The sequence below is a fragment of the Lottia gigantea genome (genome assembly GCF_000327385.1).
Source record: "Lottia gigantea unplaced genomic scaffold LOTGIsca_84, whole genome shotgun sequence".
In the NCBI taxonomy this organism is placed as follows: domain Eukaryota; kingdom Metazoa; phylum Mollusca; class Gastropoda; family Lottiidae; genus Lottia; species Lottia gigantea.
In genome coordinates this window covers 401,465-473,553 of record NW_008710779.1, presented here as the reverse complement: position 1 = coordinate 473,553, position 72,089 = coordinate 401,465, and the positions used below count along the sequence as shown (strand labels likewise).

Genomic DNA, 72,089 nt, shown 5'->3' with positions numbered 1-72,089 from the left:
AAATATGTTATGTAAGGCAATGAACCATACTCCAGAATGCATTACAACTAATTGTTTGTATTCATTATGCCAACAATTTGTGGCAGAATTTCATCAGCTCATAAGTGTGCAGTAACCAAAAGAATAAACACAAAACCAAACACTTAGATCAGCATTTTATTAGATTCTATTTTATGAAATCTCAATTTGTTGAAATATATGTAAAACAGATATTGAAATTAATACTCTAAATTCCAAACAAATTGTCCTTACCATGAATTAATATCTGGGGTTTATTTTGAAAAAAGCAAAATTTACTTCTTGTCTAAAAAGAATGAACTTTTTAAAGGGACAGATCCACAATTCTTTTGACCAATCATACTAAGCCAATTAGTAATAGTGTTCACAGCTCACAGTTGAAATTTGAGCTTTCAATTATCCATGGTTAAAAGTTTGAGACACTGCCATATATAGAAAGATTTGAAAAAAAAAAGAAATTCCAACTTTGAGATATTTTTGAAGGGATTATGCGATTTTTGTACATTTCTTGTACTTCTGAAACAATTTACATATATTCAAGACTCAAACCCCTCAAAATTGCGCAACTGTCTCTGTCTACGAAAGACTGTGAATGAAAATATCAATGAAATTATTTGAAAAGGTTGATGAAGGTCATTGTAAAACCAACAACTTTAAGTATGTTTTCTGCATTTGGCTATGTCCTGAAGATTTATATCCAGAACAGGTGCAAATAATTACTAACTGCAGTCATTTTCCCTGTAATCATAGTAATCATAATTAAATGATATTTTTAAACATTGCCAAAATGAGTTGTTGTTTATCAGTGGATTTACCTGGTTTTGTAACTATACACCAGAATCCTTTTTCAATAATTACATATTTAATGGATATATAATGTTATAGATATTCTATTCTTTAGTCATAGCACCTGGTAATTTCAACTGATGAATATGTATATACTTATTGACCAAGTTTGATATTAAAAATTAGTATTCCTTTAAAGCATAATCAAATTACACAAACTGCAGCAGGAATTATTCTCTTATAGAAGGAAATACATTAACTAAACTAAAAATAATTTGGAAGAAAAACTTTGCAAAGACACAGTAGATTTTCTGTTTACTACTGGTAGAACATTAAGTTAATGTAAAACAGCCTGACAGTAGATAAAATATCATACACTTCATACTAACTGTAGCCAATAATAGACTCTCTCTCTCGGACTGGTGTCCATGTGCTACTGGTACTTGTTTGTACATGTAGATACGGTAATTAAGACAGTCAGTTATTGGCACAAGTTACTTTACTCTCATCTTGATTTATCAAGGTAAGAGGAGTCCTATTATATGTTACCTTTGATCCAACAATTTGATATCACAATAACCTTTAAAATATTGCAAACTATAACCCCAATTAAACTATCTGAAATAATCTGTTCTCAGAACAACTCGGGAACAGAGCGCTGAGGTCAGATGGTTAAGGAACAGTTTTCAGAACTGAACAGATAATTTTACACTGTGCAATCTGTTCCGTTAACTGTTCTTGTGTCTTGACACCTCAAACACCTCAAAACCACAGTTTCTTGTAGTAGAGAAAATGGCTTCCAAAGGAAGGGTTACTAAGACATCTATTATTACCTCTTTCATGAAGAGTTCCATTAAGATGTGCAGATCGTTTACACTACTACTAGTATGGAACTGTGTCTGAAACGCTCTTAGTTGTAGTAGTTGAAATGGTAAATATTACATGATTTTATCGCGTCCAGGCCTAGACCACACTTCATAGAATTCTAATATTAACAGTGCTTATGTATCTGTCCTAATATTGAAAACTATTTAAACCTTCAAATATTGAAAATTATTACATTTATAGTTCTAAATATTTCTAATAATAAACCATCCAAAATCACAAAATATATATAAAATCAAAACAATTTTACCATACAATTATTAAGACACCCTTGAACCTTAGGTTAGAGAGGTGCCAGAAGTTCCAGACCAGACTAAAATGTTATTTCAGTAACATGCCTGAATACCATATGATGGTAACAGCTGTAAAATCACCTTCACTAAACAGAAAACCACACAATAGGTTTCTTTACAGTGGTAGTAACCACACCACACCACACCAAATCTAACTCACTTGATAAACTAGAGGATAACCATCCACTGACTCATCTTCACTTTCAGCTTATACCTTGACTCCAATAGCCACCTTTCTTGTATAAGGAATGCAGCAATTTGATTGGATTGTATGCAAGTGAATACAGCCAATCAGAGACCTCAAGACTGTAAATATTATGACTCAAGTGTTCATAAATAGACTTTAAGTGTACGCCTCTGATTGGCTGTATTTGCTGTCATACCAATCAAATCGCTGCAATTACAGACTTCCATGATAAACAAGGGCAGCTATTGGAGTCGAAGGTTCTTATAGCTTGACATTGTGAAGATGCTACTGACTTAACTTGAGATGCTTTAGGTCTATTTCAGGGAAGGGGTTTTAAATTGGCAATGTTTCAAAAACAATTTTTATTGACTACTTTGAAACCATTATTATAATTTATAATTAGATTAACTTTGATTCTATAGTTTATTTGAAAAATCTTGAAAATAGGAATTTGACCTGTATAGTTCCTGAAAAGTAATTTACAAGCCTTTTATCTTGATTCTGAGTTCTTGGATTCCAGGTTTTCTTTTCTTATCAAATTGTGTTCCAGTGCTGAAATCCAGAGTCCCTACTTGTGACCTAGGCCAGTGCTTTTATAAGAGAATATCTTTTATAAAACCTTATACAAGATGTCCCTGTATTTTACAAAAAAGATGTGAGAATTTTGCAATTCAAGTAACAAATTGATTTTTTTTCTTTTTAGATATTTGATGAAGAAATGAAAAAGGTTTACCTTCATGTTGAGGGAGTGAAAACCAGTCAAGAAGAATTGTTACGACTTAAAGCCACACAAGAACCAGATATAAAACCACAACAAACCAGTTTAATCCAGTCTTCCCGTACCCTAGATAGCAATAGTGTAAATACTTCCTATCAAACCACATCATTGTCTTCCAACATCACAGATTCATCACAATTCCTTAACCAACTCAGTCAAGTACAACTACAGCAAGAACAGATGAAGAAAAAACTTTCGGAAATCTCAGAAGGTAGCAGCAATACTAGTCTAACCCAAGTTGAGCAATATTTAAAGGTAATTTTGTTTTTCTTATTTTTTATATGTCATCAGTCGCCATTTGTATTGATATATGAAACTATGTGACAAACTCTCACCAGGACAATACTCATATAATCAGTGCCCCCACCCCCTCTACATAACCATGTGATTCTGTATCTGTTTGGCAATCCAACATCTTCTGTATATACAACTGATCTTGTATCTGTTGGATACTATCACCAGGACAATACTCATCTTCCTCTGAATATCCCAGTGATCTGTTGGACACTATGAGCAGGAGTATTGATTCTTTCTGAAGCTTTTCTTAAGAGTAACCTCTTTTCTCGGTCAACTTGTGTCGTGTGCGTCTACAGAACATGTGCATTTGGACTTCCCAAAATGTGTGTCAAGATGCACCATATATTAGATTCAATTTTTCAAAAAAAAATCTGGGGAGAACCTTCTTAGATGCTTCATGGGAAGATTGGACCCATGCGCTTCCGCAGAGCTGCCACTGTTTGAATCTTCGACAGTTGTTGTTTCATTAAGTCATTCTACCCTCTATTTGTACCCCTAGCCGATTCTTGAGACTTCACTGTTTACAAGAACAACTACTTCACTTATTATGGATATATAGAAAATAGTTGAGATCATATTTGACAAACTGTGTCCAAATTTTACTTTGTAGATCACAAATGGCCAAATAAACCAAGAATCAAGCAAAATAAAAGAATTAGAAGCAATGAAATCAGAAGCAATGAAAATGGCCACTCCTGAAGAAAGGACACAAATTTTACATTTGGTGCCATTAGTTAATCGTGAACAGTCACAAATATTGAGTACTTACCAGAAACTTAATGGGTAAGTACAATTTCAGATGTATAAATATTTAAATTTTTTAGAAGGTATGTATATTTGTTGCTGGGGTCTATCCTCTCTTGACCATGTATAGTTTATTTTCTCACATGCAGATATATTGATGTTCACCATCCATTTGACCAATCGTACCTAAGTCTCTGAAACGGAATTGTCTAGCTGTAATCAGTAATAGTGTTCACAAACATAAAAAATTTGGGGTTAGCTTTAAATCCATAACTATCCTTGTTTGAAAGTTACATTTGTGACATTAGAGAGTTTGCTTCTTAAGTGACATTGTCATTTAGAAGTGCATTAAGTATAGCAATAGAAAAGGAAATTTCTAGCTTGATGTATATTTGAAGGGATTGTGCGATTTTTGAAGTTCTAGTACTTCTGAAGACTTATATTTATATTAAGGGCCCCAATCATACCAATAAAAATGCTGATGTTGCCCTTTTAAAAAAAGATGTCAATTAATATTATATGAACTCCTAAATCTTGGTGCATTGAACAAAATGTCGAATTTTTGTGTTTAGTTCTTGAATTGACAAACAGTTTAAAACTTGATATGATTTTTTAAAATTTTGAGCATCACTTTGCTTGGATGAAGTATGATATTGATCTTCGAAAAAAAAAAAGTAATAATGTCAAAAACAAATTTATACTCATTTTATCGTAAAATTTTAAATGCTCAGAAGCATAAATCATTAATTGATTAATTAATCTAAATTATTTCATTATTTTTAATTGATAATGACATTTCTATAGACAGCTTGTATTGTGTATAGTGGAAACTGTCATGACTTTATAGTTAGGTCTGAGGAAATATTGATTTTTCCATGGTTTGCTGCAGGACTACTATTATGAACAGTTCCGCAGAAAATCAATATAGAGGAATATCATCTGCTATTCTATTTGAAAATTCTTGATTGTCTTTTTCATTTGTGAACTGTTTCTATTTTCAACTCATCTATTTGAAATACTGTGAAATATGGCTAGAGATAATTTGATGGTTTGTGGATATTATTTAGTTATTTGATGTGTTTTGTTCAGAAGTCTACTTTATGGTCAATGCAACCTAATGTGTTAAGTGGAAAATAGTGTTATCTCCTCAGGTTCACAGGAAACTCGAGTTTTTAATTCCTGTTCGCAATAATCACTGATCTTTAAAGAAATATTGATCTTTTACGCTTAAGAATTTATTTATTAAATGCATTCTGTAGAATGTGACATATCTTTCTGCTGATTTTATAAAATCGATATTTTATATTATTTGAATTTTAAGTCAGCATAAAAAATTGATTTCAGTCATTTCAAAATAGATTCTTTCTGTTGATAGAGAAGAAAACATCACCACCAATGTTTAAATTCCTACATTGTCATTGTATCAATTACCGTATTGTAATCAAAGTATGCCTAAAGTAGGCTCTATAATAATATGCAAATAAGATATTTATTTGGTTTGGTTATTATTTATTTGCTTACACCTTTTCAGCTTGTTAGTGTGATATCAAATTTTGATGAATATATATACCGTACTGTATGTATTTTGATGATACATCACACTTGTTCATAATACATTATTTTTGAATTAGCTCTTTAGTTTTAGAACAGTGCTTCTCATCAGGGAAGCAATTGGAAGACCATGGGGGAGGAGTTATTGCCAGGGGAGGAAATGGGGAGGAATAGTAGGACCGTGAAGGAAATGGGAGACAAGATGATCTATGACTGAAAATGACATCATTCATCCCACTGACAAAAAATCCAAGGGTCACATTGAACTATCTCAATATGTGGAGTATGATTTTATATCCATTCATGGTTAATTGTTAAATATATTTTTAACAAAAAATCTTTTTCAAAAAGTCTGATTTATTTTTGGGAGGAAAAGATTTGGAAAAACTCTTTCAGGAAGGAATGATCTCACTGAGGTTGAGAAGCATTGCTTTAGAAGACAAGATTGATAGATGATTATATCAACTGACTTAGTTAGGTCTGGATTATTCCCAAGCAACAAACCTTTTTTGTTTCTTTCTTTACTTTCATTCATAGTATTTCAGATATGCTGTTGACCTGGTACATTTTCCCTTTTGTTGAACTCTACATCGCATTGGCCACCTTAATTAACAGATAGAATGACATGATATAGTTCAAAACCAAGAAAAGTTCATATTTAACGATTGTTTTCAGATATTGGCGTACAGTAATGGAAAAATGGGGTGTATTCCAGAATGATTCTATGTCATTATTAAACTGGTTAAACGACACAGAACAAAAATTATCTGAAAATCATAATGGCAACAGGGCAGAAAATTATTTAAAAGTAAGTTTCAGTTACTTATATGGAATAGTTTCAAACATCATTTTCAATATCTCATTTTCCCATCCAAATAAAACAGAAATCATATAAGTAAACTTGATCAAATCACAAAAATTCAAAGTCAGACACAAAGTCAAGATATTATGAAATTGGTCTTAAACCATGAATACAATTTTTGCCGCTATTCTTGTATCATGGAAGTTTGTAAATGCAGCAATTTGGTTGGATTGTATGCCAGAGAATACAGCCAATCAGAGTCCTCTACAGAAAGTCTGTAAAAAAGACGCCATAAAGTTTACAAGCTGTCTATTGAGTGCTATGATTGACTGTATTCACATGCATAAGATCCAATCAAATCCCTGCATTCTGTGATACATAAAGGTGGCTATTGCAGTCAAGCTATAAGACTAAGTTCGTAAAATCTTGACATTATGAAGATGGATTGAATCAATTGGTATGTTTCCTTTAGTAAAGGAAATAGAGGTCTGGTGGTAGAATTTAAGAGACAAGTTGAAATGTAAAGCTAATTGAATTGTTCAATGTTTATATATAGCCAATAGAAGAAGATATAAGTAATCAACAAGCCAAGATAGAGAGTATCAATGCAATAGGTAACGATATCATGAACCAGACGGTTACACTAGATACCAGTAACCAATTAATACAACACAAACTACAAGAAATTAACGAGAAATGGAAGAAGATTTGTACAGAAACCGTGAGTCAAAGGTAAATAATGTACTGACAGGTCTGGTACAGTCAAAATAATCATTCTAGTCAGACATCTGTTTTTCTCTATTCTCTTAAATAAAAAAATCTCAGTAAATTACTTGTCCATGGCTGACTACTTCTCATTCCATTAAAGGGGCAATGTGCACAATTTTCAGCATCTATTGGATAGGTTCTCTATCTGTTTGACCAATCGTTTAGTTATGTTTACAGCTCAAACAACCTTCAAATCCATGTGTTCCAAGAATTATCTGCGTATGAATGTTAAAAAGACGACTCTGCCATGTAGAAAAGACAGAAATTCCTAGTTTGAGATATTTTTAAGAATTTTTTTAATTTTCGTACATTTCTAGTACTTCTAAAGACTATTTACATATATTCAAGACTCAAATCAACTCCCCAAAATAGTGAAACTGTCCCTGTAAAACATCGTAGATTCCACATGAAATGATGTTTAAAATATGCAAGTTACTTCTATGTATACACTTGATAAACCTGAATTTGTTTTTCATTGATAATTAAAAACGGAGAGTACTAATTGTTAATTAATCAGTTTAGACTAGATTTGATAATGGGCATTAACAGCTTGATAGTTTTAATTCAAACCTACAGAATGAGTAGGAGATATATCTCTCTACAATTTGGCAGTTATTTTGCGAACTAAAAAAGTTTATGAAATATTTTTTGCTTTATGAAATTAACTGTATGATATCTTTAGTTAGAAATTTCAGATAATGTTCAGGACACATATCTCTCGATTTTGTTAAGTGTGTAGTTTTCATTAATTTGAGCACATAAATTGTCGAAACTACCTTCATTAAGAGACCGCTTTGGATTCATCCCTTGAGTGGTCTCTTAATGCAGGTTTTACTGTACAATCAGACTGTCCCTTTAATTTTCTGAAACAATTGCATCTTTATATGTTTTATTATCATTTGTAAGTATTGTATAATTTCAATCAGAAGTTATATATATAACTTTCTTTACATGTTGCCATCTTGTATATCAATTAGTAGTGGTTTATTTACATAATATGTAAAACTTATGTTTTCTACTTGTGACCTAGGCCAGTGATTCTTCAGAGGAATAATAGTGGAATATTTTAGAGTTTTAGTGAAACATGACTGGCTTCTTCCTAATCAGGACTTTTGATATATTTTTATTTGCCAGTCATGTCTGTCAACTGTATGGATTTAAGTGAAATAAAAGCCTAATTGTAGAGAAATATATCCACCCATTATAAAGCCAGACAATAAAACTTGGTCAAACTGCTTAATTAACAATCAATACTCTCCGTTTTTAATTAACCCTTTTAAGATAAATTCAGTTAGATCAAGTAGATACATAGATATAAATAGCATACATTAGGAATATTTTCACATGTAATTTACACGTAGAACTTTTGTATAATGAAAATCTTGCATATTGCTATTTGATATATCACTTGTAAGTGAAGAAATTGGTTTGATTTGTAAATGAATTTAACCAATGCAACTTGTCTATTGTGATGCTAATCTTATTGCATGAAGGTTAAGTTCCTGATAATTATTTGTCCATATTAAATTGCAATTATGAGATATTAATGCCTTAGTCATATCTTGTACTGGACAAAAATCAATATGTCCTTAATGCAGAATAAAATAATCTTTTAAAGAAAACAACAAATCGATCATAGATTGTAGAAAATAATTCTGTGAGATTTTTATGTGGACACCATATTTTATGAATATAACTTCAAGTTCTAAGTGTCTAGACAACCTATCCAGTTCAAGGCCTATCTCTTTTCATAAGATAAATAGACATATATTTAAAGGGATTGTAAAGAGGATTTATACATTTTTTATGTGTATTAAGGACACTGAATTCATCAATTTACACCATTTTAATTTTCAATTAGACATCTATGTATCCTGCAATTTCACTAAAATTAAGTGTTTTATGATGTCACTTATCGTGAAGTCCTCATGTGATCATATTTTGCGATTAGTGACATCATCAACCTCATAGTTTTAGTGGAACCACAGAGGTCTTAAAGGTGTAAATTGATGCATTTGGTGTCCCCGATACACATAAAAAATGTAGAAAACCTCTTAACAATCCCTTTAAGCAGAACCTGAACTGTGTTGTTATGATTCTGTTTTATGATTACTGAAGTAATTAGGAAGTAATGTATGAAGCATTATTCTAATATTCTTTTATCATTATTGTATATTGTTATATAATTGTTATTAAATTGTATATTGTCATTAAATATTAAATTGTATATTGTATATTAATATTTAATTGTATTGTATATTGTTATTTAATTGTATTGTATATTGTTATTTAATTGTATTGTATATTGTTATTTAGTTGTATATTATTATTGAATTGTATATTGTTTTAGATTAGAAGAAGATAGTGTGAAATCCAATGAATTTACAGAAGAAATGGATGAATTATTTTTTTGGATTGATGAAACAGAAAATGTTCTCAGTTCTACCCTCCGTCCAGAATCACAATATTTAGAAGATCTTTTAGAAAAAATAAAGGTCAGTGATTAGAATTTTTTAGATCATTGCCAAACATGAATTAGTATCATATTTCATGATGGAAATCTGGCTTAGGGTTTGCAATAAATTGAAGAAATATCAAAACGATTGACATCATAAAGGATTATAAGAACATACCAGAATTTGGACTGAGACTGAGTATAGCTTTTTATTAATTAGGCATGTGTAAGTCATTCTGCATGTATTGTTTAATACTAATGATGATAATTATCTTGACCATCATAAAAAGACCTGGAAGATATTTCTAAACCCAAAAAGTACCTGTAGTTACATACTATAATGGATGACATTGATAAACAGCAATTACAATGATTACTGTTTACATTTTAGGAACATGGAAAAAGCAGAAAAGTAGGAAATAAAACTCCATTCATTTTGTTTTCTCGTTTTACATTTAAGGATCGAGAAGAAGAGATCAAGTCTAAAGAAGAATCTATAGTAACTATTAATAAGAGTGCTAAGAAAATGTTAAAAGAAGAATGTTTAACTACACAAGATAAAGAGAATATTGGTAAAGATATTGAAAACCTTAATTCAAGATGGGGCAAGGTACAGATTTTTTTTTTAAATTTGTGAATTGTTTTCAGTATAATATAATATACATTTTATATTGCTACAAAACATGCATTTTATTGCCAGAAAGACATTAATTCCACCTAACTCTATCGACTTTTAAAATGAAAATCCGACTTTTGGTTTGTCTGCAATTCAATAAAAAAAAAGCATATTGATGTATCTGGGAAACTGGAAACTGAAGTCACTTAAAAGCAATTTGATTTAGTCATTTATAGATGAACTTGAAAATAACATTTTTATTTTGGAAAGTGATACAGGTAAATTGTAAAAGAATTCAGCTGATAAGAACATTATTTGGACACCTACCACCATTTAATTGTTGTCATTTCCTTTCATACATTCAAATTACACTGTAATTATTTAGACATGCCATGATAAATATTCAGCTGGATGTAAAGATCTATATATTAAATATATGTTATAGGTACGAAGTGAAATACCCAACTCTATTGGTGCTATACAAACATATTTAAAAAGATTGAAAGAATATAAGAGTCAAACTGATGATTTGAGAAAATGGATGAATGAAATATTAGAAAGATTACAAACTGATGATAAACAAAATATTAATAAATATAATTTACAGGTTAGTTAGTTAAAAAAGGAAAAAATATTATGAATAATGCTTTTGTTTATTTTTTGGGCCTTATTCTCAACAATTTGACTGAGATGATTTAAGTTTACCAGTCATTTTATTGGTCAATGACTGAAATTGATTATAAATTTAGTTTTGTTCAATTAGATTACTGTATATCATCAAATCTGGATTTTATCTTGTGTAGCCTGAGTAAGGTAGAGTCGTTGAATATGTGATATTGTCTCTCTCTATTACGGTGTCAGTTTTATGCACAATGTTCCTTTTTTGTTTGGACAGTATTATTTATAGTGACATGGATTTTTTTTCAAATTCACTTTAGGGTCAGAAGGATGCGCATTATCTTCACAATTATATGGTATACGAAAAGTAATTCAGTTTACAAACCATTAAGATCATCTTTTGTTAGGTTTTTGCAAAGGCTTATTAAGCTTATTAAACTATGTGGATTTGTTTGTAGAATATTGATGAAACATTAGCAGCTGGTCAAGTTAATGTGAACAGTGTAAAAGAAGCATATCAACAATATGTATCTGAATGTCAACACCAGAAAATAGAAATACCACAAACTATAGTTACTCAATATGAAGCTCTTCTTAAAGACTGGGCTAAAATTACTCATCTTAGATCTAAAATAAAACCTGTAGAGGAGAAGATTATAGAAAAAACCACCTCAGGTAAATATTTATTAATTTTTAAGGGTTTCAGGTCCACTGAAACTGAGCCTTAAATGACATAGCTAAGGTTCTTAGACATTATTAGCAGTTTTTGCCATGGTAACGTCTTATTTTGCATATAGTTAAATAGTTAAATATTTATATATTAACAGGACCTGCAAAAATTATATGGAAATGCATTGATTTTACAATATCCTGGGCCATAAAAAATAACAGTGTCCTTTTAGAGCAAAAGTAAATTCAATCCAGGTGTTCAACCAAGGGGGTATTTTGGAAATTTTTCTGGGGTAATGAGGCATTTTGTAGTCCAGCGTAGAATTTGCGAAAAATTAAAATTCAACTTGTTCTATTCAGTCAAGCTATATTTTCTGACATGAAAATGATTGCAGGGTGAACCTAAGATAGAATCACAGAATAGTAAGGATTTATGAGAGGGGGGATAATGCAATCGATCAAGGATCATGAAAGGGTTAAAAGAAAGAAAAAGGTTGAAAAAAAACTACCTGATGTTGACTATCTTCAGACAATAAAATGTGAAGAAAAGTGAAACATTGAACACATTTCATGTCTTTACAGAAACACAAAAGACCGTAAATAAACCCAAATCTACATCAGTTTGGTGTGAGATAGAAGAAAATATAGATGAACAGAGAGACTGGTTAACATTATTAGATAGAATGCATAAATCACAGAAAGTTACTGTTGGTGATGTCAGAGATATAGAACAAACCATTGTTAAACAGAAGGTATTCGATTTTCTTTCTTTTCAAACGGCCATTACACTTGGCTAGTTGGTTGGTAGATGACAAGTTGACCTTGCTGATATCATAACTAGGTAGTTGTTGATAGTCGTAGTAGATGGTAGTTGGATTGAGCCCATTACCCTCTGGAGGTTATGCTTATATGCCTATGCCTGTGTTTTCGTAGCATTGCTTCACTGCAATGTTACAACCTATTATTCCAATCACAGCAATTTGATTAAGATTCATCTAGTTTTGTCAAATTCCTGTAGTGTAATCAATATTAGGATGAGGAATAGGGGGTCTTTGGTAGAAAGTTAATAAAGTTGAAAATTGTTTGACCAAGGCTGTTGATTTGGCTCTATTTGCCAGGGCGGCTCAAATGACCAACAGTCAATATACTCTATCGGACATCAAGTGTAGGTTAGCCATTACATGGCATTCAATGGCTGTCAAATGCAAAAGTTAATAACAACTCTCTAATGAAATATATAGCCAGCAATCACTACTTGGTATTACAATAACTTGATTACCATCCCGATAATCTGATAATCTCTTGATTACCTGTTATAAGTGTTTAATTAATTTGACTTTGTTTTTTTTTTCAATTTTCAGTCAATATTGATGGATGTAGAAAATCGCTGTACACAAATAGAACAGTTGAATGATAAAGTACAACAGTTGAGTACCAGTTCTAAAAAAGAACTTGAAAAAGAAAAGAGTAATTTAACAGATAAAGGTATGCACCAAGTAATTGATATAAAGTGATATACCATAAAATTATGTTCTGTTAAAATGATGATTAAACAGGTTATTATTACAAATGATTAGTAGTTAACAAAAATAACTAGAATCAAACAAGTTTATTATTACATAATAATATACAATCTGGCCTTTCTCAAAAGTGTATGTTAACAAGTTATAACAAATAATTAATAATGTGAATTATGGGGTTAATGTTGTAATTTACAGTCAACAAGTATTGATTACATTGTTTTAATTAATTATTAATTGTAATTTACAGTAAACAAGTTGTTATAAAATTGTAATAATATTTTACAGAGAACAAGTTATTATTGAAATGTAATAAAAATATTTTAGAGTAAACAAGTTGTAATTGAAATTTTATTATTATATTTTGCAGAAAACAAGTTATCATTAAATTGTAATAATTTTGCCGTAAACTGAACTAAACAAGTTATTATAAAATTGTATTAATTCTATTTTGCAGTGAACAAGTTATCATTAAATTGTAAAAGTAAACTTAACAAATTATTGTCGAATTGTAATAATTATATTTTGCAGTAAACAAGTTGTTATTAAATTGTAATAATTATATTTTACAGTAAACAAGTTATTATTGAATTGTAATAATTACATTTTGAAGTAAACAAGTTATTATTAAATTAAATTAATTATATTTTACAGTAAACAAGTAATTATTAAATAGTAATAATTATATTTTGCAGTGAACAAGTTATCATTAAATTGTAAAAGTAAACTAAACAAATTATTATTGAATTGTAATAATTACATTTTGAAGTAAACAAGCTATTATTAAATTAAATTAATTATATTTTACAGTAAACAAGTTAATATTGAATCGTAATAATGATATTTTACATTAAACAAGTTGTTATGAAATTGTAATAATAGTATTTTACAGTAAACAAGTAATTATTAAATAGTAATAATTATATTTTGAAGTAAACAAGTTGTTATTAAATTGTTATAATTACATTTTGAAGTAAACAAGCTATTATTAAATTAATTAATTATATTTTACAGTAAACAAGTAATTATTAAATAATAATAATTATATTTTGCAATAAACAAGTTAATATTGAATCGTAATAATGATATTTTACATTAAACAAGTTGTTATTAAATTGTAATAATAGTATTTTACAGTAAACATGTTGTTATTGAAATGTAATAATTATATTTTGCAGTAAACAAGTTGTTATTGAATCGTATTAATTATATTTTAGAGTAAACAAGTTGTTAGATCGTAATAATTATATTTTACATTAAACAAGTTACTATTAAATTGTATTAATTATAGTTTACATTAAACAAGTTATTATTTTATTGTAATAATTATATTTTGCAGTAAACAAGTTATTATTGAATTGTAATAATTATTTTTTGCAGTAGACAAGTTGTTATTAAATTGTAATAATTATATTTTACAGTAAACAAGCTATTATTGAATTGTAATAATTATTTTTTGCAGTAGACAAGTTGTTATTAAATTGTAATAATTATATTTTACAGTAGACAAGTTGTTATTGAATTGTAATAATTATATTTTACAGTAAACAAGTTATTATTAAATCGTATTAATTATATTTTGCAGTAAACAAGTTGTTATCACAATGTAGTAATGGTGTTTATCAAACAAAGAAACGTAAAACACAGTTAGATGATATGTTATTAGAATGTAGACAGTTTGATGAAAGTTATGCTGAGTTTGAACGCTGGTTATCTGGGGTTGAAGAAGATTTAGATAGTCATCCATTTCAACCTCAAACTGCTGAAAAGGTCGACCAACTTCTTCAAAAACATAAGGTAAATTTTTACCTGTATCTAAGGGCAGAGATTGAACTGTTTCAGCTGTTAAAAAGAAATGTCCTCAATGTTGATAATAACACTCCTTTTGGTTGAAACTACTCTGTGATCACTTGCGGCGCCAGCCTCTTGAGACTGGGGGTGCAAATAGTGGCAGACTGACTCTGTGGAAGCGCCATTGACGCAAGCCTCCCTTGGAATGTCTGAGAGTGTTCTTCCCAAGAAAAGTTTTGAAAAATTGAATTATGGTGTTTTCTGACACATATATAAAACCCAATGATGTTTATGTTTTAATAGAGAATGCAAGATGAAGTAAACCAACAGAATGCATCATTAGAAAATTTACAACATTTAGCTACTAAATTAATAGAAGATTATAGTACAGATGATACCAGACAAATAACATTACAGAAAGAAAGATTAACAAATAGATGGGCTACTCTATTAAACAGGTATTCTTGCTGGTCTTTAATATAAAACTACATGACCTATTTTCCATCTGAAAATTATAAAGTGATATGTGATATGATATATGATACGATTATGATATGATAATATTATATGATATGATATGATATGATATGATAATATTATATGATATGATAATATTATGATATGATAGGATAGGATACGATACGATACGATACGATACGATACGATACGATACGATACGATACGATACGATACGATACGATACGATACGATTGATGGCTTGTTAGTCAGAGAAAAAAATTCCATTGTCATGGGAGGCATGACTTGAAAATCCTAATGATTGATGCCAGTCTGGCCTTTAGATAAACTGTTAGGAAAATATATATCAACACCTTTTTAAGTTCAATCTCCATTCAGTTTCTGCCACTTGAACCTGCTTGTGCTGTTTTCTGTAAAAATGGTACATCTCTCTGATCCTATCCAGGCGATTATCCAGCAAAATTATCTGTCTGAGACTGTAGATAGAAAACTCGTTTCTCAGACACATAGCAAAAACATGATTTAGAATAATAAAAATTGAACAGTTAAACTGCAATTTTTTTTTATCTTTCAAAATAAACATAAGAGAGAGGAAAATACAGATAAGGACTTCTGGAATATCTGAAGAGTGAAAACGCCCAAAAGCAAATTAATTGTTAAAATAGCTATACAAGTCCACAAACTTTTGTTTATAACGTTGTACTAATGATTTTATGTATGTATGCCTATAGGCATTAACATATTTATTTGGTATATTATAGACTCAATAATGTATGGAAATTATTACAAAATAACAGAAACTCTCTACAACATTTTGATACAAGTTTACAAGAATTTAATTCATGGATGAAGGGAGTAGAGAAAAGTTTTGAAAGTTTATCAAAAGAAACTGAAAAGAGTGAAGTTTTACAGAATGAAGAATTATGTAAAGAATACTTAGAACAGTTTCGTGTAAGTAAAAGAATTTTAAAGGGATTGTAATGAGGTTATTTCTGGACTTTTTATGTTTGTCTATTGCAAAAGCTGCTATTAATATCTCCGGGCCTTTGTGAGGTCATAAAAGTCTTAGTTTTATTGGAATTGCAAGAGCCACATCAGACTGAAAATTAAAATGATCGATGATATTATCTCCAATACACATAACAATTTTAGGAAACCTATTTAAAATCCCTTTTAAGGATGTGATTCAGTACTATGATGTAGATTTTTATTTATCTTTATGAAAGTCACATAAAATTTTGAACATGTACGTCAAATGCTTGCGAATAGTGGTTATTGGTGAAAAGCATCAAATTATAACCTGTGACACTTTTCAATTTTGGCCAATTTTTGTATGGCATTCTTACTTATTCATGTTCTAGAATAAATCTGATTCATTCTCAGTTTTATAAACTTATACATTGTCATTGAAAAATAATTCCAAACTTTTTAGAATTTTATGTCAAAGAGCTTCGAATGTATTAGAAATTTACAATGAAATCTTTGAATGATGCACCTCATGCTCAAAATGTAAATACAAGCAGTGTTCAATATTTTGAGATACTAAAGGTGTTTATGAATACAATGTAGGTTTGACTTGTATAGCTTCAATAACTTGTCATTCTACCCTGACTGTTAATGTTAACACTTTGAAATGCACTCAGATCTTTGTGAGACCATTATAAAAAAAAACCTTTGACCAAAATATGCACATAAATGATTAGAATAGAAACTGGCCAGTTGTATGCACAATCCTCAGCTGTTAAGAACACAGAAGAGTGATACTCAATTGTAAAGCTTGACAAAGGCAGACTCATATACATTTGATTCGATCTTAACTGAATGTCATTGTAAAATAAGGGAAAAAGAAACAATATTCATATCTCACACAAATACACTTGAGATTATAATGGTCTAATGTATTAAAGGGACAGTTGCACCATTTTGGGGGATTGATTTGGGTCTTATATATGTAATTAGTCTTCAGAAGTACTAAAAATGTACGAAAATAGCATAATTCCTGTAAAAATATTTCAAACTAGGAATTTTACTCGCTATGTCTTTTCTACATATCACAGAGTATCTTAAATTGATGAGTCGTCATTTTAACATTCAAATGCGGATAATTCTTTACACACGTGGATTTGAAGGCTCAAATTTCAACAGTGAGCTTTGAACACTATTACTGATTAGCTAAAATGTGTGATTGCTCAAAAGAAAAAAATGGAGCAACTGTCCCTTTAAGATATCTAATACTTGTTATGGTTGAATGATTTGACCATTATAAAGAGAGTCTATTGATTAAACATTATAAAGAAAGGGTTCAGCTTGAGGTCAACTTGCTATATGCATGAATAATCTTTATAAACATAAAGCTGTTAAACCTAAGAATCTTTTTCACGATTTGGTCATTACAATGTAGATATGTTTATCCAATGCATATCATTATGTCTATTGCATTCTTATGAGAAATTATACTAATTTAGGAATTTGATACATCAAAGGGTCAATTTGCAATGCAGTTACTATAAATAGATGTGATGCAATGTTAAATCAGATGTATATCTCTGTTTGAATATATCTCTATTTGCTTGATATTGTGTGCCAGTTAATGTTTTTTTTCCTATATTCTGTGGTATATCTTTAAGGGAGATATAAAATCATAATGCCCACACTTTCACATGGTTATACATCCACATGTTTATACTTTCACATGTTTATACTTCCACATGTTTATACTTCCACATGCATAGGTGTTGTATGATAACAACCAAACTCACTGCAATCTGAACTATTCAACTATCTACATCAGAAACCTATTTTATCTTATTTAAGGTTTCTAAAAGTAGGGCCTAGACTGTTTTGAGTATGTATAGGTTATATATATTGTAGGATTTACAAACAGAAGTTGATTGTCATCAGAGTGTATATGAATCATTAAATAGTAATGGTAATATAACTGATAATAGAACATCTACTATGTCAACTGATTTAGATAATATTAATAAAAGATGGCTAGCTGTATTAACTAAATCACTGGAAATCAGGTAATTCTAATACAACAATTAAAATTAAATTTCAGAAACTTTTTTATGGTTTCTATTCAATATAAAAGTTACAGTAGTTGTACCAGTACTGTCAATATTCTTTTTTAAATACAAGACATTTTCAGGCTTTTACTTGATTATTTATAATGGTTATTTAGTTATAACCTACTCCATTGTATTAGTCTTATAATTCTCGAATAATAAGAGGGATTATTGTTGATTGAAGTCAACTGACTCTTTATTAAGGTGAATAGCACTGCTCTTTAGCTGTTGATTTTATCACGAGCTTGTCATTAAAAGAGGTGAAAATGACTTGAAACAAATTCAATAATTATCGGTTTTAGTAACTTCTAAGTTAAAGTGACTTTAATACAGAAATTGTAAATTTGTCTATTAGATATAGAAATTGTAAATTTGTCTATTAGATATAGAAATTGTAAATTATTGTTTTAGTAAGTTCTAAGTTAAAGTGACTTTAATACAGACATTGTAAATTTGTCTATTAGATATAGAAATTGTAAATTTGTCTATTAGATATAGAAATTGTAAATTTGTCTATTTGATATAGAAATTGTAAATTTGTCTATTTGATATAGAAATGTAAATTTGTCTATTTGATATAGAAATTGTAAATTTGTCTATTTGATATAGAAATGTAAATTTGTCTATTTGATATAGAAATGTAAATTTGTCTATTTGATATAGAAATTGTAAATTTGTCTATTTGATATAGAATTGTAGATATAGAAATTGTAACTTTGTGTATCTACATATATAGAAATTGTAAATTTGTCTATTTATATAGAAATCGTTTAGAGAGTAGTGCTGAACAATGGGCACATTTAGTACGTACACAGGAAGACTTAATAACCTGGATAGATCAGAGACAGGAGGAATTAAACCAACAACAACCAGTAGGAGGTGATCTTACTAGTGTACAACGACAGTTAGCTGAAAACCAGGTACAGATTGATCTTAGCTACATTTATACTGGTGTCATTCATTCAGTTAAACACAATTCTTGTTAGTTTTAAGCACCTGGTTCCCAACTTGGGGTGTTTTGACCCCCTGGGGGTGTGGCACTAGGGTGTCAGAGGTGTGGCCAACTGGTGTAGGAGAAGAATTTGTTTTGAGTTGAGAGAGCATCTCACATCATCAACACATGCGGAAAATTTGGATGAAACAAATTTTGGGGGTGTGAAAGTTCCAGGTGATTGCTCCACGGGTGTGAAGGCTGAAAAAGGATGGGAACCACTGCTCCACCCATTTTAAACCTTTCTGTCTTTTAGATCTTATATTAGAGTAGTAAAAATGATATCCTATTTCATATTTTCACAGAATTATAACTGATTGTTTTCAGAAATTATTGGAGAAATTAGAATTAAAGAAACATGTTGTTAAACAGATATTAGAAACCGGAAGATTTTATCTATCTGAAGAATTTACTGGTAATCGTAATCAATCTAAGATCAATGATAATGGTGAGTAATTATCAATACTTTATTTCAAATATCTTACAATCGAAAACTTCAAATTATGGATCGATGCTTCTAGAATATTTTCTATCTTCCAACGTTTCAATGTGGTGATAATGATATTCCTGAAGACAGTGTTTGAGTGAGAGTATAAGAGTATTCTCAAAAGAAGCAGTGGATTAGCAGGTTTTAAAGTGAAAATCAATAAGAAAGGGTTTGATATGAATAGTGTTAGAACAACATTGAAACGTTGAAAAGTAATAGATATTCTAAAAGTATGTATCCATGATTATATTTTTATTTATTCATTTGTTCTAATAGTAATTATTTTCCAAAATTTTGCTCATATAGATTCTGTGAGGTTCTCTTATACAGTTGGTTAGAGTGTTGGCTGTTTACATGACATCATTTGCTGAGTTACATTGAACAAATATAACTCATTATTCCACTCGACCCAGCTGTAAATGGATACAGATAATCCAGGAAAGATCAATGCCAAAAGGTTTGGTCAAGGACCAGTTGGTAGAAAGGATCCTTAATTGTGAACCCAAGTTGTTATCCTTGTAAAATATAGTTGTTTACCTTTAATCACATGGGTGTACTCACAGATGGTTCAAAAAGATCTTTTGTGAAATTTTAATGTTTTGTGTTGTAGATGATGAGAAAAGTTTTATATTAAATAAGATGTGTGAGAAAGTTAAAACATTAGATCAGAAATGGAAAGATATTAATGATAACAGTAGAAAATGGCAGAGTAAATTAGAAGAAGTACATGAGGTGAATACCGTATATTTGCTTGTATAATGCTCAGATTTTTACCCAGTGTACATGTATAAGTTAATGTTTTTGACACTAGTAGGCCATTGTTTTATATTTTCTGGTCTAGAGTTCAGTGCTTGCTCAGTAACTTAAAGGGACAATGACCAATCATACTTTAGTCTCAGAAACTGGAATTTTTTAGCTGAGCCAATCAGTAATAGTGTTCACAGTTCACTGTCAAAATTTGAGCCTTCAAATCCATCTGTGTCCAGAATTGTCTGCATTTGAATGTTAAAATGACGACTCATCTAAGGTTTTCAAATAATTTTTATGGAACTCGGTATGTATGCAATTAATTCTATAATTTGAAAGTTTCTTGTTTCAACTACTTGAAATGAAGGTTACTGTATGTGAACACTCTTAAATTATGGATGACATATTTCTTATTACAGAAAATGAGCGTGTTTCACGATAGTATGGATGATCTAGATGATCATTTAAAAGAGGCTGAAAGCAAGAAAACTAATTGGCAACCAGTTGGTGATATTATTATAGAAAATTTAAAAACTGAGATTGACAATGTAAAAGTGAGTATCTAAACTTCAAAGAAAAATATCTCAAACTCAAGTTTTTGTGTTTTGTATATTTTCTGTGGGTTATTCCATTTTTCAAACAATATTCACTAGTTTTATTTCTAATTCCTAATGACAGTGATATGAGGAATATATTTTAAAATGAAATATACCCCATGAATTAACACCAGCTTCCATTTTGAAGTGATGGTTAGTCATATAGTTATTATACTTTTATAGTCACTCTATATCCTTAGCTCCCTACCTGAGGTGTTTTCACCCTAAGGGTGTGGGATTAGGGCGTCAGGGGTGTGGTCAACTGTTGTAAGAGAAGAATTTATCTTTTGGGATTTATATGGTTTCATGACTTGTAATGCATTTTTTTCAACTGATGGACATTAAAGAGCCACTAACATAGAGCTATAAACCTGGGTTTTTTTATTAACTTGAATTAGAAATTAGAAAAAATGTTGAATTCCCATTATTTATGGAGTTTGAGGTGGTTAAATGATTGATCTGAGGTATTGAGGGCTGGAAAAAGTTTGTGAACCACTGCTCATTATCAACTGTCCTGCTGTAAATCTACATTTGTCAAATTTTGTTTTCAGAGTTTTCAACAACAAATTGTACCACTACAAGGTGAAGTTGATAATTTAAATGATTTAGGTAATGAATTACAATCTAGTGAAGTTGTATTATCACATGTTAATGTTAGAAGAATGGAAGATTTAGCTACAAGGTAACGGTGATACCAAACTTTTTTTTTTTTTTTGAACATAAAATATACAAATAGTAGAAATATAAAATGAAGAGCTGAGATCAAGAATGTGTCAAAATGCCATTTGTCACTATTCGAAAAAAAGGCTAAAAACCTGTAGTTAAGGCCATTTTTTCAATGGAGATTGGAAACTTATATAGGATAGCATATATCAGAGTTGTTACTAAAATTAGCATCACAATGATTATATGTAAAGAATTTCAAGGGGAATTACTCTAAAGTGAAATCTGAAAATTTCACAAATAGCACTTAGACACCTTCTTAATCTCAGCCCTTCAAATGTTGAGTGAGTCCAGTTTTAATTGTCTGTTTAACCTTGCTGAATCAAAAACTGATATCTACAAAATCAGAATACAATCCTGAAAGTGACCTCAGTCTAAATTCCATAGGAACATTTTTGCTAAAATGCTTCACTATCGGTACGTACATTATTATTCCTACCCTCTTGTGTTACTTTATTTCTCATAACTGGATTTGTTGTTTTCGTTCTTATAGGTGGAAGGCTTTACAAATTTCTATTGAAGACAGATTAAAACAATTACAAGATGCTTTTAGAGATTTCGGTCCGAATTCACAACATTTTTTGTCAGGTAAAAAGGTTTTCTTAAAAAAAATATTGAGTGCGAATCATGACTATTAATCAATGAAAAAACCTTAAGAAAAAAATAAAAACAGTACTTTGCATGGCTAACAACTTGAGCCCTAGAGGACAAATCTTTCACCTTGTTCTTGGCCAATCCTCTTGGCATTGATCGTTCCCCATGTTATCCATACTCATTTACAACACGGTTGATCTGAAAAATAAGGAAAGTTGACTTGTTGAAAGTCAAGAGTATCATTTGTTTGATGTATCTATGGAAATAATGTCAGTATTCAAAGACTGTGAACAACTCGTAAGTCCTACAGTCTTAAAGCAGCAAGGTGTGAAAAGAGTTTATACATAGGAGATGGGATAATCAAAACAAACAGAATGTTGAATATTTCAGTGTCAGTCGAAAGTCCATGGGAAAGAACAGTATCTGGTAATAAAGTACCATACTATGTAGAGTAAGTAGAATATGTTATAATCCACTGTTACATAATGAAAATAACCAAAAAGGAATTAGTGGAGAAACCAACTGCACAATTTCACTAAAATATTGCACAGGGTGAGACAAGCATGAAATTTTGTTCAGAAGATTGAAAGAATATAGTTGACCATCATGATTTTTGCTATTTTGAAAGTATAAAATGAGAAAACTAAACAATTTGATTGAAAAATTATTTCCAAGAAAAATTTTTACTTTTATTAAAGTGTAGCTTGTAGTGCTGGCATGATATATCGGTGAATCGTTGGTCACAATACAACATGCTACAATACGCGTATCGTACCGCGATTCATGTATCGATACTTGACAATAACTTTCATTCCATAAAAAAAGTGGAGATATTTATAAGTTGGTTTATGATATAACAATTTTTTTTACTGAAATTGTTAGAAACTTTTAATAAGACACTAACCGCTATATTACCAGATATCACAGTTAATGAAGTAATATATATAGAACCTTTGAAGATATCTTAATTTTTATCCCATTACCCAATATCATGATTTGTATCGTATCGAGACCCTTGTATCGCGATACGTATTGTATCATGATTGACGATACCCAGCACTAGTAGCTTGAGATGCACATAAAAAGACTAGAAAATCTCTAATTCCTATAAGAAAATGGAGACTCTTATACTTATACACTAATGAGATTTGTGGTTAAAACATTTTTATGCACTATTTGCTTCATCATTTCAGTCATTCAACAGAAACTACTCATTGGGATCATCCTGCTATGTCAGATTTAATTTTTGCTCTGAGTAAGTGTTACTATTGCTGTATTGTCAATCCTACTGTAGGTTATAGAGTATTTAAATTCTATATCACTCTATTTGAAAGCTTTGGTGGTGGGATGAGTTATGTGCTTGCAGAAAGTTCTGTTAGCTTTCACGATTTTTGATTCTGATACGAGACAGCTTTAATCGTATGAATGTGCCTATATTTTGCATAGTTTAGGAATAATAGACATTTGAAAAGAAGCTTATGCTGATATCATGGCTAAAATTTCCCTCATTGCACACTTCATGTATTGTCTGTTCTTAGTAGACTATTGAATAATCAGTTATTCTGATGTCATCAATTTATATGGAAATTTGTTTATGTTTCAGATGATTTAAATGAAATTAAGTTTGCAGCTTATAGAACAGCTATGAAATTCAGAATGCTTCAGAAGAAAATTTGTCGTAAGTTATGTTGTTTTAATACAAGAACATGGACTCAGATTGATTATTCAGTGTGGTTAGATCCTGAGTGTAACAGGATACTATCTGCGTTAAATGCAGACTTAGATGTTTCTATTTTATGTTTAGCACATCACTTGTCAACCATGATCAATGAGTAATTTTAATTTTACGTTTAAGCCATCATCACGACATCTTTTGTCTTTACTTAAGGGCATGGTTCGCCATTTTCGAAGGTCAACCTTACCTTTAACAAAACACAAGACAATATTATGGAATATAACACACTTCTTTAATAAGGTTGGGCACATAACATTTCAACATCAGATCTCATGATGACACGTGTATATTGTGTTGAAACGTTATGTGCCCAGCCTGATTAAAGAAGTGTGTTATATTCCATAATATTGTCTTGTGTTTTGTTATATGTGCTCCTCGTCGTTCAAATCTTACAATCGTACCTTGTCTAAGAAACAGGTAAACATTCAGCTAAGCTAATTGGTAATTGTATTCAGAGCTCACTGTCCTAATTTGAACCTTCTGAGCCATATGTATTCATAATTATCTCTGTGTTTTATAGTTAAAAAGACAATTCTTCAGATGGGAGGTTAACTTCAGTAGCTTTGATCGTCCAGTGAAGGAATTATGCTATTCTTGCACAGTTCTTGCGAACCATAGACTTTATGCAGAAAGTAGTACATCAAACTACAATTTATTTCAGCTTCCAATATTTTCCAAGTTAATGTTTGCCATACTTGATATTTCAGTGGATTTAGTAGCTATGACAGTTTGTATAGAAGCATTTGAACGTCATGGTTTACGTGGTAAAAATGATAAATTAATGGATATATTAGAAGTTATTAACTGTATAACTACTATGTTTGAAGTGGTTGCTGAGGAACATCCTAATATAGTCAATGTTCCTCTCAGTGTTGATTTAGTCTTGAATTGGCTTCTTAATGTATATGACATGTAAGTTTCCATTTGTTTCTTATATTAAACTTAATATAATTATTGGAATTCGTGTTACCATAGCGAGTTTTCTGAAACCCACAAGTCTGATGCCACACAATTTTAAGGAAAAAAGGTCTTATTAGATAAAACATAATAATTTGAAGAAGGTCCTTTGAGCATTTTACAGTTATACACTTTCTCATACAAAAAAGAACAGCAGTAAATAATTGTTGCCTTGCCACATTACCCCACCTAATGTTTCTTATCAACAAAATTTGTAGTGAATTAACTTGTTATTACTTATATTTTATGTTGTAGATCAAGAAGTGGGTTTATTCGAGTTTTATCATTTAAAATAGCTATTATTGTATTATGTAAAGGACAGTTAGAAGATAAATATAGATGTAAGTTGATAGATTTTTATACTATATTTAGCACATGTAGCTGACATTGCATATTTAGATTACAAACCCCATGAACTTAAAAATGATGTAATCGTTTATGCAGAGAATAGCTATACAGTCAACTCATAAATTTTTCAAAATGGCTGTGGTATAAATTTCTGTGAAATGAATATACTCCCAATATTTTGAAAAGTATTAAAGATATTTGAATTAAGTTCTATCAGCTTTTAAGGGAAAAAGTTGAAGACCTTACCCCTTTTTATTTTTATGGTAGAATTACATTATAAGTGAGCTCATTGTATAGGGACAATATTCATGCCACTAGCTGTATGAAGATAGGAAGAAAGAACCAAGGATAACAACTTAGATTTACAAGGATCCTGTCTTCCAAATGGTCTTCAGCCAAGTCGCTTGGCATTGATCTTTCCTGGATTATCTGTATCTGGATTATCAAAGAACTATTAAGTTTGTGAGTTTCACTGACTTCCGATTAGAACCAACAACCACCATTTTTCCAACTTAACTGAGCAAAACATTTTGAAAATGTAAAAAATGATGTTTGTTTATAGATTTGTTTCGATTAATTGCTGATACTAATGGTTTAGCTGATCAACGTAAACTAGGTTTACTATTACATGATATAATACAATTACCTAAACAGTTAGGTGAAGTAGCAGCTTTTGGTGGAAGTAATATCGAACCAAGTGTCAGAAGTTGTTTTGAAAAGGTTAGTTATATATAGTTGAATCCATAGATAATAACCATAGGAACATATCCAAACATCACTGATATCAAAAGCATCCTGTGAACTATGATAGAGATTAAGACATGCTCATTCAATGCCATTATGTTGAAAAGAAAGGGTATATACATACCATCAAAAATTATTTGATAGATACCAAGAAATCCAAACTGATGGACATAATTTACAGGCGAAATCAAGGAATTTTGAAGATTTTTTCACGATTTCCTGCCAAATTTTATATTCTGGATTCACTTGTTTTGAGACTATTAGCCTATTAAAATCTAATTTAACATCTATATACACCATTTGAATTTCTAGTATACTGCAATTCTTATAAATAATCAAATCATCACATCACATTGGCAACTGGACCACAAATGCTAATGATATGGTTATACTTTTCAGGCAAATAATGTAAATGAAATCCAAGCATCTAATTTCTTAGATTGGTTAAAACTAGAACCCCAGTCTATAGTATGGTTTCCTGTATTACATAGAGTAGCAGCTGCAGAAACTGCTAAACATCAAGCCAAATGTAATATATGTAAAGATTTTCCAATTGTTGGCTTCAGGTAATTATTGAAATATTACTATTATTTTCTATTGACAGTGTTTAATGTAGTAATTATGTTCTATTGACAGTGTTTAAATGTAGTAATTATGTTCTATTGACAGTGTTTAAATGTAGTAATTATGTTCTATTGACAGTGTTTAGAATGTGTAGATTATTTTCTATTGACAGTGCTTAAATGGAGTAATTATGTTCTATTGACAGTGTTTAAATGTAGTAATTATGTTCTATTGACAGTGTTTTAATGTAGTAATTATGTTCTATTGACAGTGTTTAGAATGTGTAGATTATTTTCTATTGACAGTGCTTAAATGGAGTAATTATGTTCTATTGACAGTGTTTAAATGTAGTAATTATGTTCTATTGACAGTGTTTAAATGTAGTAATTATGTTCTATTGACAGTGTTTTAATGTAGTAATTATGTTCTATTGACAGTGTTTAGAATGTGTAGATTATTTTCTATTGATAGTTCTTAAATGTAGTAATTATGTTCTACTGACAGTGTTTAAATGGAGTAATTATGTTCTATTGACAGTGTTTAAAATGTATTTCATTTTATTGACAGTTTTATAATAATTTTGTTTTATTGACAGTGTTTAAAATGTAGTTATGTTCTATTGACAGTGTTTAAAATGAAGTAATTATGTTCTATTGACAGTGTTTAAATGTAGTAATTATGTTCTATTGACAGTGTTTAGAATGTGTAGATTATTTTCTATTGATAGTTCTTAAATGTAGTAATTATGTTCTATTGACAGTGTTTAAAATGTATTTCATTTTATTGACAGTTTTATAATAATTTTGTTTTATTGACAGTGTTTAAAATGTAGTTATGTTCTATTGACAGTGTTTGAAATGTAGTAATTATGTTCTATTGACAGTGTTTAAATGTAGTAATTATGTTCTATTGACAGTGTTTAGAATGTGTAGATTATGTTCTTTTGACAGTGTTTAGTATATGATTATGATATTCTATTGACAGTGTTTAAAATGTATAAATTATGTTCTATTGACAGTGTTTAAAATGTATAAATTATGTTCTATTGACAGTGTTTAAAATGTATAAATTATGTTCTATTGACAGTGTTTAAAATGTAGTTATGTTCTATTGACAGTGTTTGAAATGTAGTAATTATGTTCTATTGACAGTGTTTAAATGTAGTAATTATGTTCTATTGACAGTGTTTAGAATGTGTAGATTATGTTCTTTTGACAGTGTTTAGTATATGATTATGATATTCTATTGACAGTGTTTAAAATGTATAAATTATGTTCTATTGACAGTGTTTAAAATATATAAATTATGTTTTATTGACAGTGTTTAAAATGTTTATGATGTTCTATTGAAAGTGTTTAAAATGTGTTAATTATGTTCTATTGACAGATACCGGTGTTTGAAGTGTTTTAATTATGATATGTGTCAGAATTGTTTCTTGTCTGGTAGAAAAAGTCGATCACATAAACTTTCACATCCTATGCAAGAATACTGTACAGCTGTAAGTTTTTTTCATAATATTTTCCTTTATTAAATGCTTTTCTTCATATTACACAAAGAAATTTTTGATTTGACTTTGTTTCTCCTGAATAAAATGACTAAGAATTGGTCTTATATTGATTACAAACCCAGTAGCATACTTGCAGCAGGTGCCCCTACTCTGTGAGCATTTCCCTGTCTGGCATGCCAAATCCACCGTGACATACTTTATTATTTAATCATATTGTGTTTCAACAGACCACATCAGGTGAAGATATGAGAGATTTTAGTAAAGTATTTCGTAATAAGTTTAAAACTAAGAAACATTTTAAACAACATAAAAGATTAGGTTATTTACCTGTACAGACTGTATTAGAAGGAGATAGTTTAGAAAGGTATGTATGGTTGAGTAATATATGCTATCAAGAAAATTGAGTAGTGGAAGTTTCATCACTTCTAGTGCATTATTAATATTGTTGTCTGCAGTTATTAATCAATGACCTTTTGGCATCAATGGAGATTCTAATGTCACAATTCATTTCTGTTCAGTTGTCTTTGAATAGGATATGGAATTTTTCTTGATCTGTATTGTTTTGTAGCTGTGCACATTTGAATTGTAAAAAATAAAAATTCAGTGAATATTTTTGTTTTTTATTTCAGTCCATCACAATCACCAAATCACAGTATATCACAAGATATGCATCTACGCTTAGAGTTATATGCTAACAGGTAAATAAATTAATATTAGATAAAATAACCAGATCTTGATTAACTTACTGGCTGTTGAAATTCTTGTCTCTAATAGTAATAACTACATGTGCTCTTACTACTTTTTTACACATATTTTATGTAAAAGGATTACTCTTTTTTCTAATTTTTAAAACAGTACATGCATTTAGTTAATTGGAGATTATATGGGCATTAATCAAAGGGCTATCTATTTACATATTTTAGGTTAGCAGAAGTTGAACAGAGACAAGATAAAGCACCAGAAGTGTATGTATACTTGTATTCATATGATCCTAGATCAACAGGACCAATGTCGTGAAAAAAATTGATTTTAGGCCATGTTTAGTAATGCTTGTCAAATGGACAGATTTGTAAAAGTCCTTAGTCCAAAGACAAAGAGCCATTGTGTCACATAGATAGCTGAAAATTGAAGAAGACAATTTACTGAATTTATCCTTTTTTTCCTTCAGAGATGAAGAACATAATTTAATAGCACAATATTGTCACAGTTTAACAGGTGATTCCTCCAAGAGTCAGGCAGTAAGTTGCTTAATATATTCTCTGACTACATGTAGGCTACTTTAAATAACAAACTGAATTTTTTTGTGAGTTGGAATGGGTTAAAGATTTTCACAAAATGAAGTAATTGATTGCTGTATATTCAAGTTTTAGTTTAACCTAGCACCATATAGTTAATATCTTAATCCAAAAATTAAGGGAAAAAATGCAAATTATGGAGACTATCATATAACAGTTTTTTTTTTACCAGTTTAGAGGTTAAAATGGTGAAAGAAGAATTGTAAAGCTTTTTGTAAGACATCAGTTGAATTTAAAACATACTTAAAACACCATAACTGAAATATTTGAAGTTCAGTTGCTTGAATCAGGATCACCTCTGACTGAAAAGTATAGTACTTACTGTATTTACTGGTAATTTCAGTTAAAAAGTCCAATGCAGATAATGTTAGCTGTAGATGTAGATCAGAAGTCACAATTAGAAGATTTAATTAAAGAATTAGAAGAAGAAAACAGGTTAGTATTGTTGAAGTTGGATTTTTTAGCCTTTCAATTTCTGTAATTCCTACAATTCCTGCAATTCCTGTAATTTGCAAAACTACAATTAGATTTGATGTTGGCCAAATTTAATTACAGACATTTTTTGGAAAGAAAAAATGTTTTCTTTGGAAAAAAATATTTACTGAAATACATCTATGATAATAAGAAAAAATGCATGAAAAATCGTTTTTCGCAACAAAAAATGTTTTTAAGGATATTGCCATTTTCATTTATTGTACATACACAGAGGTTTACAAGCTGAATATGAAAGATTACGTCTGGTGTCTAAAGATGGTATATCTCTACGATCTGATGATGACAGTCAAATATGTCATGATGAAGAAATGATGGCAGAAGCCAAATTATTACGTCAACATAAAGGTAGACTTGAATCTAGAATGGGTATATTAGAAGATCATAACAGGCAGTTAGAAGCTCAACTTGAAAGATTAAAGTTATTATTAGATGAGGTAGAGTATTAACTTCCTTGATTTTGATAGTGGCATTTGTCAAGTGGCTTACCTTGATAGTGCTAGTTGTCAAGTGGTTTACTTTGATAATGCAGCATTGATTGTCAAATGTTTTTTTTTATTACTGCCTGGTGTCAAGTCACTTATTTTGATACCACCAGCTGTCAAATGACTTAGTGCCAATTGTCAAATATTTCATTTCGATATTGCCAGTTCTGAATGTCTTATTTTGACAGTGCCAGTTGTCAAATGTCTTATCTTGATAGTGCCAGTTGTCAAATGTCTTATCTTGATAGTGCCAGTTGTCAAATGTCTTATCTTGGTAATGCCAGTTGTCAAATGTCTTAATTTGATAGTGCCAGTTGTCAAAGATCTTATTTTTATAGTGTTTTTATCTGAACATATGTGATTTGTTTACAGCCTTACCAACATGATACCAGATTAATGGCTCATTCTATGAATTCATCCCCCTCTCCATCATCTTCACACAGTTCATTATCATATAATGCTGGTAATAAAAATATACGACATAAACCACAACTGGATCCTAGTAATTCTACAGCTGCAGGTTTGTATATCTAAAAATAATGCTTATTTATTCACCTCCAGTCTCCCGAGACTGGGGGTACCAATAAGGGGCAGACTTACTCAATGGGGAGGCAACTCTTGAGGCTGAATTCAAATTGCGGCAACTCTGTGAACGCTTCAAAGCGGGTGGAGCGTTTGAGAGGGTTCTCTCAAGAAAATGTTCATAAAAGTGCATTCTGACACATATTTTGGGGCAAAGATGTATAAAAGTTATATTTGTTAAAAAAAATATAATAGAGGTGTAAACTATAGTAGGGCAAATATCAACAATAGGAAGGAATATAGTTGTAATTGTTAAATGGTGATGAGACCATAGTCTCATGAAAGCACTGGATTCATTTGTTGTTATCTGATCTGTTAATTTTCTTATGTTAAATAATAACTTTTATTATTATTCCTTGAAACATTTTCATCCTAGGTTCAAAGAATGTGGGTAATTTATTCCATATGGCAGGCCAGGTAGGAAAGGCTGTAGGATCTTTAGTTACTGTAATGACAGATGAAGATGGCAACCAGATTAACGAGAAATATATTTAATTAATATCTAATTAACATGTATACTTAGTGATATTATTTACTTTCCAAACAATACAAGTACTGTGTACTATAGTCCAACGCTTGCTTACTCTATTTCTGACCTCTGATAGTTATAATTTGTGGAGGTCAGCCTTTTCACCCTTTTCAGCAGGATTTTACATAATTTTGGAATGATTAGACACTTAAAAGATGAACAAATCCTAATATTTGACATGTCAAAATGTGACAATAACTATCAGATGCAAGCCATAGTCCTTTTCACGCGTCAGCCATATTGAATTTAGAACGAGGCTCAATGCAAACAAACAAAGGTAACAACATGTTACTGTCGTGAAGTCTTGATGTCTCCAATCTCACTAACTCAAAACTAATCATATTTTTACATCATTAAAATCAAAGTTGACTAAGCTATTTAATGATGCTATCATTGACCATCACATATTTATTGAGAAATGTTTCAAGCCCATTTTCTCGCTTTGACGTCCAATAGGCTTTTCATTCATATGACATCGTCATCTTATCAATGGATGATGTAATTTGTGTTATGAACCTTGCTTTCAGTGTCTCAAAAACACTGAATAAGACGTGAATAAGGTCTATTAGTCTGCAAGGCTTAAGCCTTTGAACACTGTGTGTAAATGAAATAAAACGTCATTTTCCCTGAACTCCAAGTAAGCTAAAGCGTTTGACGTTAGAATTATGTGACGTATGCTCTAGGGTTGGAAGTATAAAGGTTATAGTATGAGCACAGTTGTTGGAAATTCGTGGCCTTATTTCACCCGAACTATTTATATTTGTATTATATTATACTAATATTAGTAATTTACTGGTAGATGTACTAGTTGTATTTAGAACTGTTTATCATGAAATAGACACTGAACCCTACATATAAATTATTCACATTACTGATTCACAATATAGACATTCATTATATCTACAGACCCACCATGACTAGTGCCCTCTAAAATCAGTACAAAGGTGAGCCAGGGCACTTGGATGGCCAGAATAAAGGTATAATTTGATTGAGTTACAATATGTTTTAATTTATTTTCTCAATATTAATTCACCATTATTTACATAATAAACAATTGCAATAGATTGTATATATGTAATTTCTATCATCCATTATGATAATTATATATATATATACTTATATTATACTTACTGTAAATGTTCTACTAAAATGTATGATTGTATGAAGGGTGTAAAAAAAAACCCTCTAACTACATTGAGCTTTGAATTGAATTTTTTTTCTCATTTTGTTTTAGAATGTCTGTTGGTCCATAGAAATATAAAGTTCGGTGATTTTACATTTGAAATAGGTGCACTTCCCTCTAAGAAAATTCTGGTAAAAATGACCTTCAGATTGAAAATTGCCCTCTATAAAATCATGTTTACAAATAAACAGTGGTTGACATTTTCATCAACCCAAAGACAATCTAAGACTCTCAGTAGTACTTTATAAATGATATTTCAATTGATATGAAAACGATTGCCAAAATTCAATTCAGAAAACAGTGTAGTCAGAGAGTAGTTTGACCATTAAATAAATCACATTTTTATATGCTTGTAGGATTTGGTAGAGTAGTATTTTAGTATGAAATCCAGTCTATTGCTTTAATATATTTCACAATGGGACATTTTGAATAAAAAGTAAACTATACTGCCAATTATGCTGAGAATATGTACACATGCATCAAGAGCTGACACATTTTAATATTAAATGTTTTAAGGACCAAATCATAGTCATTTTGGAGCTTAATCTAGATATGTAGATGTTTATTTTTATCTCTGCAAGTTACTGCAAAAGGAGTAGCAACGTTACTACAATAGAATCGTTACTACACAATAGAATCTTACTACAACAGAATCGTTACTACAATAGAATCGTTACTACACAATAGAATCGTTACTACAATAGAATCGTTACTACAATAGAATCGTTACTACACAATAGAATATTACTACAATAGAATCTTACTACAATAGAATCGTTACTACACAATAGAATCTTACTACAATAGAATCTTACTACACAATAGAATAGAATCTTACTACAATAGAATCGTTACTACACAATAGAATCTTACTTCAATAGAATCGTTACTACACAACAGAACCTTACTACAATAGAATTGTTACCACACAATAGAATCTTACTACAATAGAATGGCTTTAGACAAAAACACAAAATCTACATATTAGCGGAAATGTTGACGAAAAAATAGCCATGTGTTAAACACAAAGGCCATTCATATTTTGGGTATGGAATATAAAAATTATTTTTGATGTTAAAGATAATGATTAGTGCTTGGTCCTGTTTTGTGTTTTTGTTGATATTATTTGTATTTAGGTATGTGATTTATTTTATTATCCTTTGATATTATAACATACATTATTTTTGTCGTATGTAAATATACAATAATACAATATGCAGCATTGTCATAAATTTATAATAAACATAATATCATTACAGCAATGCATAATTTATATGAATTTAGGATCATGGTTGTTTTTTGGAAACATGGGTGTGATCAAAGATCGTGGGTGTCCTTGATAACAAGAGTATAATCATTGGTATCCTTGAAAACAGGAGTATGATCATTGGTATCCTTGAAAACAGGAGTATGATTATTGGTATCCTTGAAAACAGGAGTATGATCATTGGTATCCTTGAAAACAGGAGTATGATTATTGGTATCCTTGAAAACAGGAGTATGATCATGGCTATCCTTGAAAACAGGAGTATGATCATTGGTATCCTTGAAAACAGGAGTATGATTATTGGTATCCTTGAAAACAGGAGTATGATCATTGGTATCCTTGAAAACAGGAGTATGATTATTGGTATCCTTGAAATCAGGAGTATGACCATGAGAATCCTTGATAACAGGGATGTGACCATTGGTGTCCTTGAAAACACGATCATGTGTGGCTGTGATCAAGAAAGTCCTTGATAACAGGAGTATGGTCATTGGTATCCTTGAAAACAGGAGTATGATTATTGGTATCCTTTAAAACAAGAGTATGATCATGAGAATCCTTGATGACAGGGATGTGACCATTGGTGTCCTTGAAAATAGGAGTATGATCATGGGTGTCCTTGAAAACAGAAGCATGATCATTGGGGTCCTTGAAAACAGGAGTATGATCATCAATTGGTGTCCTTAAAAACAGGAGTATGATCATGGCTGGCCTTGATAAAAGGGGTGAGACCATGGAGTCCTACCTTGAAAACAGGAGAGTGGTCATATTTGTGTCTCTTTGAAAACAGGAGTATGAACATGGGTGTTCTTGATAACTGGAGTATGTTTATGGGTGCAGATCATGAGAGCCCCATCTAGAAAACAGGACAAGATCAGCGGTGGTCGTGAAAACAGGAGTAAGGTCATGGGAGATTGTACCTGGGAAATCAGTTGTAACGCTGGGAATGCTTAAAAACGTGATTAAAAACAGTTTCATGACCTTCAAAGTTCTCAGTCACAGAGGTATGACCTTGAGAGTTCTTGAGTATTGTGATGTATTGAAATGGGGAGGCTATTAGATGGCGACTGTTTGTGACTATTTTTGGCAGAATGTTATTGTCATTGATTTCTACCTTTTAACGTCCTTGAAATGTCATGAAACATAGCCCTTGCAGTTCACCTATAAAGTCCTTGAATTTCGTAGGCTAAACTTTACGAAATGAAATCTTTTGGTAGGCCTACTGTGCTAAACAATCCTTGTAAAACTAGGAGATTTTAATGATGTTCAAAGACTTCTTAAAATAGAATGAAATTTGATATGAGATAAAGCATACAAAAAATAAATAAAATTTTATCAATATGACCATTAAGAAGCATTCCACTTGACATCTATGACTAAGTTACATGGCTGTAGGCTATAGAATTGAACAACTTCAAATCTATACTGATCATTTTATCAAACGACCATCCAACAGTCTTGAGCAAACTATAGCGATCGATAACCGAGGAAAACATGCGCAATAGACTCCGACTGGGAGAAAAATCAATGGTTTCTTATAGTGGAATCAATAATATGGTGCCACAGAATCCTAGATGGTGGACATATATTACATTTGTTAAAATCTAGTTACTGTGTAGATCTAATACTGTATATTTATACTTTGTATTGTGATGTTTGAATGTGCAAATGAAAGGTAAGGCTGTATTTAATATGTGTACTGTAAGCTTAATGACTATTTTAATGAAGTAAATGTAAGCTTTATCTATCTTTATATGTATGGATTAACGTGGATATTATATAGATGGCCCTTTTAAACAATCGTGAAATCAGAACACTTGACTGCATCATTTAATAGATGCACCAGGCCCGTAGCCATACTTGATTGTTCGGAGGGGCAAGTAATACATCCGGAGGGGCAATTGTGTATAGTGTTTAGTTGGAGTAATGGAATTGGTCGGTTGTCAGAATGTTATCAGGGGGTGGGGGGAGGGGGCAATCCATTTTCCCTTATCCACCTGTAGCTACGGGCTTAGATGCACCATAGATATACTATTTCGTCAAGGGCAATAGAGTTGTCGGTCCTAACTTTGCAGAGTCAGGCCTGTATCCGAATTGTGATTTATTACAAAATTTGGTTCCAGACACTCCATTATCGGGCTCCCATGTGAATTTGAATATAAAAGTTCTCATATCATTTATCTTTCCTAAAGTAAATTGCAACTGATTAAATTCGGATAGGTTCGATTTTTCGTCAAGGGAAAATAGAGTTGTCGAACCTAACTTTGCCTATTTAGTATTTAGACTAAATCAGAACTGTGATTTATGGCAAATTTTGGTTCGAGACACTCCATTATCTGGCTCCCTAATTAGTTAGAATATCAAAGTTCTCGTATTATCTATCTTTCCTAAAATAAATTACTTTGACATTTATGTGTTACATGTCGTTCTGTAATTTAATGGAATCTTGCAAGAGTTCAAATTACATGGAAAGTATTTACAGACTGAGGCTTAGGTGCAGAGATTAGCATATTTGTATTTGTTCAATATAGACTGGTGAACTTTTTTGTTAGGTTAGGGTGGGGGTTTTCTCTGGATTTTTTTTTCTCAAACTGATATAGCTTCTGTGGTGGAGGTGGAGGTGGAGGTGGAGGGGGGCGGGGATATTTATATTTCCTCTCGACAGTTCCAATATTTTGACAGACATCTGGAAACGTAAGAACTTGGCTTCAGACTATTAGTTTCCTAAAATAAACATGACCAGTTTAGTTTTACAATCCCTTTAATTTTTATTTCCAGAATGAAGAATGAAGAGTAAAGGATGATACTCCGTCATGATGAGTAGTTTCAGTATTGTGCTAATCTTTTTGACTTTTGTCACATATTTAGTCACTGGTGGGTTGTTTAACATAATTTATTCCAATCATATCCTGTCATATCATCTCTAAATATGGTTTCATCGATATTTCAGCTTTAGCCTAATTAAGTTATGTGTCAGCATGATGCTTTTTTGAACGTTATAATGTTAAGTTGTTTAAAGAAAAATAATTTTTCGTGCACAGAACAATCCACGGTATAACTGTCCATAACTATCGAAAGACCAACCAAAACATGTTTGTTGGCACGGAGTACGCTCGTTCTCTTTGTGGTACTAGCGCTCCAATTGACTGTTTCAGTGAGTTTTAATTTGAATTTCTGTACTTCAGGTTTAAGTCCTCCATATCAATGTCACTCTACATATTATACTGACCCCAAATGTGTGGATCATCCTGATGGATATGGTTGTGAATGTGGACCAGGTTTTCATTGGAATACCTTTATGTGCATGTGTAAGTTTTTGTCTTCTGTATAGAAAACCTCACACTCGACATTATTCAGTTGCGACGGTCGAATTACTAGGCTGTGTTCGTGAAGCATCCATTACCAATTGTAAAAACATTAAACGTTATGAGATTATAAAATACAATGCTTGATTGTTTCATTTTGTATTTCAGCGTCGGCAATTGATTCCAGATTTGAATTTAAGGCTGTGAAACCAGAAAGATATACCCTATTGTTAGATAAAGCTTTTCCTAAGTTAAAACATTTCACCATCTCATTTTGGATGAATGTAACTGACGTCAATCAACATGGTACTATCTTGTCCTATTCGCACGGTACTCACAACAACATATTACGCATGATGAGTGGTACCAGTATCAGATTTGAGGTATTTGGTATATATAAAGTTACAGACTTCCAACTGAGACCACACCAATGGTACCATGTGACATGGACATGGAGTTCCACAGGTATTCCTTTTAATTTTTGAACATGGTGGTGTGGACTGGTTGGAAACAGTGGAGGTACCCCCTCCCTTCTATAGGTTTCCCCGGAAAAGGAGCACTCTTCAATCTATTTGAACCACTGGTTGTGAAACAGCTCATTAGTGTGAGGCCTGCTGGACCCTGACACGTGAGATTTATGCACCAGAAATTGACCTCTCTCAAAAGCATCTTCAGTTTACCATGAGAAAGAGTGTAAAAGTAGTGTACCGTGAATTTGCGACTGGCAGAATCCAGAAACTGGATTTACAATGTCTGCTTGCAACTAGCAGCATATGGGAGATTGTAATAATTTAATCTATCAGTTAGTTGTTATCAGTTAACCCTTCTAATTTTTAACTTGTTTCTTCTGATATACTTGTAGATGGAAAATGGAATTTCTATATCAATGGTGACAAACGACAAAGTGGCTATTTGAATAGAACTTTAAGAGAAATACCATCTGGCGGGCAAATAGTTTTAGGACAAAGTCAACCATTCGAAATCTCTGCAGCACTTGATGGAGATTTATCACATCTTAACATCTGGAACTATGTAATGGAGAAAGAAGAAATTAAAAATATTACTAAGTCATGTAATTTTATGTATTGTGGAAATGCTGTTCAATGGGTTGAATTTCGCAGTGGTACACGTGGTGGTATGAAAATAAGATGGCCGTCAGGAATTTTCAGTAAGTACATGTACCTTTTACAAAGAAAAGTGTCTTATTGGAGAACCATCTCTTGTAAAGATTGAAGTAGATTAAGCAATATTTTGTATAGTTTTGTTATGATCTTATACATATTGAGAGACCAGAATGAGCTAGTCAGACACTTTTTGTGTAATCGAGACATCGTGCATTCAATCACAGTAGAGATCAGATAGTGCCTCTGGATGTTGATGATGGTTCTCTATGTCATTAAAGCAGGTTGGAGGAGCTGTTATCATGGCCGTTTTGGTGGGACAACACTATGAGCAGGAAGTGTGATGTTAAACTGTATTAATTTCATTTCAATGTGTATTTTACATACCCATACTTAGAACTTCTTGATTACTATGATTTTCATTTTAAAGATGTGTTCCCCTATTTTATTCAAATCTGACTTCCTATTTTAGCTGGTCAATGCTTTACAGAGAAAACAGCAGCTATTTCCTGTGATACTTTTTGCAGTGATTTGATAGGTGAGGATATTCTGCTGCTATAACACCTCTCAGAATGAAAATTTGGCTTTAGATTCACTACATAAACTTATGATTAAAATAGCATTGCTCATCTCTGACAGCTCTTCTGCATCTGACAGTTCATGTTAATTAGAATGTAGACCAACTACAGCACCGATTCTCAAGCAAACAAATGCTATGCTATATTTTTTTCATTTCTCTAAATATTAAACTTGTCTTCAGGTGCCCAATGTAATGAAGAAATCAAAGAAAATATCAGATGGACTAGAACTAAAGCTGAAAATACAGTGAGTGTACAATGTCCGAGGTTAGATGATAATTCTACCATTGATATCAGACCTGATGATCGCATTGATGGTAAGTGTCAATTATTTCACATTTTCTTATATTGGATTGTGTTTAGTTGTCATTCTGTCATAAATGGTTTACTGTCTGCTTTACTTGTATAATCACATATTAGGTCGAGACAGTACCCTCCAATTTTACCTTTCAATTATGATGGTCATCATTATACATCAAAGATCACACCACAGTTGAAACAAATAGCCAATGATAATGCTATATAAAGCATTTTGCATCAGCCAAGTAGAACGTAAATGCAATTCACTGCATGTTCTGTTGCAGGTCAAGCAACTCGTGTTTGTAAGTTACAAGAAGATGCTAATGATGGTATATGGTTAGAACCAATGATAGATGGGTGTATATCAACAGATTTATTACAAATTAAAAATATGGTATGTTTGAGCTTACATAGTTTAACATAGTTTACTGTAGTTGATTATAAAAAAGTATTGAAGAGAAGTCCTTCATTCATTTACTAAGTCCAAGTTGCAGGAAGCCACCTATAGAGGATTGGTTTATTGCCAGAATTGCCACAATAAGAACAACAAACAATTAATTGCATAGTTTATAAGTTACTGTTTCTGAATTCCAAGATTGTGGCTCTCTAGCTATTCTCAAGACATATATTGGAGATTACTAGAAGAAAGTTACTTAGCTGATCAAGACAACCTCATTCAGTCTGATATTATTGAGTCTTTTTTCTAGTTCACAAGACTTGGTAAAGTAGATTTGAATGAAATATCAGTGCTACAGCTAGCTGATAAGTTATTAAATCATACCATTCATAATACCTACACAAACCCAATAGATATAGCTACAGTCATTGATTTATTACAAATCATGGTCACAACCCAGGTAATTTTTATAATTAGTAATAGATAATTAACGATTAGAAGACTAAATAATGATTATGATTAGTTATTTTGGATAATTAATGATTAGTAAACTCAAACTAGATCATGATTATAAATAGTAATTTCATATAAATAATGATTAATCACACAAGTAATGATTATGATTAGTAACACAAGTAATGATTAGGATTAGTTATTTCATATAATTATTGATGAGTGACCCAAGTAATGATTAGTAAAATCATTCTAATGGAAAATAAAACGCCAGCTCTTTATATTGCAGGGCATAGCCCCAAGAACAGTTACATGGCAGAATGGTGGAATTACATTTGCCAGAACAAAAGAAGTTTATCCTACGTTTGAACAAACAACCACTTTCAGTCAGGTAAGATATATAAATTCTATTATGTATGGATACATGGATGCCTTTGACAGCTAATCAGCATTATACTGTTTCAACAAAATCAATTTATAGAATCAAAATATTGAAACTTGTCAATGTGTAATAGTCCACAGTTCCAATAGGTATAGTCAAGGACATCTTTAAAGGGATAGAGGTGTCAAAATATTTATTGTACCAACTGATAGTCCTCATTTTCAGCTATCCTGATATCTTTTCTGGATCGAAATCTGATTTTCACCATGGATGTTCAGATTGAAGCTTCCAGACTGTTTCTTTTACTTTCAAATTCAGATATTACTGAAGCAGATCATATATATACAAATAGATCAACAATTGATATATTGAGCACTTTTTTAACAGTGATAAGTTATTGTCCACATTATTAGTTTTAATTTTTAACTGTTTCACGGCCAAAATAAACTCACTAAATTTTTTCAACAATATTTTGTTATAAAGAGGATTATATTATTTTGTAGATATTGGGAGCTATAATAGATAATTTATTAAGCAGTAAAAATGATATTGGATGGAATGCTACCCAGCCGCGTGGAGTAGAGGGAGATAATCTATTATCTGTATTAAAGATGTTTGCTAACGTCATATCCCGTAGTTTAATATACCATGTAATTGATGGATTGGTAACATATGAAAATGCTGTCATCAAAGTTTTTAAAGAAAACATTGGTAAATATGTATTATTATTGACGAGAGGTCTTCTAATGCCTGGGGCACACAAACGTTTTTCTGACAAGCTGCGAGCACACAAAGAGACAGAATTTCTGCAGTCAGTAAATTTCTCTTATGACAATACATGTGTTTGGAGTGAAAATACATCTGATTTGATGAAAACAGGCTTGATGTTCGAAATCCTGTCCAACGCAATATCTTGTCGTGGAAGCACGGAAACATGGGAGATTTTACTCAAGATTTACATAAGCGACAAAAAATGTTCGTGTGCCCCTGCATTAAACAACCAACACGTGTTACCAATGTGCGATTCTTTTTTCGACAAATTTGTACTTATACAAGAAAAGTAAGCGAGGCCACTCAACTGTTTACTACAGGATCATGTTTTTCAAGGTAAATCCACCAATAAAACGGACTCAGCGAAATATTGGCACATTCAATAGAAAAGTCTAAAATACCTAAAATACAATAAGTTTTGAAAATTGTCTCCGAATAAGAATGCATTTTATATGAATGAATTCTTTGATGTGCTGTAGCATAACCAAAATCATTTCCTCTTTGAATGTGTTTCTATTAATGGTTGTGTTAAAGCTTTCTACCTTCTACCACAGAGTTCAAAATAGAAACTTATTGGATTGAAGAGTTCTTTGGTTCATCGTTCCCCAGTAAAGAAGATGAATTAGAATATAAGTTAAAGAAGAATAAAGGATTTTTAAGAGTAAGACGAGGTGTTTTAATGTCACAAAATACATCAGATCTTCCAGGTATGTTTAACTCATATTTGGCTGAATAGAAATCAAATCATGGTGGTCTGGGCTCTAATCTCTGAGTGCTTGGAACAGTCTGCTGACCTTGAATAAGCTATCTTTCTGTATTATTCCATTTGACCAAGCTTTAAATTGTTATGGGTAATTTCAGAAAGGTGAATACTAAGGACCATCTGATAGAAAGGATCTTTGTGAACATAAGATGTCAACAAATTTTTGTTTCTTTCTTTCTTTCATGAGGGATTGTGAAATATTTTCTGGTCACTTCATGTGCCATCGAGACATTATAGCTTCTGTTTGCACCATTGCTCACAATGCTTCATAATGTTTCCCTAGGAAGATCTGAGTAGCATTACTCAAGTTGAATTTGAATGGACTTTGCTAGTGACCTGCATCAGAGTTTGGGTTATAAAATCCACTTTAAAGGAAGGATTTGCAGTGTTATGAAAAAGAGAATTGAAATAATATCCAACCACACTTCAAAGTAATTAATAATTATTTCAGTGTTTATTGGTGTATCAAGTTTTAGATACCAGAAACTAGCACAGAATTTACCAAATAAAATTTATAAAGGGTAACTCTTCAATCTTTAATTATAGTTCATAATTATATATCATTTATCTTCTCTGCCATTATATATCTGATGTGATGAGGTATTATACTCTTGATTTAACAAAGAGACTCCAGTGGTGGCGCCATTTTGGGAGCAGGGGGCAGGGGAAGGGGCAGGGGTCATTTGCCCCTCTAGCAAACTGTGTTGGACCCCTACTTCACTTGATTATAATACCTTTTTTACCCAAAGATATGCTTCAGAATGCATCAAATCAATTCTATTTTTTTTAAATTTCCTTTTGGAAAAAAACGTCTCAAATGCTGTATCGTGGGCTTGTGCCTATGGCGCTTCTACAGCGCTGCAGCATTTTGAATCTTAACCCTAAAAGTTATCCCCCCATTAAGTCAGTCTGCCCCCTATTTGTACCCCCAAGCCTGCTAGACTTAGAACCAGCCAGCTAAAATAGTCTAGTTTTTTCTTCAGTATTATCGATGAGTAAAAGTTTCTGATAATCTTTCAGAATTATTATTTTATGATTTTTTTTTCATATTGCAGACGTAAGAAAGAAGATAGAGTGAATACACCTATAATGGCTGTTTATTTACATATAGGAGATTTACCTATTACTAATTTAACATCACCTATATTAGTTGATTTACCTATCTTAAATGTAAGTTAAGATTTTGCTCTATTATGATTTCAAACTGATAAAATTAAAAGGAGACTTTGAAGCAACCAAAAATATATACAAAAGCGAAAAAAATAAGGATAAAATGACAAGGGAAGATATGAAATGACTAAAATTAACTGATAATAACAATTTATCTTTTCAGACATTTAATATTTCCAATCCTGAATGTGTTCGAGTAATACACAGAGAAAGGTAAGTGTTTCAGCTTGACTACTTTGTACATTCAAACGACATTTTGTGCCAATTTACACTCTATTTGTAAACAAAGGTAAAAAAACTTTTAGTAAAAAAAATCTTGGAAATTGCATTAAAAAATTCATAACACAATAAAGTTAATAAAATAAGGAAAAATCAAACTTACTTCATGATATAACAAAAAACCATATATTATTGAACACTGGGATTTAGTCACACTCCCGTTTGTATGAAGCTGAGATACTCCCCCAAATTTGATCCTTCATGGACGATTTTTAATGTTAAGCTGAATGAGTCTAAAGTTTTGTTTTAAATTGTAGATCTAGAGAATGGTACTGGTCTAGAGTAGGATGTAGATTATTAAGATATAATGGTAAATCAGGTCGATGTGCTTGTCATATACCTGGTGTATTTTCTATAACTACTGATATGTATGATGTCAATGTAAGTATGCATGCTAATATTTCAGGAGGGCATATTTTACAGTTACAATTAAACATATAAACATATAAGTCTAGATATCTGGCTTCATTTATTTTCTGTGGGTTATTTAGATCATTCTAGATTGTCAAACATCCGTCTTTAGATCAAGTTTAATATAACAACACTGTTGTCCTAATGATTGGTGGTTAATTGGTTAAATTTGTGAACACACCTGTCTTTCAAATGTCCTCAGATCCTAGTTGGCATGAAGAAAGCGTAAAAAAAGAGTTGTAATTAATATAGATTAGCTGCCTTTGTTGAAGAAATGGGGTAGGTGAAGTTATCTGTAATGGGAATTTAGTTTTCATGTTTTCATCCACTCTGATGAAAACTTTGAAAGAATTTTTATTATAGGGAAATTTGTTAAATTATGTTACACCACATATTCATAATATATTAGATGACATATTAACTAATCTTATAATTCTTTTATTTTATAGTGGGATAAAGGTGATAAAAGACCTCATTTAATGAATTTTGCAAGTTATATTGGTTGTGCTGTATCTGCTTTGTTTTGTTTAATAACATGTATTGTACATGTTTATATTGGGTACGTATTATTTCATATATACATGCATACATGAGCCTTGTAGGTGCACATACATTTTGTACATAAGCAAGGTAACTATTGCATATGATACAGTGTATTTTGAAACTACATAAACTATTAAACAATGTATTTATAAGTAACACAGACTATTATACAATGTATTTAAAAGTAATACAGACTACAGACTATTATACAATGTATTTATAAGTAATACAGAATATGAAACAATGTACTACAGACTATTATACAATGTATTTATAAGTTATTCAAACTATTAAACAATGTATTTATAAGTAACACAGACTATTATACAATGTATTTATTAGTAACACAGACTATTATACAATGTATTTATTAGTAATACAGACTATTATACAATGTATTTATAAGTTATTCAAACTATTAAACAATGTATTTATAAGTAACACAGACTATTATACAATGTATTTATTAGTAACACAGACTATTATACAATGTATTTATTAGTAATACAGACTATTATACAATGTATTTATAAGTTATTCAAACTATTAAACAATGTATTTATAAGTAACACAGACTATTATATAATGTATTTATTAGTAACACAGAATATTATACAATGTATTTATTAGTAATACAGATTATTATACAATGTATTTATAAGTTATTCAAACTATTAAACAATGTATTTATAAGTAATACAGAATATTAAATAATATATTTATAAGTAACACAGACTATTATACAATGTATTTATTAGTAACACAGACTATTATACAATGTATTTATTAGTAATACAGACTATTATACAATGCATTAATAAGCAATACACACTAAATTATACAATGTATTTATAAGTAATACAAACTATTAAACAATGTATTTATAAGTTATACAGAATATTAAACAATGTATTTTTAAGTAATACAGACTATGCACTGTATTGATAAGTAATACGGACTATACAATGTATTTATTTATAGTAATTGATATAAATTATTCATTTCAGAACATCATCAGCAACTGCAGCTTTACATCGAAATTTATCAATATCTATAAGTTGTAGTCAGATAGTGTTTATGTTTGGTATAGATAGATATGATCAATCTGTAAGTAAATACATGGAAATTTATCAAAATCTATAAATATGTAAGGATCGTTTGCGATTAGTGATGTCATCAAACACTTAGTTTTAGTGGAATTGCGGGAACCACAGATGTCTGAACAAAAATTGGAATGGTGCAAATTGATGCTATCAGTGTCCTCGATACACATAAAAAATTTAGAAAATCTCTTCACAATCCCTTTAATACTTATTTTTTAAATTATTTCTTTTCAGGGTGTTTGTGAAGTTTTTGCCATTTTATTACATTTCTTCTTTCTAACTAACTATACCTGGTTAATGAATGAAGCGTTTAATTTATATATTATTATAACCTATTCTGCACATAGCCAAACAGATTTGAACGATTCAGGTTCAATGTTACGTTACTATATAATAGGATGGGGTAAGTTGATTTTTACTCTAGTAGATTAAAGCACTGGATGCACATTTGTGAACGATTAAGAACTAAAGCAAGATATTGTCCAAAAAATTAATAAAAACTAGACACTTTTGAGGTCCCGAAAATAAACAAAACCTAGACAACATCACTGTTAAATCTTCATGTGGGCATAGGAGCAAAATTACCCTGTTCAAAAACATTAAATATTTTGAGAAAGGTTGGGTCATAATGTGAACATGAAGCAATGATATTTTCTGGTCTTGTTAATGTCATCATCTGGTATCTAGTCTGTCTCAAATAGATGTATTTTAGGGGAACTTAATGGTGTAGATTCTCTCATATTCTCCCTAACATAAGCCCTATGATTGCTGTCCAGCAACCCTAAAAGATCGATATTCTCATTCATCTCCTTCAGTCACCCCTGAGATCTTTTTGAGAAGATATTGATTTACTTTTATTTAACAAAAGGATACCTAACACATATCTGGCTTCTGACTCTATATTTTGATCATATTTCTAGTAATACCTGGTGTATTGGTTGGAGCATTTGTTGGTACCAATACAGATACTTATTATGCTGTAGATATGTAAGTAAATTTTTTTCAACAAATATCAAATCTAATTTCTTAAGGTGTACCCTGGTTAACTGATTATTTAAAGTATCCTGGTGGATATGTCGACTTACTGAATGTTTGCCGTCTCGGACTGCTTAGCTAGGAAGTAGAATTTTCAGCCCTTTAAAGCAGGGTTATTAATATCTGCTTACTCAACTATCTCAACTTACTGCATCTGAGAGAATATAATTAATCATTGGCTTTTGTTATCCTGAACACATTGGCGACTGATATATTACAGTAGCATAAACCACAGGTTGCTCATACTCTGGTAACTGATGGCAACTGAAAGCAACTGCTCATCAGTGAATTCATGACAATTAAATCCAGTATTTGATAATATGCCATTAATTGCCAGAGAGTTCTCCCAGATCTGGCCATTTTCTACTTGAGCCATAATCCCTATAATCTTGATCATACCTGATATTGTAGGTGTTGGATATCATGGGATCATTTCTGGTTATTTATTGGACCTGCTGTTGGAATAATTGCCGTAAGTTTATTTTCTTGTATTATTAATTTTTTTCTTCAATATCGGAACTATTTCTTGCAAACAATATAGATGAACAGTGGTATATTGGTATCATATATTCTAAAATATGGTACAGATTCTGGTATATCAATCAGCTAGGTAACTTTTGGGCAACTTAATATGTTTAAAGATGGGTTTCCTTAATTTTTAGTGTCAAAATAAGCAAACTGTTTGGTTTATTTTATTTATGTTCTTATTACATATAATTAAGAGTTTTAACCAATCATAAATGTCCATGTATGTACAGTCTGGATAAACAAAAAAAGACTTTTTGACCTTTCTTGATAGTCACTCATTGGAATTCTGCTGGTAATTCTCTTTTAATTTAGCTAATTATGAATTATTTATGTATATGTGAGACAAACTGGTATTTTTCCAAACCATTAGAACACCTCTACTTTCTATTCATATAACTAAAAGCATTTTCATGTTCATATAAGGGAATCCATTCTTTAAAGTCAAATTTACCTTTACACATTACATTCTGATTCACCATTATTTTTTATAAGACAAATGTTTGTTACTTGACGTTTTTTTCCTACTTTATTTTAGATCTCAATATTAGTTATGATTTTCACAGCCAAAGAACATAATGAAAATTCATATACCAAGACTGAGAAAACTAATAAGATTATCATGTAAGTAAACCAAAGTGTTAAGACAATTAGTATATACCAGTTATATTAATCAACACATGTGTTTTTGGTCCAACCAGTGTTGTTATTTTTAAAACACCACCTAACACTTTGCAGCACAGTTTACCTCCAGTTCATGTAAACCTCTTTATGCCTGTTGAACATGATCCATTTTTTTGGAAAGCCCAGTTATGATTATAATCCTAAGATTAATGATTTTAATGATATGTTTGATGATTTATTTTTTAGGATTAACATGAAAGGTCTGTGGACTCAGTTGATCTTAGTGACAGTCTGCTGGGCATTCGCATTCATATCAATCAAAATGGTGGATCAGATATTGAAATATATCTACGCTTTGTTTAACTGTTTACAGGTATTGCATTGATTACTAAATTTCTTTAAAATGTGTTATGGCCTTCTGCAAGCCTCTGGAAGCCGTGGTGGCTCGCTAATCTGAAGGTCCAGGGTTCATTCCCGGCATAGGTCGAGATAACACCTTTGGTTTTTCAAACCGGGTTCCCCTTGTCAGTGATGCAGGTAAGAGGGGCTGACATGGAAAAAGCGTCTAGTCGTTCGGATGGAACAATAAACCGAGGCCCAGTGTGTTACAGGCTGTGCACGTTAAAGATTTGAAATTGAGAAAGAGCAGGCTAATGCCGCTGTCCTGGCAAAATTTCCCTCATTGCACCCTGCATTGCGTCGCTCGTCTTCCAGAAAAGTAGGATGTAAAACTCTATTCACTTCATTTCATTTCATTTCTGCAAGCCTCTGATTATAACAGATTATAACAAGTCATACAATGTCTCAAATGATTATTTTATATTGCAGGGAGCATTCTTTATGGTGTTCTATATGTTGCTTCACGAAGAGGTATGAATAATTTTATAATGTATTATCGATCGCTTTATTTATGAACTGGGTGTCGGAATCAACTTCTTAAAAGGGATACAGATAGCTCTATTTCCACGTACAGTATGTCAATGCGCATGATATTGTATTTAATGAAGTAACATTATGCATCTAGGTACGTGGTGTGTTTAAAAGCCAGAAGAAGAAACAAACAATGTTACAAGGTTATGATTTTCCTGATGAACATTCCTTAGATTCCAGTATTTCCAGTTCTTTATTAGAAAAGGTAAGAAATGGAAATAGAGCTTTAAGCCCTCTTTTGTTCACCTTGATAGACTTAGTGAAATGGGATCATCATCAGGCACAATCTGTAGCATAGGATTCACTGCTTCTCCATCCATTTAAACTGATTTTCAACATGAGCACCTCTGATAAGCATCCGCTGAAAGGAAAACTGACGTCCGAAATTTGAAAGTTTTATGCTCGCCTAGTTAAATCTTAAATATTAGATCTCACATGTTTGAGGGCTCATGAAGGTGAGATAATGCACACATTTCATATAGATCATCTTTATTTTACTTTAGGATAAAGATTCCAGGAAACGAAGACACCCATTAAAGACTCTACGCAAATCTACTAACAACGAAGATGATAAAGGTTCAGATTGTGAAATGATTACATCTGTATAATGCAGTATTTGGTATGATTACCGTTTTACTGATGTTTACACCATTGAAATCATTTATAATGTAACTACCAGTATTTACTGGTGTTCATACCATTGAGATCGTTTACAATACGACTTTTTCCTGGTGTATATATCTATTCACAGGAGTATATACCATTGAGAGTAGGAGTATACATGTATACCATTGAGTGTGTTACAATATAACAATTTACTGGTGTGTTTACCATTGAGATCGTTTCAACATAACAATTTACTGATGTGTATAACATTGAGATCATTTACAATATAACAATTTACTGGCATGTATACCATTGAGATCGTTTACAATGTAACTACCGGTATTTACTGGTGTTCATAATATTGAGATGTTTTACAATATGACTATTTACTGGTCAGCATACAATTGAGATCGGTTACAATATAACAATTTACTGGCGTGTATAACATTAAGATCGTTTACAATATACAATTTACTGATGTGTATACCATTAAGATTGTTTACAATATAACAATTTACTGATGTGCATACCGTTCAAATCGTTTACAATATAACAATTTACTGATGTGCATACCGTTCAAATCGTTTACAATATAACAATTTACTGGCGTTTATACCATTTAGATCGTTTACAACATAACAATTTACTGATGTGTATAACATTGAGATCATTTACAATATAACGATTTACTAGTGTGTATACCATTAAGATCGTTTACAACATAACAATTTACTGGCGTGTATACCATTGACATCGTTTACAACATAGCAATTTACTGGCGTGTATTCCATTGAGATCGTCTACAATATAACAATTTACTGGCATGTATACCATTGAGATCGTTTACAACATAACAATTTACTGGCGTGTATTCCTTTGAGATCGTTTACAATATAACAATTCACTGATGTGTATACCATTGAGATCGTTTACAGTATAACAATTTATGCGTGTGTATACCATTGAGATCATTTACAATAGAACAATTTACTAGTGTGTATACCATTGAGATCGTTTACAATATAACAATTTACTGGCGTTTATACCATTGAGATCGTTTACAATGTAACAATTTATTGGTGTGTATACCATTGAGATTGTTTACAATATAACAATTCACTGATGTGTATACCATTGAGATCGTTTACAATATAACAATTTACTGGTGTGTATACCATTGAGATCATTTACAATATAACAATTTACTGGCGTGTATTCTATTGAGATCATTTACAATATAACAATTTATTGGTGTGCATACCATTGAGATTGTTTACAATATAACAATTCACTGATGTGTATACCATTGAGATCGTTTACAATATAACAATTTTCTGGTGTGAATACCATTTAGATCATTTACAATATAACAATTGTGTGTATACCATTGAGATCATTTACAATATAACAATTTACTGACGTGTATTCCATTAAGATTGTTTACAACATAGCAATTTACTGGCGTGTATTCCATTGAGATCGTCTACAATATAACAATTTACTGGCATGTATACCATTGAGATCGTTTACAACATAACAATTTACTGGCGTGTATTCCTTTGAGATCATTTACAATATAACAATTCACTGATGTGTATACCATTGAGATCGTTTACGGTATAACAATTTATGCGTGTGTATACCATTGAGATCATTTACAATAGAACAATTTACTAGTGTGTATACCATTGAGATCGTTTACAATATAACAATTTACTGGCGTTTATACCATTGAGATCGTTTACAATATAACAATTTATTGGTGTGTATACCATTGAGATTGTTTACAATATAACAATTCACTGATGTGTATACCATTGAGATCGTTTACAATATAACAATTTACTGGTGTGTATACCATTGAAATCATTTACAATATAACAATTTACTGGCGTGTATTCTATTGAGATCATTTACAATATAACAATTTATTGGTGTGTATACCATTGAGATTGTTTACAATATAACAATTCACTGATGTGTATACCATTGAGATCGTTTACAATATAACAATTTTCTGGTGTGTATACCATTTAGATCATTTACAATATAACAATTGTGTGTATACCATTGAGATCATTTACAATATAACAATTTACTGACGTGTATATACCATTGAGATCGTTTACAATATAACAGTTTACTGGTGTGTTAACCGTTGAGATCATTCACAATATAACAATTTACTGGCATGTATATACCATTGAGATCGTTTACAATATAAGCAGTTACTGGTGTATTCCATAGATCATGTACAATATAACTACATGTATTTACTAATATGTGAACCATTGAGAATAACATTCCTTTTCAATTGAAATTAATTGAATTTTTATGTCCTTCCTTCTACCTATTAAAAAGTTAGCAACGCTTTTGTATTTCTGTATAAGAACAGTGCTTAGTTGGATTAGCCTCTGTTTTTTTTAATTTTCAACAGTTAATACCAATCAGGTATCAGTTTTTGGAAAGGCTTTTGTAAATTGTACATAGATGTTTATGTAGATTTTTGTATACTTGTGTAGAGTTAAACTCTTGGTTATTAATAGTGCAGACGCTGTATATAATATATCTTGTTTATAATAAGTATGGAATGTAGACATAGTTCATTAAATCGTTCAAATTATTTCGGTTAGTGCCGGGTTTATGCTCACAGGAACCAGGCGTATTTTTTCACCCGCTACGAATATTTTAGTGTGTATACCACTCTGCAGAATTTTCCCGTTGACCACCTGATTGATACACAATGGCAGGGGCAGCCATTCTGAATACGATATCAGAATCAAGTCTTGTTGGTTTAAGAGATATATATTGCTCAACAAAAACGCTGGACATTTAATTGCCGGTGTAAATAATCGGCCATAAAATATCTAACATTATTGATGCTGATGATTCGTACAGGTGTAAAAAATCGTTGACATGAGCGGGCACACTAGTAAATTTTTTGAGCAATTCAAAATTTGCCGCGATTGGCCAATAAAATACTCTCGTCTGCCCCCAAACAATGGAATTTGTATATGAGAATCAGGACAACCTTGTCAAATCAGAATGAGTGAAAATGAAATGAAAGGAATGACAGAAGAATGAAGGACCCAGTAAAAGATTGATCTATATCCTACATTCAATGATACAACAATAAACTTAAGTAAAATTTAGTTTATTCCTTTAAAAAGCAAATAGAAATAATGATGCTAAATGCATGAACAAGTGTATATTTACAAAGCAAATAAAAGATAAAAAGCACTTCAAAATCAAGGGATTAAGCAAATAAAAAAGCATTACAAAAAGTCTTGAGTATAAAAGCAACCTACTGATAAGAAAACTACAATAACCTATTAATATCAAACAATCATTTTATCTACAATTCTATTATCATTCAATTCTAATTTACAAATGACACTGGAATTAAATCTACAATTGACAATAAAACCAACTCTAGTTTACAAATGGAATTAGAACCAACTCTAGTTTACAAATGACATTAGAACCAATTCTAATTTATAAATGGCAATACAACAAAATCTAATTTACAAATGGCATTAGAATCAAACCTAATTTACAAATGGCATTAGAATCAAATCTAATTTACAAATGACATTAGAACCAAATCTAATTTAAAAGTGACATTAGAACCAAACCAAATCAAATCCAAATTACAAATGACATTACCACCAAATCCAACTTACAATTTACAAATTGGCATTAGAATCAAATCTAATTTACAAATGATATTAGAATCAAAGCCAATTTGCAAATGGCATTAGAACAAAATCTAATTTACAAATGACATTAGAACCATATCCAATTTTAAAATTGCATTAGAACCAAATTAAGTTTACAAATGACATAAGAACCAAATCTAATTTACAAATGACATTAGAATCAAATCAAATTTACAATTTACAAATGGCATGAGAACCAAACCAAATCAAATTTACAAATGACATTAGATCAAAATCCCATTTACAAATGACACCAATTTTAATATATCCAATTTTAAAATTGCATTAGAACTAAATGTAGTTTACAAATGACATAAGAACCAAATCTAATTTATAAATGACATTAGAATCAAATCACATTTACAATTTACAAATGGCATGAGAACCAAACCAAATCAAATTTACAAATGACATTAGATCAAAATCCCATTTACAAATGACACCAATTTTAATATATCCAATTTTAAAATTGCATTAGAACCAAATGTAGTTTACAAATGACATAAGAACCAAATCTAATTTATAAATGACATAAGAACCAAATCTAGTTTATAAATGGCATTAGAACCAAATCTAATTTATAAATGACATTAGAACCAAATCTATCAAGGAGAATCTAGAGGAATTGTAAAATAACAATATGTAGAAGGGAGATTCAACAACTCCTATTAATGTTTTTATAATATACAATTTGAAATACAAAAATGATTAAAAGATGATGAAGATATTTGTAAAATTTTGCTCATTTTTAATACAAAATAGTTTTTTTTTAATTAGAATTAAAGTTTATATATAATTGAATTTTGGCACTTCAGGATTGATAATTTTGCTTAATTTCATGACAAAAATGTTTACAGTTGTTGAATAAATTCTAATGAAAACCATATGTTGAAGAATTGAAAATATGTTTGCCATTGATATTTTCTAAGAACATACATTACCTAAATTGAATTTTTAGACCCCAAAAAAACTCTTAATTATTCAAAACTGGAATTGAATAGACAATTAGATTAAAAAGAAAATGAACACAGGAATGTAGGTAGGACACTAGAAAAACACAGCCAATTCAAATAGGTTCTTCTGAAGCGTTTTCTGTTTTCCTCCAAGCCATATTTTATCAATAGGTTACATCAGGCAAGAGGAAACATTTTATTTGGGAAATGGAACAAAATCAAAACCCAGGGCAAAAGTAACATAAAAAGTACAGAAAAAAATATAAAAAAAGGATGTAAAATGTACAATCAATAGGAAAAAAACGTCTTCCTTAAAGCGTAATGGTAGTTATAAAGCTCAAAATTAAATGGTACCCAAAAAGGCAGATAAAATTGGGTTAAATCTTTAAAAGTATTTCTGGAATATGTCATTTCTATTCAGTCTAATGATAGTATTTCAAAAATCACATTTCAATACAGTAGAAGGGATTATTTTCAAAATTTAGAGTAACTAATATTAAAGCAGTCTTTAGATATTTACAACCAAACACAAGCACATGAAATTTTTTATAAAACAAAAACAAGTATCATGAAAAAAATTATTTCTCCCAGTGTTCAATACTATAGGTGTTTTGTTTTATTTTATATCATTATACATCTTTTCATTGTCAGTAGAGGGTGCAATCCTTGTTTTCTACACTAAATCAGTCCAATTTTTAAAAACTATGATATAAATATTTCAACATACATGGTGTAAATTGGCATGCACTGTCACATTAATAGAGACAAATTCACTAAACTTCTACTATAAAGCTGCTGCCTAAATCATTCATCTTACATATATAATTCTTAATGTACAAAGATGAAGCCCTATTAATAGTGAGCTGCAATCTATTTCAAATACAGCTCTAGAAATTTCTATTCTGTGGATAACTATGATCTTAAGACATCCACATGTAAATGGTGTTCACAAATCCATCCAATCAATGTTCAGAAAGAATCATTTAAGCAATTAAGTAACTCGGAGAAAATAAATGAAATGAAATATCTAAGGCTATATTTTAGTCAGATTGAAGTGAGCCTACACCATATGATGTGCACAACATATTATACAGAGTTAATCAAATATGCTTGAGGTTTTTTTACTTTCACATTATAATAATACTTAAATTAACAATCCAGATACTTCCATATTGACAAACAATTTTCAAAAGACAGAATTCAAAAGAGTCTAATAATCGAAGTCTATTTCTTGCATTCATAACAATTCAAATAATATAGTCTATGTTATCAAGACGCTTCAGTTTTAGGAATATTTGTACATAATATCGCTTGAAGTAAAAATAATTCTTTTGGACTTGATATCTTGAAAATTGGCGTAGATATATCCTGCGTTAGCTTGTGAATAATTTTGAAATTTAGTGAAATGAAATGAAATGATTGGAGTTTATGTCCTACTCTTCTGAACCTTATTGGGCTAATTAAGACAGGTTGAAATCTAGATTACATTGATTATAGCAAATTTTCCTGAATTATTTAAGGTTAACACAACCAATTTAAACTAAGTACTATAAAAATATAAAAAAAAACCTGTTCTAATGAAATAATAATCTTTAAGAATATGGAAAAAATTTTGACGAATTTCATTAGACTAGATAACAATAATGTGATATATAAAATCTATTGTTAATCTATTCATTGTAAAGAGGCATACCCACAAAAAATTCAAATGAAATTGATGATAGGCTTTGACACAAAACTTGTAGCTCTTTTATCATCTTCCAAAAGTGGCTCTATTCCTTTAAAAGTAAAAAAAATATTGGGCTGATGTACATTAAAATGAATACTTCCATATAAGGTTAAAGGGGAATAATTTCTGGTCCTTTTAGATTTTTGATAAGGAATCAAACCATGATGGATAACGCTGAAATTGGTCAATAGAGGTTAAAAGGTCAAATAAAGGTCATACTGCTAAAAACTAAAAAATTCTAAAACTGCACTAACCAAAACAATCATCAAATCATAAAACCAAATGGATAAAATAAGCATTGTAGATTTTCCAAAAATACGAAAGATAAAACGCTTAGACTTTGTTTTAAAGATGGGTTTCCTTATTTTTTCATGTCAAATTAAGCAAACTATTTGAATTATTGGTGTTTCTAATGAATAATCATGTATTCTTAATCAAATCATTATGTTGTTATTGCATATAATTAAGAGTTTTAACCAATCATAAATGTCCATGTATGTAGTCTGGACAAACAAAAAAAAGACTTTTTGACCTTAATTATGGACATGTGAGACAAACTGTCATTAGAACACCTCTACTTTCTATTCATATAAGTATTAGCATTTTCATTTTCATAAATGAAAATAAGGGAACACATCTTTAAAGTCTATTCTTAATTGAATAAAGATATTATTTCTTACTTTTTATAAAATTTGATGTTTTAAGAAAAATATCAGCACCTTAAATTGAGCATTTTTATGACAGAGCAAAGATATTGATGCACATGTGGGTACCAAGTCACAAACCATATAACAATCTCTGAGCTGTACTTAGAGGTAGTTAGGTGGTGATGAACAGAGACTAATAAACCAGAGAATACATTCTGAAGGTGAACAAGCTTTAGAGGTTTAGGATGAAGCTTTTACTGCAGATGCCAAGGAATTCCTTTTTACAAATTATTTTATATGCATTTTGAAATATAATTCCCTGTCATTGTTGTGCAAATTTTAGAAATAACCTCCAAAGGTTATTTACTGTTATGTTAAAGGTACATGCATTTCACCATCAGGGTTCCTTAAATGAACTACCCCAGAGGTTCGGCTTAAAAATTTATATACCAACATAAATTAGATGCTCTTGTTAAGGTACATGTTCAGATGCATATGAAATAACACACGAACGTAGTTAAAAGCACTTTTGAATATCTTCCTCAACTTAATAATTATAAGTTGAATTTTGATAAAAGTTGATATTTCAACTAAGCATTCAAATCAGATTTAAACGTTTAGAAATGGCTCTAAATGTGATTTGAAGGCTTTCTTGAAATATTATAATCTTATTAAACCTTTGACTTAATAAGTCAAGATAGTGATTCAAAATGGCTGAGTGTTATTTTAGTGTTATTTCCATGTAAGAACCATACAGAGTTTCATACGATACAGATGTACAAGAATACCTTTGTTTAACTATGCCATATGAAGTTTAATATATGTAATTGAAAGTTTAGATTTCATTTTAAAAAATATAGATGACATATCAAATAAATGCAAATTACAATAAAACATCTCAATCATCGTGAGTCATATCGCCATTTCCTTGTGAGGCCTTACTTTGTCTTTTCTTATCTGATGTTTCCATTAATTCTATAGATTTATCATCGATGGGTGCATGAGGATCTTGCTCTAATTGATGACGGCATAAATGAGCAACTACACCAGCACCAAAACTATCTCCCAATACATTGATAGATGTACGAATTCTATCTCTGAAATGATATCAATAAAACTCTTATTTCATTGCCTCAACTACCATTGGGACTGGTTGAACCAAGTCCACTGTTCCCCCTCAAACATACAAAATTCCAAGGAAAAAAAAGGTACCAAACAGTTAGTATCTAAAACCCTGGTTCCCAGTCTGGGGTGTCTTCAACCCCCTGTACTAGGCTGTCAGTGGAAAATGTGGATGAAACAAATTTTTGGGGATGTGAAAGGTCCAGGTGATTGCTTCAGGGGAGTGAAGGCTGAGAAAGGTTGGGAACTACTGATCTAAAAGGTTAGCAAACAATATAAAATTGTTTACAACTTATGCTGGGGCCCTATCAAGGACAATATTATGACCTTATTTAAGTAAATGAGGACCTATGTGGGCTATGACTGCCTATGAATGACCTAAAACATGAAAATTTCCAGGGTAAGAGGCCCCAACTCATAAGCTGAGCCACTGACTTATTTATCTGCAGGAACTAAAAATATGAACCATTCCACACTATCAGCTGCTCTACTGCCCACATAATAATATACTATATCAGTGCGACTTGTGAAGCAGCTGTGACCTCGTATTATGTTAATGTCATGCACTTCAATTTATTTAAAGGGATAGTAGTCTGGATTGTAAAGAGGTTTTTGAAACTTTTTATGTGTATCAGGGATACTGACAGCATCCATTTGCATCATTCCAATTTTCAATCAGACGTCTGTGGTTCAATCCGTTCCACTAGAAAGGAGCGTTTGATGATGTGAACATAACATAAGCAGATTTTTTGACTTCATCGAACGCTAATTTTTAGTGAAATTGCAGGAACCACAGACATCTGATTGAAAATTGGAATGGTGCAAATCAGTGTCCAATGAGGGGAATTTTGTCAAGTTGGATGCATCAACCTACTCTTTTTGATTTCCATATGGAGGATTTGTAACATAGAATATATCACACAGAGCCTTTTTAAATTGTACAATCAACATGACATTTTCTTTGGCAATTCCTCTGACCTGTATAACTGATGGAGGATAACTTTTCATTTAAAGATTAAATGATCAACTTACAAGAACCAATCAACAGCTAGAATTAAGCTAACATCATCAGCAGGAAGACCAACAGAGGTTAAAACCATCACCATGGTAACTAAACCAGCACTAGGTATAGCAGCAGCTCCTATACTAGCACATGTAGCTGTTAAACTGTTAAAAATACAACAAAGAATAAAATGTTGGTTCATATACTAGTAACCATTCATAACATTAATATAAAAGTATCTGCCTTGCTTTGTGATAGTGTAGGCTCTAGCTTGTATGCCATTTTATATCCTATTTTGCTGCAGAATAAAAAATTTTGCAAGACAGAGGCATTCATCCACTCATTTAGATTTCCATCTTCTTAAGGGATTCTCAACACATGTAGCAACACAGCCTCTGTTTATTGTCACGTGTGCATGATTAGGCCCTTTTTTTTCCCTAAAGTAAACATAAACCAATCAATACCTAATTGTAATGATCTGACCAAAGTTAAGGTCTATACCATTCATCTGAGCTATAAAGATAGGAGCAACAGCTTCATATAGAGCTGTACCATCCATATTAATAGTAGCTCCAATTGGTAATACAAATCTTGTTACACGTCTATCTATATTCAAATTCTCTTCTAAACATCGAAATGTTACTGGTAGAGTAGCTGAACTGAAAAACAAAATAAAAAGAATGATGTCTTTGAAGATATCAAGATCCAATTTTGGTCATAAAGGCGCTTATGGTCCCCGCAGACAAAGAGGATTTGGTGCGCTACTTGCTCACTCCATTACTCCCTGCTAGTCAAATTGGCGCCATCTGGCCAATGAGTGGTCTAAAATATCAAACACGACCATGAGTGGCCAAATGTACACCAAAAATCACCTGCACATGATGACTAGTCCTGTCTAAGGGTTATTAGGTTCTAGAGTGGTTACAAGGGAAAAGTGCTAAGAAAGCAGTCCATCAAAACATATATTTTAACAACTTTACACCATCATTTCTCTAAAGTGAAGAGATATGGAGGAAGTAATTTGATTTAAAGATGCAGAAATCGGAAAGCTTTCAATAAATATTATTTCAGTTTTATTTATTTTCATTTAATTCACTTAGTGGAGCCACAAGATTCTTTTTTTTTAGTTTGCCTTGATAAAATTATAAAATGATACCAAACCCACTGTTATAAAGTGGTTCCTGAGTACAAGTCAAGAGTTAAAGGGGCATTCCACTTTTTTTGTAAGTCGAACAATTGTCACATAATGTGCCTGAAAGTTTTAACTGAAAAAATCCAGTTGTAAAATAAACACCAAATTGTAGAGAAATATATCTCCTACGAATTCTAAAGGTTTAAACAAATAATATCAAGCCATTATAAAGCCAAACACCCGAACTAGGTCAAACAGCTTAATTAACAATTAGTACTCTCTGTTTTTAATTAACCCTTTTAAGATAAATTCAGTTAGATCAAGTAGATTCATAAATAAAAATAGAATACTTTAGAAATATTTTCAGGTATAATTTACGAAGTTTTTGATAATGAAAATCTTTTACAGAAGAAGCTGAATGCTACTTTAATAATGAATTTTCTGAGCGGTTAGCTCTAAGCTAAGAGAGAATTTAATTGGATGAATATATAAACACACTTTTCTTACACTTAATCAAATCCTTGTATGACTCAATTAATTTAATGATAAAAATTAAACAAAATTTTCAATAGCTGTATTGTCAAATTGAACTATTTTAATGAACTCAATCAATGAGGTGTAAATTTATTAATGTAGCATGAAGTAGATATGATTAACAATTATTCAGTGAATAGAGACCAGACGGCAGACACTTTAAAGGTATACTACCTCTTAGGATGACCAAAAAATTGAAATTTTTAAACTAAACTTGGTTAAAATGAGTCTTTGTTCACCAGTGGACTTGTCTGGTGTAATAACTATACAACAGAATCCTTCTATAATCTATTAAATCTATAAACCTAACTATTAATTCATTAAACTAAGTAATTTTGAAACATGTTTAGAAACATGTTTCAATAATTATTTAGTTTAATGGATATATATCAGTTATATAGAGATTCTAGTCTTTAATCATGGCACCTGGTAAGTTCAACTGATGAATATATACATTTGTTAACCAAGTTTTTATATTGATTCTAAGAGGAAGTATTCCTTTAAGAATTTAAAGTAAATAGAATCAATATAAATATATAAATAAATAATTATTCCACTTTATATTATTAAAATAAATATTAATAACACTATTAATAATATTGTGTCGTAAAACTTATCAATAAATATGTTGAACTTCATCAGTCATTAGTTTACATATTGTACTATTAACTTGTACCAAATCATTATACTTTTAATCATGGTGTATTTACTGAACAGTACATAAAAAAAATACAAATATAATTATAACAATTTTAATATTAAATTATGAATGTTAAACTGCTTTTCATTTCTGTACCTGAAAACTCAGAATATGAAAAAATGTTGGAAAATGTTTTAGGAATATCGTTAAATTGTAGTGTGATTTTTCCTCTATTTGCTATAAGATGGACAGATTAATTCCATTTTTGTTATGATATACTACTCATTGATTCTTACTTCAAAATTTTATTCTTGACCATGATAATCAAGTATATACTGATTGTTCTGTCAATGGTACTAGTACCAGTATCGAGTTAGGTATGAAATGACATATTATGAGATGATACATATTTAGTATTATATCCATTGTGTCCAAACCACACCCCCATTCGTCATCGTTCCTCGGGGTCATGGTAATACAAGTTAGGGAAATTACGTGTTACATAGAAAAATATTGTCCAATCAAAATGGCCCTGTGGTCTTTAGAGTAAAGGCTTAGCCCACGAAACAAAATGATTATATGATTTGAAGGATGATACAGAATTGAATGTGATTTTCAGTAATGAATTGAAACAGACAGAAAATCAAAAAAGACTTCTTTAGTATTTATAAATTCATTCTCTCATAACCAGTTCAATTTTGTCTATTATAATCACAAGTTCAGTATCTCTCCACCCAACTATTTAAATTATATCTGTGGTAATTATGTTATTTTGCTTTGACATTGATGTCAGACTAATTTAACTATGTTAGAAGCACCTGTACTGATATACACTGTCTGGGTGAATATGTGTGGGTTTAAACCCTGCTAATTTTACATTCTTCATGCTTAAGGCCAGATCAATTTATTTCTTAGCTTCTTAGTTCCTTTAAGGATTTTTTCTGGAAATATCTGTAAAGGCTGGATGAAAGAAGACCAAAATTTGTTTTAAGAGTAGGAGAAAAAAACCCTTATATCAAACTCATATTATTTTTACAGGGACTTTCTGAGAATGTTTCTATTTTCGTACCCAAATAAAGGTTGTTCTTTTTTTTCGGAGTTTGATTTTTGTTTTCTTCAAATTTGAGATAGGAGGAGCCGTGAAATAAGATAAAAAATGGATCGGGCCTAAATAACATTTAAGAATTTAACGTTGGTCTCACTGGCATTATTGGTGTGTAAACATAGTTGATCACGTGACAAACTGAATAAATGATGAAGAATATGATCGGTTCCTTTTATTTGCCACAAATCTTAGATTGAGTCATTGTTGTGCTTTGACGACGTCATAGTATCACGTGACAAACTACAGTTTATCGAAAAATAAACGCCAGTTTGCGTAACTGGTTCATTGAAGGGATAGTGGAAATGTAAATATTTGTTGATACATGCGATATACTTGATAAAATTTTTATATGAGAAATATTCTTTCCAGTGAAAAATTTGGCTCTGTGAGCTATTGAGAGTCTATATTAATTTATCATATTAGTATTCATTCTGGTTTCATTCAAATATTTTACATCGGATAATTCTTATATCATGAAGCCCTGTGGATCATGACTAGTTTTTTGCTAATATTTTTGGCTTTGGGTTATTTTATATCAATTTCTCATATTATTTTTATAAGACAGACTAGGATAATGAAGAAAGAAGAATTATTGGTTAGAGAAAAAGGTTGTTTCATCGTCAACTTACCTAGAGGCTGTACCAAGGGCAGTAACCCAAGCTTGTAATATTCCAATGAACAATCGTAGTGGGTTTTTACGAGTGATAATAAAATATATTGAAGGAAGAATGATACAAGCATGTATAATTAAACCAGCTAACACTGTCACCATATACATCCCTAAACGTTCTCCAAGAGCAGCTGGATCTTCTAATGACAATATTTTACCAATAATCAAAAACATGATACCAACTGGAGAGTACCTACAAGGTATAAACAATTACTAAAATTTGTTGTTATAAAACTACATTATGAAACTAAAATATTTTCAAAATATTGGTTAAAAGCAGACAAAGCATTTTTCGCCTCCTGTATACCAGCTTCTTACACGACATGAAGCAACAAGACAGCACATCCATTGACTGAAACAGCACAACAATTCTCAATCTTTTGAAACGGCAACTTCACCATTTTGTACCGAACCCCATGTGGACCGACATTTTGATTGTAGCCTACCAATAGTTGTATCTTACTATTTATTTGTCTTGTTGTACATTGTCATGTCAAATCTAAGGTTAAGTTAAAGCTTATGCATTGTGAGATACTTTCTCTGTTTTCTTTTTCAAAATTAAATATATTTCCAATGGGCACTATGACTGTTCATATTTTTTTGCGATTCAATCAAGTTTCATTCATGTCATATGATAGTAGATGAACCATTTTCAGTTAAATTGGTGTAAAACATTAATAATAAATAATAAATAAAATATCATATACTTACCACATTACTATTAAAACCATCTTCATAATAATTTCATTTAAAATGGCAAAGAAATCCACCAAAATTTTACCTCGTTCACCCATTTTACTTAACATAATACCAAAAACAGTACAAAATACAATCAGACCTAAAATAAAATCAATTCCTTTACAACGCTAATTGAACCTTCCCAAAATTAAAGTCAAATGAGTTATATGTCCTTCTATTATGCACCTAATTGGGCTAATGAAGACGGGCAATGCATTGTAGTGTGCAATGAGGAATGTTTTCCAGCGGCATTAGCCTGCTCTTTTATAATATCCAACTGTCAAGGGATCTTTTACGAGCACAGATTTAAAAAAAAAGCTTACCAAGGACATTGATTCCATTTACTGCAGGATAAGTTCTTGTCCAAACAAAATTTTCAGTTGCGTCTTCAGATTGATTAGTCATATTATTTATTATATTGTTAATCATAGTAGTAACAGGTGGAACTGTAGTAGTACTGTTTATATCAGTACCATTCGTATCTTCCATTTTCAGATATTTCTTTTTATAAACTGTTTTGGTATGTTGGAAACAGGCTTGCATAATATTATTAGGAAAAATATTTCTGAAACAGAAAAGATGATTAAGCTATTAAGTCATGCATATTTTGTAGCATTCTTGACTTCAGTGTGATTATGGCAGACAAAGTGGTACAAGGAACACCAACAATATTAAGGGAACAAGTAGTACATACTATCTTGGAACCAATGTTGCATATCCATGAAGATAGGATTCAAAACACATCAAATGCTTTTCATGAAAATTAAAACCTGTAAAATGGCAACCAGGTTGTCAAGGATACTCCCTACCAGCTGATCCTTGACCAAAGCTATTGGCATTGTACAATTGCTGTGTCATTGATGATATCATAGGTGCAGATCGCAGTAACACAGGGACAAATCCCTACCACTTTTTTCAGGCTAATATGATTATCAAAATACATGGTGAAATAGATGATATCGAATTCATTAAATTTACTCTCCAATTTAAAAAAAACTTTTTGTGGGGAGGTGGTCTAGACACTGCAGGATGGCCTTTGTCGCTCGCACACCAACCCAGATTCAATCCAACGACCACACAAATAACAATTTCACATAATCAAGACCCACATAAAATTTGCTCCGACAGGCCAATATTCTTGCCTATTACAATCTCTTTTATGCTGTTCACATTTATTATATTTTATTTGATTATTTGGTGAGAACATATACAAATGAAAGCAAGCTATACCAACCTGATTAAATCTAGAAAAGCATCTAAAGAACTAACAGGAGAGTCACCAATTAAATCATTATCTTCTCGGTCAATAACAGTAAAAGTACCAGGATGTATACTAACTACTAATATAATACCTAGTATTATAGCCATAAATGTTGTTGCAAAATAATAGACCACAGCATACATACCCATTCTACCACTAGAATTAGCATCAAGTGAGGCCAGACCTAAAAAAATTTAAAATCTTTCTTACATGACTGAAATTGATTCTTAAAAGTGATTTTTCTATTTTTATGCGCATTAATCAGTCTGAATAGTTAAAACAAGACAAAAATTTAACTATTTAAAAAGTTCTATAAAGCTTAAACAGATTTAAAGCATTGAAATAGGATGGGAACTCACTTTGATAGAACATTTTAATGACATTATATCCTTATATTACATACATTATATCATACAAGATACAATGAATGTTCAATACCATTCCATTGTATCCTACTAGATACTGGAAAATTACCATTACATTATATTGTACTGGATACAATGTAATGGTAAAATTATAGGATACAATTAATGGTAAAATTATCATTACATCATATCATACTGGATACAATTAATGGTAAAATTATCATTACATCATATCATACTGGATACAATTAATGGTAAAATTATCATTACATCATATCATACTGGATACAATTAATGGTAAAATTATCATTACATCATATCATACTGGATACAATTAATGGTAAAATTATCATTACATCATATCATACTGGATACAATTAATGGTAAAATTATCATTACATCATATCATACTGGATACAATTAATGGTAAAATTATCATTATATTATATCCTAATGCATAGAATTAATGGTTAATTAGTCATTGCATATTGTCTGAGATACAATTTATATCATAATGGATACAATTAATGATACAATTATCATTACATTATATCTTATTGCATAGAACTAATGGTTAATTAGTCATAATGCATATTGTCTGAGATACAATTTATATCATACCTGTAATCATACTGGATACAATTAATGGTAGAATCAACATCTTTAACATTCTCATTAACATATCTCCAGGAAATGACACTATCATTATGGTATCTTTACTAGGATTAGCTGAACGACTAGCAAACCCAATCACAACACCCAAAAATACTCCAATTACTGTTAAAACTAATAGTAAATTGGTGAAACACCATTTTCCAACCTGAAAAATACAAATAAGATGAATGTATTTCGTATGATTATAAAAATAAATATATTAATGCTGTATTCGTTACCTCTGGGAAGTTGGAAGTTTCCTATTGGGAAGTTGGAATTACCAATTGATTCTATTCTGGCCACATTTGAAGAAATCAGTACAGATGCATGTGCATATTTGCATAATAATTATATCACATGACTGTGTTCATTGTACATCATGTGGCATCAAATGCCTTGATCTCGATATAATTTTAGCCACCAAAGTTCTCCAGTAGAAAACACTTCTTCCAAGCACAATTTGAAGTAACGAATGCTATTTACCAACTGGGAAGTCGTATTTCCCATATTTCTAAGAAGTAACAAATGCAGCATAATGCCTTAAATACAGCTCACACATATTTCTTTATAGTACTGATTTTGGAGGGCATGGTTTAGTCTGATATTTGAATCAACATCTTTTTTAAGAATATCTGTATTTCCACTGAGGATAAAGCGGGATTTAAGCTAGCTTTAAGTTAGCTTTCGTGTGTTTCCACTGTGCAAATTATCGGGTACTGAAAACCTCTCTTTTTGCGTTCGGCAATATATCTGGGGCATAAAGCCAGTCTTCATTTTACTGAGTTTTTCTCGTTCGGTCTTTCCGGCCTATTGCATTTCTTACTGGTCTAAATGGTAGTCTTGTACATCACGAGTTGTCAATAATGTGCGACTTTGTGATTGAGGTTAAAAGTCGTTTGGGAACCAGTTAAACTCAGTGTAAACACAATGCATTTAGCAATAAAGCATTTACATTACAATTCTCAGTGGAAACACAGTTATTGTCAGAGGATAACATGATTCTGATAGTTTAAAACTTCATAGGTTATTTGATTAAGTAAACAGTCTTTCTTTCAAAAGCATGTTATTAAGCCAAAGATTAACGCAGCCATAATCCTTGATGAATTGGACTCCCATGAGGGTTGGGAAACATTAGGTTCAATATGTGTTAATAGTGCTGACATGATTTATCAGTGAATGAATTGAGTCATCATGATATGAAACTAGTAGTCTGAGGTATTTGAGAATTCGAACTTTTAATATGCCCTAATTTCAGGTTAATTTATTATTTTTTCATACATTACATTGAGTCAGACTAGTAAATAATGTATAAAATTTAATGACTGAATACTTCAGTGAGCAGAATCAACTTTGTTAGAATATTTATCAACCAAGTCATTATCAATTACATGTAAGTGCATCAACTTCAAGACTTAATTATGGTAGATTTCAGTATAAAATAGCATCAAAGACCAAGAATTCAATCAGGAATCTGTCTCTTTTTTTAACTTACACTGATCAGTTTCTGTTTGTACTTCTATTTCTTGAGACACTGCCATATATAGAAAAGGCCCAATGACAGTGGAATTCCTATTTATGAAGGTATTATACGATTTTCATGCAGTTCTAGTACTTCTGAAGACTATATATACTACTTTAGTCTAAGTCTATGATTCAAATAAATTGTGTCAATTCCACTCAACAGTACAAGTGGAACAATTCTATTCTATCATATCAGTCTGAGAGTAATGTACAACAATATATTGTTATGTAGTTGTACAACAATAAATTATATTAGAAAACAGATGTATAGTTTTTCTTTACTTACTGAAGTTAATCTAGAGGTGAAATTAGATTGATTTGGTTCCTCGTTTTTTAAGATGGGAATATTCATGCTGTTAGAGCGAATAATATCACAATAATTAGAATTGTTAACTGTTATTAACACCACCTATATATTTAGTATTAAATACTGATGATGGTGGATATTGATTTTTCCTACCTGAAATAACTTAATGAGTTGTATAACTATTTTCAGGTAGATATCTTAAATGTCAAATGGTTTTGATTAGAATGAGAAGGAAAAGCAAACTGACAAAAGGGATATGACCATTTTCTCTTTTTTCTTGTAGATTATCATATTTTATATTACTTAATTTTTTCAGAATATGTCTTGATGGAGGCATACATGTGTAATCTACCGCTGTTGTCGGGTTTCTTTTGCATGTTGTCTACCGCTCTACCAACGAGATACTGGATTCTACCGATTTTTTGTTTTTTTCTAGACCAAATTTTCACGGGACCTACCGTTTTCAATGTCCATCATGGAAGTTCGCATTTTCAATTAATTTATATAAATTGTTTTTTTGGAAAAATGAATTATCAATTTTCTATCAAATCTTTAACCTAATTAAATGATAATCTAAGGATGCTTCAGAGACAAATTAAGTATCACTAGGAGATAATTCCACATTTATCTTTTCACTACCAAACCAAATACAAACACTGCTTTGATTATATTAATCTTGATATTCAACAAATGAAGGGTCATAACTAGGGTTTCTTTGAGGCAAAAAAAATCCTGTTGTCTTTTAAGTCAGTTATATCTGTAATGTAAGTTTTTGTAACCCTTCAGGTAGACTTGAAACACATCAACTTAACATCAAATAATCAATATATTTAACGGATATCATATTTTATATTTTCAATTCTTAAACGAATTTATTGTTTGTTAAATTCTGCATGAGGCATTTGCCTTGATGTAATTATGGCCCTGAAATGGTGTATAATATATATCAAAGATGGAAATGTAAATGAAATTGCTAATACTTATATGAATGGAAAGTAGACTAATGACTTGGAAAGTACCAGTTTGTCCCACATGTCCATAAATAATTCATATTTAGCTAAATTAGAAGAGAATTACCAGCAGAATTCCAGTGAGTGACCTATCTTGAAAGGTCAAGAAGTCTTTTTTTGTTTATCCAGACTGTACATACATGGACATTTATGATTGGTAAAACTCTTAATTATATGCATTAATAACACAATGATATGATAAAGAATATAATTCATTAGAAACACCAATTGATATAGTTTAATTAATTTGACACCTAAAAAGGAAACCAATCTTTAAGGTTGTAGAGTGCACTAGACAAATTTCCAAGTTCCAGGTACACACACAAGTCATATAAATTAGATAAGATAAGAATTTGTCTTAAATGTAAATTTTTGCATTAAAAAATACCATATTAAAGGCTTATATTGATCATATGATTTTTTGTGTTACAGGGCCCAAGCAAATACACATTTAAAATTCTTTGCTATAAACATTGCTGAGTCAATATATCTTTCACAGACTGACACTTATTTTGTTTATTTATTTATTTATTTTGAAGGCCTATTTGCCACCTATAACCATTACTAAAGTCAGTATGGCATATACTTCAACCATTTCTCTTCAAAGCTTATTAGCATCAAAGATTTCTTTTAAGCCTTTGCTACTTTGTTATTTGTTACCAGCATCACATGTACTTTGTTTAATTGAAAATTTTGAAATTCTAGTTCTTACACAGTTGTTATTTACAGTCCTAACTTTTACTACCAAAAAAAGAGTATTTTGTACTGCCCATGGTTCAGTGACTATAATTAGTTGGTATGTTTACTGTAAACAATATGTCATCAGGTCTTTACATTGCAATAAATCTGCCCAATTAAAGTTTCAAAATAAAGTTCTGCCCTAATGTTTGACCAGTATCATATTACGTACATACACATCTTTATGACCTCTCTTGCAATAACCTTTCTTATTGACCTTCATTCAATTTTTTTAGAACCATTCTATAAACTCATTGGTTTCTTTTGTATCTTGTTTTGAAATTATTCAATGTAAATTGGCGAATGAATAGACTTCGCCTATGGACCCCACTGAGACCCCACACTGCGACTGTCGCTTCACTCGGTATGAATGTATGTCCATAATGAGTTGCTGTTTCTGTCTAAATGTATTTTACTGTAATGTAAAACACTTTTAAACCTCGGGGACCCATCGACCATCTATGGCGCTTCAGCAATTTCAGTCATGAAAAGCAGCGATTTAGTTCATTTACTTACACTATTTTAGACTGCTAATTTCATGAGCACAGATTTGAAGATTTGGATGCATTTCCTACAAGAACTTATTCATAAAAATAATACTTGGTACTGTCAAATTATGAGTAACAATCTATTTATCTGAATAAATACGTTAGCCTCCAAACTTTTTATATGGTTTTGAAATGATAAAACTTTGCAGCTTTTTAAAAATTGCAAAATTTGATCACATATAAAAGTGTGTTTCTATAGTGATCAGATTTGTTTGTTGATATTCCTGATTGATAAGATTCTGATTTCTGAAATTTTCAGGACTATCTTCTTTTCAAAGAACAGAGAACCAAAATTTCAAATTCAATCTAGTGAAGAAGGGCTCTATACTAAATTTAGAACATGAAATGTAATACCAGGGTGCCAAGAACAGGTCAAGTTATAGTACCTTCTTAGTGAGGTATATCAATTGGTGACAAGGTGCAATATAAATTTGTATCATATCTGTCAAAGAGTAATGAACCATCACATTTTAGTTTTGGCTGTAATGGCTGCCAAGTGGTAGTAAAAGTTAGGACTGTTTAAAGAAAATCAGATTTATTCCTGATGTTGTTTTTGTATCAATTCTCTAGCTATCAGATTTCTATAAATCATGCTACAATAAGATACTTGACACTTCTATCAACAACTCACATCTTACAGCAACATTCAGTCAAAAGCTTTCATTTTCTTGTTCCAACACAGTTCAAACTTAGACATCTTAAAGGGATTGTGACAAGGTTTTTCTACATTTTTTAAGTGTATCAGGGACACTGATAGCATCAAATTGTACCATTCCAATATTCAGTCGGACCTCTGTGGTTCCTGTAATTCCAATAATTACACTCAAGCTAAGCATTTCATGGCGTCACTAAGCACTTAGATATTGTCAACTGCTTTTGAGATAGTGATGTAAACAAACGTTTAGTTTTAGTCGATTTTGCAAGAACCACTGACATCTGACTGAAAATTGGAATGGTGCAAATTAATGTTATCAGTGTCCCTGATACACATAAAAAATTTTAAAAAACCTCTTTACAATTCATTTAAAGATACCATCCCAGATTGACCTGATCAAAGTTACAACAAAATGAAGTCATTAATATTCTATGTTATTTCAAAATACTAAGATGTCTAATTCCAAGGAATTTTACAATCGCAATTTTGTATTTTTTCTTATTTTTCTATCAAAGACTCCTGCTTAAATTATTTGCAAAAAAAATAACTGGTATGAATATATATACCATATTTTGTCAAGTTATCAAGTCAATGGTTGACATGCTCACCCAGGCAGATTATAGTACTATCAAATTTCTAACAACATGTAGTATACTCTAAAAGGTCTTACTAAAAGGTATCATGTTCAAATATCAAGTTTAAATACATAACAAATCTTTCTCTTACAGCAATAGACTTAAAGAGAATGTAAATTGGTTTTCTAAAAATGTTATGTGTATAAGGCATATATAATAGCATCGATTTGTACTATTCCAATTTTCATTCTGATGTCTGTGGTTCATGCAATTCCATTTAAACTATGCATTTTCTGACGTCACTATCGCAAAAGTCCTTATATATCAATAGCTTTGAGATAGTGAGGTCATAAAAAGCTTAGTTTTAGTAGAATTTCACGAACCACAGACATTTGATTGAAAAATTGAATGATGCAAATTGATGATGCCAATACATAGAAAAAGTTGAGAAAACCTCTTTAAAACCCCTTTAATTTACTGCACTGTTTGTTTAAAGTGAGATACCACTGTGTACAAGTTCATTTGATATATATTGAAATATTTATATATTAGTCTGAAAGAACTTGAAAATATTATGGTGAAATTATGAAAATCAAACAATGGAATATTCCCTCCACTGACATAATGGACAGAATTTTAATCTTTTTCTAAATATTACATAAGTTATATATCTGTGTACTTTACAAACTTTCTAAACTGAATGTTCAGTTGGGGATTCTGAATAAGCTCATTACTAATAAATAAGGACTAGTAATTTTTTCGAAAAGATTAAGAATTCATATATAGGTTAACCCATTTTTAAATATTTGGTAATTTCATATTCGATCTTTTAGTACGTAGCAACCCATCTTTAAATGTTTGGTTATTTCATTTCGTATTTGATCTTTTAGTAGGCATGAACCCATCTTTAAATGTTTGGTTTTTTCATTTCATATTTGATCTTTTAGTATGCAGGAACCCATCTTTAAAATATTTGATAATTTCATTTCATTTGTTATCCTTTAGTAGGCCGGAACCC

At 30.8% G+C, this 72,089-nt stretch overlaps 4 protein-coding genes across 4 annotated transcripts in view; 2 read left to right on the top strand and 2 right to left on the bottom strand.

The window, feature by feature from the left end:
• LOTGIDRAFT_169302 (hypothetical protein) overlaps positions 1-31,665 on the top strand; it is a gene marked incomplete at both ends in the record, with an annotated part of 75,134 nt that extends 43,469 nt beyond the window's left edge. Inside the window, 37 exons of the mRNA XM_009067620.1 lie at positions 2,873-3,202; positions 3,855-4,027; positions 4,069-4,071; positions 6,215-6,347; positions 6,898-7,073; positions 9,460-9,604; positions 10,025-10,174; positions 10,626-10,787; positions 11,257-11,473; positions 12,050-12,219; positions 12,829-12,952; positions 14,573-14,784; positions 15,082-15,236; positions 16,017-16,206; positions 18,127-18,281; positions 19,087-19,243; positions 19,642-19,762; positions 20,412-20,533; positions 20,968-21,102; positions 21,696-21,826; positions 22,361-22,455; positions 22,852-22,912; positions 23,655-23,716; positions 24,065-24,139; positions 24,904-25,108; positions 25,409-25,494; positions 26,064-26,221; positions 26,645-26,811; positions 28,196-28,307; positions 28,544-28,680; positions 28,946-29,014; positions 29,240-29,281; positions 29,485-29,554; positions 29,955-30,046; positions 30,318-30,540; positions 30,961-31,108; positions 31,547-31,665. Of these exons, the coding sequence (XP_009065868.1) occupies positions 2,873-3,202; positions 3,855-4,027; positions 4,069-4,071; positions 6,215-6,347; positions 6,898-7,073; positions 9,460-9,604; positions 10,025-10,174; positions 10,626-10,787; positions 11,257-11,473; positions 12,050-12,219; positions 12,829-12,952; positions 14,573-14,784; positions 15,082-15,236; positions 16,017-16,206; positions 18,127-18,281; positions 19,087-19,243; positions 19,642-19,762; positions 20,412-20,533; positions 20,968-21,102; positions 21,696-21,826; positions 22,361-22,455; positions 22,852-22,912; positions 23,655-23,716; positions 24,065-24,139; positions 24,904-25,108; positions 25,409-25,494; positions 26,064-26,221; positions 26,645-26,811; positions 28,196-28,307; positions 28,544-28,680; positions 28,946-29,014; positions 29,240-29,281; positions 29,485-29,554; positions 29,955-30,046; positions 30,318-30,540; positions 30,961-31,108; positions 31,547-31,665 (5,082 nt within the window). The remainder of the gene's footprint in view (positions 1-2,872; positions 3,203-3,854; positions 4,028-4,068; positions 4,072-6,214; positions 6,348-6,897; positions 7,074-9,459; positions 9,605-10,024; positions 10,175-10,625; positions 10,788-11,256; positions 11,474-12,049; positions 12,220-12,828; positions 12,953-14,572; positions 14,785-15,081; positions 15,237-16,016; positions 16,207-18,126; positions 18,282-19,086; positions 19,244-19,641; positions 19,763-20,411; positions 20,534-20,967; positions 21,103-21,695; positions 21,827-22,360; positions 22,456-22,851; positions 22,913-23,654; positions 23,717-24,064; positions 24,140-24,903; positions 25,109-25,408; positions 25,495-26,063; positions 26,222-26,644; positions 26,812-28,195; positions 28,308-28,543; positions 28,681-28,945; positions 29,015-29,239; positions 29,282-29,484; positions 29,555-29,954; positions 30,047-30,317; positions 30,541-30,960; positions 31,109-31,546) is intronic.
• Positions 31,666-34,199: 2,534 nt separating this feature from the next.
• On the bottom strand, positions 34,200-34,640 carry LOTGIDRAFT_133404 (hypothetical protein; the record flags this gene model as incomplete). The annotated part of the gene is made up of 1 exon (XM_009067619.1): positions 34,200-34,640. The coding sequence occupies one exon, from the start codon at positions 34,638-34,640 to the stop codon at positions 34,200-34,202; it is 441 nt and encodes a 146-aa protein (XP_009065867.1).
• A 2,599-nt stretch (positions 34,641-37,239) lies between these two features.
• Positions 37,240-49,447, top strand: LOTGIDRAFT_169300 (hypothetical protein; the record flags this gene model as incomplete). Its single annotated transcript, XM_009067618.1, has 25 exons — positions 37,240-37,303; positions 37,335-37,457; positions 37,623-37,919; positions 38,317-38,622; positions 39,048-39,113; positions 39,336-39,470; positions 39,738-39,847; positions 40,161-40,310; positions 40,593-40,694; positions 41,189-41,745; positions 41,991-42,163; positions 42,671-42,740; positions 43,275-43,389; positions 43,553-43,602; positions 43,926-44,049; positions 44,529-44,638; positions 45,630-45,729; positions 45,960-46,128; positions 46,646-46,712; positions 47,172-47,232; positions 47,824-47,909; positions 48,156-48,282; positions 48,738-48,779; positions 48,934-49,044; positions 49,343-49,447. The coding sequence occupies 25 exons, from the start codon at positions 37,240-37,242 to the stop codon at positions 49,445-49,447; spliced, it is 3,420 nt and encodes a 1,139-aa protein (XP_009065866.1).
• Positions 49,448-56,733: 7,286 nt separating this feature from the next.
• LOTGIDRAFT_169299 (hypothetical protein) lies at positions 56,734-65,769 on the bottom strand (the record flags this gene model as incomplete). The annotated part of the gene is made up of 9 exons (XM_009067617.1): positions 56,734-56,750; positions 57,436-57,590; positions 58,648-58,782; positions 59,083-59,277; positions 62,659-62,892; positions 63,411-63,537; positions 63,761-64,002; positions 64,672-64,882; positions 65,685-65,769. The coding sequence occupies 9 exons, from the start codon at positions 65,767-65,769 to the stop codon at positions 56,734-56,736; spliced, it is 1,401 nt and encodes a 466-aa protein (XP_009065865.1).
• Positions 65,770-72,089: the final 6,320 nt, after the last annotated feature.